A 72089-nucleotide genomic window follows, 5' to 3' on the forward strand; every position below is an offset into this window, starting at 1 on the left:
GTAAGTGCAAAATGAGAGGAAGAGGGGAAGGAAGCTTAAACTCTAAGGAAAGGGGGAATTGAGACCCCTAGGCAGATCTCATAGCACCCTGCCTCCCCTGCCATCCCTATATTGGTTCCACACATATCCTCGAGCAGGAACCTAAGCCCTTTATATCCCTAGAGCTAGCCCCTGAATATCGAAGGAAGGATGAGCACCGGTCAGTCCCCACTGTACACTAAAGAGAAGGGAGACCAACAAGGGGGAAACAACTTGGCTTGAGCAGACTCCAGAGAGATAACACCAAACATCCTCCAACAGCACCAGTGAGGAAGTAAGTCAACTGCTATAGCTCCAAGCCTTCACAAGGGAAAATGTGAATATCCCTGAAGCAGACAGTCTATAAATACCCAGATCCAAGTGTGTCAATTGGAGCTGGAGGGATGTTGCCACTGGGTCCAAAAGGATTAAGAAGGCATCTGCAATGCCAAATGCAGAGACCTTGTGCAGCCAGATGCAGAGTGACTGTCTGTAGCATTTGATACGCCCTTGACAGCTACCTAATAAACTCCATGCTGCCTAAGGATAGGCTGCAGGACACAGCAGGGTTAAATTCCTGCAGTATCTGACTGCACCTCCCCATAGCCCAGTGGTGGTTTTTATGAGCAGTGCTGAAAGTGAGCACAAGTGAGTTCAGGGAGATGGTCTGATACTGGGGAAGCAGAGTGTTGAACGCAGTGAGTAGGGCGGCGCTGAAGGTGTGCCTGACACCATTGTGACAGTACCACCCTGTTATACTGCCCTATTTTATGTCAGGCTTCCAAGAAAACCTCCCAGGAATCGTAGGGGTGCAGACATTTTTGGCAGGCTTATTCCTGGAGGACTTATTACTAGCGCACTGTGGACAGGCGGTTACAAAATCCTGATCATCCTTGGCCAGCTTGGATTCATGTATCAAGGACAGAATTCTCCTCCGCCTAGTTGGAGCAAAGGTGTTATCCAATGGGACCTATTTTGAAAGAACAGGAGCCGCTTCAACAATCTTAGCCTGGTTAAAGATGTGCTGTGATTCCTCCACAGAATCGGACCCATCAGGATAGACAAGACACGTCTGAGGCAGGGAAGGAAGGTCCAAAGGCATGGAGGGTGGTGACTTGGGCAAGACCTTGGTAAGGCAGTTGGTAGAACCCAATGATCCTCATTGCAGCATATAACCTGTGGATAAGGTAACAACCAGTGCACATGGACTAAACCATGGAAGGCGCAGAAAAACAGAGGTTACAGTGCTATATAGCACTTAAAGAGATTATTTCAGAGTGCTGGGTTTCAATGTGCAGGGTGCCTAGCAATGAGACATGACGAATAGGCTCTGCCAGTGGTTGTCTGTCAATGAAGGAAACAACCAGTGGATGAACTAGCTGTTGAGTAGGAAGCTAAAGCTGACAAACTAGGTCCTTGTGGTTGAGGTTGGCAATAGATCTGGAGTCTAAATGGGCTGCAGTGGAGAGAGACCTGTCTCGCCCAACCAAGGTGATTTGGGTCAAAAGTTTTGGAGTTAACTGTCCCATACAGGGTCATCTCGCTGACTTCCCAAGGTGCTGGAGGCCTCTTGGCTTCACTGGGCACTGACGAACATATTCTCCCTCGCTTCCACAGTACATGCACATGTTTCTCTCTGAAGCTATGCTCTCGCTCTTGTACAGAAAGTTTGGCCCTCTCCACTTGCAAGCCACATTTCCTGCTATTGAGCCAATGCAACAGTAAGTGGTACTGGAATGTAGGAGCAAACCTGGGTGTCCCATTGACACAAGAAGATTTTTGAGTTTGTTCCAGAGCTTGCTCTTTGAAACAAAGATCAATCTAGTAGCCGGGTGTATAAGGGCATCCAGAATGGAAGTCAAATCTCTGCCTGTCAAATCATCAATAATATGACCAGACAGACCGTGTCAAAACGAAGGTAAAAACCAGGTCTTCTTCCTTCCAGACTAGCTCTGCTTCCATGGTTCAAAAGCTGTAAGCATACTAAGCCATCGTATCAGTGTGCTATCTTAGAGTCAGAGGGACAAGGCAGCAGACGAGGTGCAGCTAAGAGCCTCAAATATTGCTCCTAACAACTCCAGGAACTTCCCTATGTTGCGGGACTCGGGTCCACCATGCTCCCAAATAGGGTTTGCCTAAACCAGGACTTTTATATTCAGCAAAGAGACCATTAAAGCTATCTTTGTTTAGTCTAATGAAAAGAGATGGGAGCGGAGAAAGAAGTGGATTTGGCACTGGTTAATAAAGCCACGGCTCTCCTTGAGATCTCCATTAAAGAGGGATGGAAGTGGCAGCTGTAGCTTTGCTGCTCACCAGAAACTATAACCATAAGTGGATCCTCAGGGGTTGACAGTCTTGAGGGAGGATGACATATCACATTTGAGACTCAGGTCAAGGTGGAGACCAATGAGGAGATATCCTGCAGCTCCAGCCATCACACTAATTGCTCGCATCACCTGGTCTTGAGGCTCCCGGTGAGAATGGACCTCCTTGTACAAAACTTGTACTAAAGACTTGGGGCAAGTGGGTCTCGATTTTGTTAGCGGGATCCATGGCCTGATTGTACTGTAATGTTGGTGGATGAACTGTAGCGCTGGTGGATGCGGACCCATTGTGCCACGGGTACCCTGGAGGGGCGTCACTAAATGACTACCTTGTATTCACTAGAGCCTCTGATGGTGAGGATAGGCTAGGCTGCAGGTAGTCACCAGATACCACTCGAGGGCAGTCCCTGGGTCTATAGCAGCTTACAAGAGGGTTAAAGACATGAGGTACAGAATAACGAATGCAAAGACATGCTCAGACAAGATCCGACATGGTCACAGAGACATGGTCACAAAGGATCAGAGCATAAAGCTGAGGTCAGGAGCGGAGAAGTCAGACAGGACAAGTATACTATCTGGGTTGATAACAGGAGGCAGAGCAAACATGCACCTACTGAAACCAGAGACAAGCAACAGGGAACCAAGGAGTGGTGGGATGAGCTGCCTAATAAATCCCCTACTGCCTAGAGATAGGGTGGTAAAGGCAAACCCTGCAGGATACAACAGAGTTACATTTGTGCAGGATCTGGATGAGTCTCCCTATAGGCAAGTGAAATATCTCTAGCACCAGAGCTGGCAGTGAGCACATAGAAGCTCAGGGAGATGGTCTGATACTAGGGAAGCAGAGTGGTGAACACAGTGAGTAGAGCTGTGCCTAGAAGGTGTGTGAGACGCCAGCATGACAGTTTTCAAGAGCCATATGCTGAAAAACAGCTCTACGCCATGTTGTGATCCCTAACCTTCACTGTTGGTATGGTGTTTTTTAGGTGACGTGAAGTGTCTTTTGGCCTCCAAACATGGTGTGTATGATGGCGTCCAAAGAGTTCAATTTTGGTCTTATCTGACTCGACGATTTTCTCCCAGTATTTTGCAGACTTTTCTAAGTGTTGTTGAGCAAACTTTAAACGTCCCCCCCACCTACTGTCTCCTTCCACATGATCCTGTAGAATGTAAGCCTGCAAAGGGCAGGGTTCTTTTCCCTTTGTGCCAGTCTATCACTGCTTGGTCACTGTCAATTATATCTGTATTTTCTATATAACCCCTTTTCATGTACAGCATCATGGAACTAATGGTGCTATGTAAATAAATACATAATAATAAACTTGCTTGAAAAAGCTTTTTGATCAGCAATGGAGTTTTAGGTGGCGAGCATATATACAGGTCATTGAGGTTGAGTGCATTAGTTATTGTTTTCATTAATTCAATTGTCCCTGCTAATTCCAGGTCTATTTGCAGCTCTCCACAGGTGGTCCTTGGCTCTTGGACAATTCTTCTGATAATTATTTTCACTCCTCTGTCTGAACTCTTGTGGAGAGCATCTGGTCGTGGCTGGTTTATAGTGAAATGTTTTTTGCACATCCAGATTATGGCTCCAACAGTGCTCAAAGGAACCTTCAATAATTTAGAAATCCTTCTGTAATCAATGCCATCAGTATATTTTGCAACAATAAAGCTGTGAAAGTCTTGAGACAGCTCACTGGTTTTACCTATCATGAGATGTTTCTTCTGTGGTACCTTGGTTATGAGACACCCCTTTATTGGCCATCAGTTAAACTTGCTGATATTATTTGCCACTCAGTGGAAGAATTGCTTTTTAATTACTGATAGATCTCAGCTGGTGTCATGACTTTCCATGGCATTTTGCACTTCTCTTTCTTCAAGTGTTCAATGCTTCTCCCTGTCATTTCTCATTATTACACATAACTTACATTATGGACATGTATGGTTGGATTCCTTTGCTTGTGTTGATTGGATGGGTTGTTCTCGACATCTGTTGAAAATTTCATGTCAAAAGCACCTTTAGAAATATATTTACGGTACTTAGAAAACTGTTGAAGGTTTCAATACTTATTTCAACCACTGTGCCTCATACCGACATGTCATCATTTGACATAAATATTAACTTTTTCTTGACTATTGTCAAAACTTTAAAAGAAAGTTGAGAATCCATGGTCCACCATGACTATTTTAGACAAACTGACTTGATAATGTTCATGAGTTTAGCTGGGATACTGTGGACAAGAATCCTTGATTTATACAAAGGTAGGGGGTGTCTCAATGTTACTGATGTTTGGAATGAAGAGTCTCATATCCCTTTGAGCCAAGAAAATAGATTACTCGCATAGATCAGATTGTCAATGCTCAGAAGACCTATTATTTCAGTGGATTCATGAATGGGTACAGTCCTCGCACAATTGAAATCACCATGATAATACGTCCCTAAAGAAGACATTGCGTTTGGGTGAAAACGTATTGTGATATAAATGGGCTGCCAAATTATTAAGAATTAGTTGGCCCAAGTCTTATTTTATTTAGTTGCCCTTTGCTCTAGTGACCCTTATGTTCATCGCTTTACATGTGTCCGTGATGGAAAACCCTCTTTTCTGGGTTTTTTTCTGAAAAGCGTCTAGATGTCGTGTTAAGTTATACTAAAAAAGACCGTGATGGAAAGTTTCAAAGAACCTACACATAGCAGTATGAACTGGTCTTTTCAGAAATTTAGTTTACTTTGCGATCTGCAGAATTCCCTCAGTTTTGTAACAAAAGTCAACTCCCACAGCAAAGAAACAAAAACTACTACAAAAGTCAAGTCCCACAGCTAAGAAACAGAAAATAAGCTACATTATGTATTTGTTGCAGCCCATCTGTATATTATTTATCAGTTATTACTTTGTTGTATATATATATATATATATTCTATACATGAAAATTATATTTTATCAAGTATTAATAAATTGCAAGCATAATATATTCATCAAATTTGTCTATTAACTAATTTCGTCTAAGTACAGAGATGCTTGGCAGTTTGTGAACCCTTCAGAATTTTGCTTCTTAATGCATAAATTTCACCTAAAATGGTCATGCTCCTGGGTTTGAACCTTTGAGCCTGGGCTTTGCTGTCAGCTTCTCTAGCTGTTGAGCCACAGTAGTCACACCCTTTCACTGGGTGTTTATTGTCTGTTATTCTGGCTTTAGTGCTTTTTAGATGAACATGTTTTCATTTACTCATTTGTCTGCCCAATCACCTTTCGGTGCGCCTTAATATACTTTCCCCTTGCTGGTATTTCCTGCTGGTGATATTATCATTTGGATGTCCAGCAATACTGCCGTTGCTAATGCCCCTCAATGAAAGACCAGCTAGGGTTTATCTCTCTGCTGATTATGCTTTTCACCCTGCATTATATTCTATTTCTGGTTTAGGAAGTAGGCCGCATATACTCTGAGTAAGTACCTTATCTTTCCATTTTGTATTTGGTGGTTTGTTTTAACTCACTCTAGGATATCTTTCTATCTCAGCACTTCTTTCTTTCTGTAGGTAAACTGCACTCTGCTTTGCCCTCTGGTTCCTTAGGAGGAACGTGAAATGCTCAACGGCATTTTTCAGGTGGCAAAGGCCCGAGCTGCCAATGTTTAGTCTGTTATGGCTATTCCAGCACGCGTAGATTCCACTAGGGCCTGCAGGGTCAGAATCTCTAGTTTGTACAGTAACCGGCTGGGTCAAATGCCGTTTTTTAGTGTTTTACCTGTTTTCACTTGTGAGTTGTTACACAATCATACCAAAACTACATCAAATTTTCACTAAAGTCCTAGAAGTAGATAAAGAGAAACATATATAACAAACAAGTCAAAAATATTAGAGAAAAATGATCCAATGTCACATGTCTGTGAGTGGGAAAAGTATGTAAAGTTTTAGTAGTAGCAGATCAGTCGAAGGTGAAATTAAGGGTCAGTCAATGGGATGACAATCACGTGTGAATGAGCGACCTGTTTTATTTAAAGAAAAGAAATCTATTGAAGTCTGATCCTCAAAACATACATTGTGGAAGTCTACCTTGGCCCAAGTAAAGGAGATTTCTGAGGATGAGCTGTTGATGCTCATCTGGCTGGAAAGGTTTACAAAAACCCATCTCTAAAAAGTTTGGACTCCACCAATCCACAGTCAAAGTGTTTACAAACGGAGGAAATTTAAGATCATTATTGTTCTCCCCATAGGTGGTCGACTAACAAAGATCCCTCCAAGAGAATAATAGTCCATGAGGACACCAAGTAAACAATGAATCTCGTTGGTGTCGCCACTTTCTGAGATATGTAACTTTTTACCTTTTCCATCGATGCTTCTGCATGAGGTTTTTTTTTTTGTTTCCTTTTTTGTGTGGCAAGCTGATGTTTTTACTCTTTTGGGGTACATGTGATGTTTTGACCAATTCTCTTTTTTTGAGGCTTTGTGGCAATTCTAGCATTTTGATTTTCTTTCCTTCTTTACGATTTTTACCGTACGTCTTACATCATTTTATATTTTCATGGCTCAGACTTCCAGAGTTACCAGATATCCTTATTTTACGTTAGAGGGTTGGGAAAGTGTGTGTGGGGGGGTAAAGCCGAATTTCGAATTTAAGAAGATTTGCAATTCTGGGTTAAAAACTAAAGAAACGTCTCTATAGAAAAGTGCAATATCTAAAGATGAGTTAAATTCATCAATCTACAATACTTTAGATAAAATAGGCGCACATTTCGGCAACGCAAAACTGACTTTAAAAATTATCGACATTTATAAATTGTCATCTTTATCTTTATTTTTCCAAGACCTTTTTTACTTTAATTTGTATTTGTTTTTTAACTTGTAGTACTCAAACATGGAGGAAGACAAACACTCCTAGACTGACTGTGAAAAAGTTTTGGTTGGTAAAAAAAAAAAAGAAAAACCTACTTGCTGCAGAATGAACCGGTCTCCTCTCATTTTGCCCCAGGTAATTTATCAGTCTTAGGTTAATCTCACCTTTGGGCCATTTGAAAAGATTGTAAAACACATGTAAAGTTTCCGGCATTTAAAAATCTCTATCTACCCGACATCCCCTTTCTAAAAAGACAAGATGCTCTAGTTGGTTCAGTCCATGGACATTTACATACCGTAGAGATATGATCACACATGGAGGGGGCAATTACTAATTTTATATATTTTTAATTTTTTTTTATTGTATCTGTTAATAATCAATTAGCATTAGTTATTTTCCTAAACATTAAGCTTTACCTGTTTGTGCACAAAAATAAGAAGTGAAAAAAGGAGTTTTAAAATCTAAGAATATTATTTGTCAACGGACCATATAGAACACATCTAAAGGTAAGTGCCATTTTTTTCAATTTTGACTTTTTTTTTAAATATGTATAGATAGAATATATATAGATATATATATACATACACACACATTCTAATTTTTTTTTTACATACCGTATATTTTTTTAATCTTATGAACTGAAATTGCAAAACTTACATTATGCTTTAATTAAAAATAATTTCTTTGTATTTTATTTTATTTTTTTTTTTAAATCAAGGATTTATTGCACATTTTGACCTACGTAATTTTAACTTTTTAGGAACCATTTTAAAAATTAAAATCCTTTTTTTTTCCTCACTATTTTTTTTTTTTTCAATAAACCTCCCTTTCCCCCCCATAGTGTTCAACGAGTCTAGTGATACAGTGAAATATTTAGGGTAAGTTCACACTCTGTGTTTTTTCTGCATTTTTTTGGATCTGCAGCTGGAAAGGAGCTTTTTGCATTTTATGTTGCGGTTTTGGCATGCTAGATTTGACTCTTTTGCATGCTGATAAAGTTTAGTGTTGAAACAATCAAAAGTCCTATTCTATAGAATTAGATTTTGGCACAAAAAATGCAGCAAAACCTGATGCCTGTGTCTTTGGTGCTTTTTTTTCTATGTTTTTTCACCTCCCATTCATTTCAATGAGTGAAAAACGGTGAAAGTGACGTGCTCCATTGTGCAAAAAAGAACATGCAAAGCACAAAATCCCGATGACAAAAAAAACAACAACCTGTGTGCATGAGATTTCTGAAATCTCATAGGCTTTGCTGGCACTGTAAAACGCAGCTGAAAATTTGTATTAAAAAACGCATTAAAAAAATGCCAAGTGTAAACTTAGTCTTATAATAGAGCGTTGCCAAAAATTTTGACAAAATGCAAAAATGCCGTAATTTTTTTTTGGGTCTGTCGAAAAATGTTAAAAACTCCATGAAATATAACAATCTTTCTCCAATGATTTTGGTTGCGGTTTTGACTGTTATCGATTATATGCACTTTGTACCCAAAATAGGCCATAAAAACTTCACAAATAGGGTATGCTATAACTTTCAAAAATGGCTGCATGACATGTAAAAATGTGCTTTTTGGGGCATTAGAGGATGCCTGTTAAATAGTTCGTACAGTGGAATAAAGGCACGTGTCAATCAGCTTCCACCGAAGGATGGAGAAGGATATAGGGAATGGGGACATGCGGACACACCGGATGCGACGTGGCAGCGCTACTTATGGACAACAACATAAATTGCTTGGTTTTGCAGAATTCTTGGCAAAATGGCTATAAAAAAAAAAGAAAAGGCACAAAAGTAATGAAATGCTGACTTGGAATTCACATTTTCAACCCTAGTTTCTAGAGATGTCGAATTTTAGAACAAAGTTTTACAATTTTACTAGCTATTGGGCAACTAGATCCTCACCTCACAGGTGACGGAAAATGATCTGCTCATTCCATAGCACAACTTTTTTTGGGGGGACTGTTTTCAGAACGTTAAGGCTATGTTCACATGAACTCAGATTTATCATTAAGGGTAACCTTTTATTAAATATACGGTACTTAACCCATTAATTGCCATCGACCTGACTTAATTTTTCATTTCCGTCATGTCACTTTGCATTAATTCCTGAAAATCACCTAAGGGGTTACTAAAGCAGGTTTGGATATGTTGAGGGGGTGCTGTTTTTATATTGGTATCACTTTTGGGGATTTCAAATATTAGTTCCTCCAAAGTCACTTCAAAACTCAATAGTTCCCTACAAAAATTAAATTTGTAGATTTTCTTGCAAACATTTTTTTTTAAAAGCTTCCAACATCCTTAGAAAATAAAAATAACATTTTACAGACAATGCTGATGTAAAGCAGACAGGGGTGGGGGGAGGGAGAGGGGGGGTTATTTATTAATTATTTTGTGTGATATGACTATCTGGTTTAAAGAGATAAAACATTCAAAGTTGCTCATTTTAGAAATTTTCGACAAATTTTTGATACTTTTATCTGTAGACGCAAAACCTATCGACCTGAATTTACAATTGTCATAAAGTATAATGTCCCATGGAAAAAAAAAAAACTTAAAATGACTGGGATATGTTAAAACATTCTCGAATCGTTGCCAGATAATAAGACATTTCAGAATTGGAAAATTAGGACATTTTTAAAAAGAGATTGAGCCCCACAAAAATTACAAGCATAGATTTGTACGAAATAAAACCATAGAGTAGAAAGGCAAAAAGAGCAATTGTAAGTGCACAGTGCCATATAATATGATGACTGCAATGTATTAAGAGGATAAAAACGTTGATGAGAGGGCTGTTAGGTGTCGCGTCCCACCGCTGCACAGGGGGAATCTCGAACCATCTCCGCTGCCGTCTTCCATGCTTCTCCAGCCGCAGTGGAGCCTGCTCAGCAGAGACATCGGTCCCAGCATCTGGCTCAGGCAGATACTGTGTGCATGGTTACTGCTGCCCTTCCAGGCTCAGCCATTGTAACCAGCACTGTACAGCAGCGAGCAGACGCTCCTGGGACTAAGTCCTGCTTTTCCTCTAGTGAGAATGCCCAAGGGATGACCTCTCATTGGAGGTCAAGGGTCACATGCTCAGGTCCTGTAGCAGCACCTATTGGACCACTAGGAAGGTTCCAGAGAGCTTCCTCTATAAAAGGTTTGCATGGGTGCACAGCCATGCGCTAGTATAAATTTGATGACGTGTGTATGTAGACGAATGACTGTCGATGGATGAAAGCTCCTTAAAGGGAACCTGTCACCCCCAAAATCGATGGTGAGGTAAGCTCACCGTCATCAGGGGCTTATCTACAGCATTCTGTAATGCTGTAGATAAGCCGCCAATGTTACCTGAAAGAGGAGAAAAAGACATTAGATTATACTCACCCAGGGGCGGTCCTGCTCCGATGGGTGTCTCAGGTCTGCTCCGGCGCCTCCCATCTTCATTCCATGACGTCCTCTTCTGGTCTTCACGCCGCGGCTCTGGCGCAGGCGTGCTTTGTCTGCCCTGTTGAGGGCAGAGGAAAGTACTGCTGTACGCAGGCGCCGGGCCTCTCTGACCTTACAGTGCTTGTGCACTGCAGTACTTTCCTCTACCCTCAACAGGGCAGACAAAGTACGCCTGCGCCGGAGCCGCGGCATGAAAACCAAAAGAGGATGTCATGGAATGAAGATGGGAGGCGCCGAAGCAGACTTGAGACACCCATTTGACCAGACCGCAGCAGGACCGCCCCTGGGTGAGTATAATCTAACGATTTTTTCTCCTATTTCAGGTAACATTGGCGGCTTATCTACAGCATTACAGATACAGCTTACCTCACCATCAATTTTGGGGGTGACAGGTTCCCTTTAATCATTCCCATTCCTTGTGGTGTTGACTGCTCACGAATGGTGGAAGCTATCTAATGCTCAACAATGCTATGTGCACACATAGCACACGTTACAGTGCCTTTTACAGCGCCAGTCTTTACGGCACTGTGCGCAATCGGTGCGCTTTCCTGACAGCCTGTCAGTGTAGGGTGGGAATTCCCGCTTGGACTCTGCATCTGACTTGGGGCGTCCTCAAGCGCAAGCTCAAAAGCCACCGAGGGTCAGAGCGAGTCCAATCACCAGTTTAGTGGGGGTGATTCATAGGAATCTCACTAGTGTCTTGCAGCTGCACCCTGTGTCTAACAGGGTGCAGCGTATTTTGGTGACTCTATGAAGCAACAGAGTTCGCTTCCATACATACTGGGTGAAGTCTAACCCACGTGTGAGCAAGGGTCCATCTGCCATTACTCAGCAGCAGGTACCATCTCTGCACGGTGGACCCTGCTCTGCAAACGCACCTCATATCTACCTCTTTATTATTTGGTGCGTTCCGCTAGCCCTAACAAGGGCTTCGTTAACCCCTTAATGACCAGAGGAATTTTTGTTCTTGCGTTTTCATTTTTTGCTCCCCTTCTTCCCAGACCCATAACTTTTTTTTTTCAGTGAAAATGGCCATGTGAGGGCTTGTTTTTTTTGTTTTTTTTTAAGGATATTTCATAAAGGTTACATTTTAGCAGACCCTTATAAATAAATTGGTGAATTATTTTGAGGAGTTGGCAGGAAAGAAGCGGTCTGTCCAACGGCCATGGAATACTGATGTAGTAACTGTATTTATTCGTTCATCGCTTTCAAATTCCTTTGGAGGTTCTCCAGTAGAACCTTAGTCCCATCTGCCCATAGTTCCCCCCACCCTATCCTTCCCAAATTTCTTCAAGAGCCACTCAACTCTTCATGATTTCCCCAAGAGGATATTTCTTTTCACGCAAGGTTTTCTATTCATAGATATGTAGGCTAATCTTTGACAGGTACAGGTATGTCCCCTGAACACCACACCTAGAAGTTGTTCCAGGTGTTGTCTTAACTGCTTGGAAATATTGCGTGAAGCAGAAACCTACTTGTAGCAGAATAAACCAGTCCAGTTGAGATACGACATTTAGAATTAAAACTGAGCCTCGAGGAACCAAGTGCATAGAGAGCATCTTGCAACATGATTTAAAAAAAACCTACGGTAATTAATGGCTTCTCATGTTTATCACGCCCAATAATAAGGTGGCATACTGGTTTTGTAATGGCTTTTCCATAACATTCCTCCATAAATGGGTACATCTGTACATATTCATTTGGTTGTCACACTAGTTACAAAGTAAAGAACACACAACCCATGAAGGCAACTTGATCAGTTTTGTTAAGAAATAATATGTTGTAAATTACTCCTTAGAAAAAGAATACATAAATCGGAGCATTACTTAAACCCCCTTATATGCCGCGCTCAGTAAAGGCTGTGGCACCTAAGTGGTTAGACAGAGGGACAGTGCCATACATAGAATTTTATTTATATAGCACTAACATATTCCGCAGACTTTACGATTGAGCAGATCCACATATGTTTCCAGTTGGCACTCGAGATGAGTGAAGTACTGGTGTCTAGGGGTGGCATCCCACTTGTCAAGAAAATCAGAAGGCTGCCGCTCACGCAAGTTTCAATTAATCCTTGACTTTATTCCATGAATAGCTCAGTGTATATATACATATATATATATATATATATATATATATATATATATGTACTGAACTTTTCATGGAATAAAGTCAAGGATTAATTGAAACTTGCGTGAGCGGCGGTCTTCAGATATGCTTAAGGGTGCCTTCACATTGCACATTGCCCAGCCACGTAGTATATTGCCCAGCGATGTAGTATATTGCCCAGTCACATAGTATATTGCCCACAAACAAAAGGATGAATGACCTCGGGGAGATCAAAACATCCAACACCGTGGAGAAACCATCACGTGTTTCTCAACGCAGTGATCCAGAACACTGCCCCCATCCCTTATGGGAAATATGCAAATGCATGTATAAAAGCCGCGGAGACACCATCACGTGTTTCTCAACGCAAGCAATAAATAGCCAGGCCTTTCATCGGGAAGGAACATCCACAGGAAGGGCAGCATCCAAAAAGGAAAACCACCTATGCCAAAACATGGTATCCATCCACAGACAGCTGTTTCGGGGTTTTTGCCCCTCATCAGTGTGGAGTAGGAAACTGGCTATTAGGAGCAGTGACTAGTAAAAGGGCTATAAACATAAGGATGAATGACCTCGGGGAGACAGTAACATAGTAACATAGTTAGTAAGGCCGAAAAAAGACATTTGTCCATCCAGTTCAGCCTATATTCCATCATAATAAATCCCCAGATCTACGTCCTTCTACAGAACCTAATAATTGTATGATACAATATTGTTCTGCTCCAGGAAGACATCCAGGCCTCTCTTGAACCCCTCGACTGAGTTCGCCATCACCACCTCCTCAGGCAAGCAATTCCAGATTCTCACTGCCCTAACAGTAAAGAATCCTCTTCTATGTTGGTGGAAAAACCTTCTCTCCTCCAGACGCAAAGAATGCCCCCTTGTGCCTGTCACCTTCCTTGGTATAAACAGATCCTCAGCGAGATATTTGTATTGTCCCCTTGTATACTTATACATGGTTATTAGATCGCCCCTCAGTCGTCTTTTTTCTAGACTAAATAATCCTAATTTCGCTAATCTATCTGGGTATTGTAGTTCTCCCATCCCCTTTATTAATTTTGTTGCCCTCCTTTGTACTCTCTCTAGTTCCATTATATCCTTCCTGAGCACCGGTGCCCAAAACTGGACACAGTACTCCATGTGCGGTCTAACTAGGGATTTGTACAGAGGCAGTATAATGCTCTCATCATGTGTATCCAGACCTCTTTTAATGTACCCCATGATCCTGTTTGCCTTGGCAGCTGCTGCCTGGCACTGGCTGCTCCAGGTAAGTTTATCATTAACTAGGATCCCCAAGTCCTTCTCCCTGTCAGATTTACCCAGTGGTTTCCCATTCAGTGTGTAATGGTGATATTGATTCCTTCTTCCCATGTGTATAACCTTACATTTATCATTGTTAAACCTCATCTGCCACCTTTCAGCCCAAGTTTCCAACTTATCCAGATCCATCTGTAGCAGAATACTATCTTCTCTTGTATTAACTGCTTTACATAGTTTTGTATCAAAACATCCAACACCGCGGAGACACCATCACGTGTTTCTCAATGCAGTCTCCGCGGTGTTTGATGTTTTGATCTCCCCTAAACATATATGTGTGTGTGTGCATATATATATATATATTAAAATATATTATTAAAATATGCATGCATACATACATACATACATACAGGTCATAGGAAGCTGAATGAAATGACACCTTGATATGTGATCTGACGTCTTATTCCAGGGAAATCCATATTTTTCATAATATGTAAATGAGCTGTTAAGATCTATGGGCCGGACATAGATCCCCCGCCCCCCCCCCCCCCCTCCGAGAATTTGCCTTTTACGAGGTTGATCTTTCGGAAAGATTTACTTTAATTGTATTGACCCATAGAACACAGTTAACACGTAACTCATACTGTCTGATGGTCATGACTAGTGTTGAGCGATACCGTCCGATACTTGAAAGTATCGGTATCGGATAGTATCGGCCGATACCCGAAAAATATCGGATATCGCCGATACCGATATCCGATACCAATACAAGTCAATGGGACATCAAGTATCGGAAGGTATTCTCATGGTTCCCAGGGTCTGAAGGAGAGGAAACTCTCCTTCAGGCCCTGGGATCCATAGGGATGTGTAAAATAAAGAATTAAAATAAAAAATATTGATATATTTACCTCTCCGGCGGCCCCTGAACTCAGCGCGGGTAACCGGCAGGCTTCTTTGTTCAAAATCAGCGCTTTTAGGACCTGAGAATCACGTCCCGGCTTCTGATTGGTTGCGGGCCGCCCATGTGACCGCCACGCGACCAATCACAAGCCGCGACGTCACCGCAAGCTATTAACGCGCTCATTTTTAAAAATGAGCGCGTTAATGACTTTCAAAGACGTAGCGGCTTGTGATTGGTCGCGTGGCCACGACCAATCACAAGCCGCTACGTCTTTGAAAGTCATTAACGCGCTCATTTTTAAAAATGAGCGCGTTAATAGCTTGCGGTGACGTCGCGGCTTGTGATTGGTCGCGGCCACGCGACCAATCACAAGCCGCGACGTCTTTGAAAGCCATTAACGCGCTCATTTTTAAAAATGAGCGCGTTAATAGCTTGCGGTGACGTCGCGGCTTGTGATTGGTTGCGGCCACGCGACCAATCACAAGCCGCTACGTCTTTGAAAGCCATTAACACGCTCATTTTTAAAAATGAACGCGCTAATAGCTTGCGGTGACGTCGCGGCTTGTGATTGGTCGCGGCCACGCTACCAATCACAAGCCGCTACATCTTTGAAAGCCATTAACGCGCTCATTTTTAAAAATGAGCGCGTTAATAGCTTGCGGTGACGTCGCGGCTTGTGATTGGTCGCGTGGCGGTCACATGGGCGGCCCGCGACCAATCAGAAGCCGGGACGTGATTCTCAGGTCCTAAAAGCGCTGATTTTGAACAACGAAGCCTGCCGGTTACCCGCGCTGAGTCCAGGGGCCGCCGGAGAGGTAAATATATCAATATTTTTTATTTTAATTCTTTATTTTACACATCTCTATGTATCCGATACCGATACCCGATACCACAAAAGTATCGGATCTCGGTATCGGAATTCCGATACCGCAAGTATCGGCCGATACCCGATACTTGCGGTATCGGAATGCTCAACACTAGTCATGACAAGCTTGTGCTGGGTATGGCCTTTTTTCTGCAGTTTGTGGGGTTTTTTTTCCCCTCTGAACCATTATTGTATTTTCTCCCTTAAAATTAAAGCATGTGTGAATGTAACTTGCATTTTCTGGTGATGGTGATTTTTTTGGGTGGCTTTTGTAACATTACAAGGGATTATGCAAAACAATATTAGAATGCCATGATCTATGACTCTCATAATTATAATGTTAAAATAACAACTAAAATTAACACAACCTAAAAAAGCAAGAACTAAATTACATTAATTAAAAAACATAATTTATCATTCATTTTTTAAGTGTAGAATATAAAAAGTAAGCTGCATTGGGATTTATGAGCAACAAAGACGTTTTTCCTACTTTTTTGGGAGAATCCTCTAATTGAGCCTATTGCAGTTTTCTTCAGTGGGGTTAAGCTAAGCTATATTTTTGTTGTATACAGGAAGAAAACTATTTTTCCACCACCAGGAGCAAAACAGTAACAATGCAGTGACATGACAAGAATCTGCATAACTAATCATATGCTAAATAGCTGCAAGTCAGATTTATGTATGAGATAATCAATCAAGAAGATTGTGTATAAAATGATGGTGATCTCACATTTGAAACCGTAGTAGATGATGAGGTATGGAGCCTGAAAGTCAAAAGTTCAAAACATTGTTTCCCTTTTGCTCGTCAGCGTAATTTCTGGAGTGGGACCAGGATGGGGAGCATTATACCAGTAAGGGGCACAGGATGGAGGACATTATTTCTGAAAAGGGCCTATGATGGAGAACATTATTACTGGAAGGAGCCCAGGATAGAGGACATGATTACTCAAAGGAGCCCAGGATTGGTGGCATTGTTATAGAAGTAGGCCCATGATGGGGGACATAATGCCAGGAAGGGGCCTAGGTTGGGCATAATTATACCAGAGGCCCAGAATAGGGACATTATTACATTGAAGGTGCCCAGGAAGGAGGAAGGAGGACATTGTTACTCAAAGGGGTCCAGGATTGAGGCCATTATTACAGGAAATGGCCCAGGATGGGGTACAATATTACAGGAAGGGGACAATGATGGGGAATATTATTTCAGGATAGAGGACATTATTACATGGGGGGGGGGCAACACGTATGTCTTTATAGAATCTGGAATCTAAGAGGTAAGTCTTCTCACCCTGACATGCCAGGCCTGGCTTGTCACTCTACACAATAAGAAACCATACCCCTTAGATCTCGGCCTAAAGCTTCTCACACAGCCAAATCAGATCTCGTACTTTAAATTGATGATAGGCAACACCCCAAAACAGTGTCTGAAAATTGAGGTTCTGATTAGGCTTTAATCAAGTCATATGGCTAGGCACATTAAAGGGTTGACATTGACTTTTAAGGTAGCTACTTCCAATAGGTGGCACTACAGTTCATGTCCTCTTCCTCTCTCTTTAAAGAGGCAATTTGTATATTGACAGGATCTAGAATGCTACAAGGACCCATATATCTGTCCAACACGCAGGTTGGGACCCAGGTCTAAATTTTGCACTAGGGTCCATCGGACTCTAGTTACGCCACAGAACTCACATGTTCATAGAGTGCATGATAGGGATAATAATTCAGGGACCAACAAACCTTGCAGCGGCACAGACCTCCTGAGAAGCCCCAGAGAGATGTTATACAAGAGGCTGATGCAATCCCATGAACAGCATGTAGGGAATGTATGCAGTGGTAAGGAGAGCTATAGCAGTGCGATCAACCATCTTGGACATGACCTGACCCCTGGAGGACTTGTGGTGGATTGCATGGCCTTCCAGAGCTCAATAACAGACTGTAAATTTCTGCAACTGTTCTGTTCCTCTCTTAATTCAATTCCTCATGGTGCCCTTCTATTTCTAAAACTTTTCTCTGATGATCAGTGTTGCACTTTTCTGTTCATTGCCTACATTTTACAAGGCTGGGGCTATATGGCAACTTTGGCCAAGATTCCTGTCGCACGACCAAAGTTCTCAAAAGTTTGAGATTCACATGGAAGAAGGGGCGATAGGAATCTTTCTCCCCCCACAAAGTGGAGCTTGAATCCTTCAACTCCCCATCTCCCCGTGTGGACTAACTATGCTCTTCGGCTGGCGCTCCTTTTTTGGTTTGTGTTTTTTTTTTTTAAGTTCGCTAACTGTCAGTGCTACATTACATTTAAAAAGTGAATAGGGTCGCATTTGAACCCCTTGGGTACTGCGACCATGGCAAGCAAATCACGTGAAGTCTAACTCCATGAGATTTTTTGGGACTTGTTTGTCGCAGTTCCAATAACCTTGGAGGTTGCAATGTGATCCCACTTACTTGTATTGCTTTCCAATGCAGCAGCGACGCATATCGAATTTAAGTCCTTGAACAGGTGACACGGACAATGTCGCCATGTAGTTCCAGCTTTGTCTATTTTATTTAACATGTGTACATAGACTTTTTTTTATATCTAATAGACTATTTTATGAGGGCTTGATGTTGGGATTGATAGGGTTTATATCCAAAATTTTCGAGTCAGAGGCTGTTCATTTCTGGGAGTGTTAGCATAGACTGCATCGCACAGAATTTTTTGGGGGGTATTTCTATTCCCTGAACCTTTTTTCTTTTAAATGACAGCTTCCTTGAAAGACTCCCCATCGAATCTGCAATTCTTTCTAATCAGCCCGCAAGGGATGTTTTTAATCCATATCGGGTAGTGACCATTCCAGGTAATTATTCACATCAACATTTTTTTAAAACTTCGATGTGTGAATAGCACCCTGATCTCCTTTGTATATGACTAAATCCAGAAATTCTATCCTCATTGAGAAGAAAGAAAATTAAAATTGTAACCCTCAAGAATTATTATTAAGTTGATGTACAAAAGATGTTGCCTCTTCAGGTGTCCCTGTCCCTCGTCTAAAAATCTTTTGTAAAACAGGATGTTACCCACCAGAATTCTCAAAATACCTGGAATACCCGTCTGTATACCAGCCGTACCTGCCTGCACCTACCATGCCAGTCTGTATACCAAGCTTGCCTGTCTACACATGCCTTGTCTTCCCATATTTCTGCCATGCCTGCCTACACTTGTCAAAGTCCATCCATTCCTGGCCATTCCAAATACCTGCCTATTTGGGGGTCATCGACCGTGTGTCTAAGGTCTGTCCTGGAGTAGGACATGGCATCCATCCGGCACCCAGTCAAACCCCACCATCTGGGGCTCTAGGGAAGATTCAGATATTGATCTAATTACACCCCTACAGGCTCTGCTCGGTCCACATCACAGTGGTTCCCCTCCTTCCCCATTCCTGTTAGGTTGCTCAGGCCATGGAATTCGCTGACTCTCATTCTTCCTCTATCTCCAACCTGTACCAGGAGGCCTCCCGGCAGAAAGACCAGCAGGACAAAATCTTCCATCTGCTGATAGTGATCATCTGCTTGGACACACTGACACCTGTAAACGCATCTGGTCCCGTCCAAGCTACTGCAACTTCAGCCGTGACTCACCAGCCTACCAACTATGTCCCTGGTTCTGGGCCTCATCTTTCGGATCCATGACATTATGACAGTGATCCTACTCTATGCCATGGATTCATTAATCAATGCACTCTGTACTGTGACTTTGTGACATCAGTTTGCTTCAGATTGGGCTAAAGTGGCATTCATCATGTCCAATCTTACTGGCGAAGCTCTGGCATGGCTCAATCTCCTACGGGAGAGATGGGATCCTCTTGTCTCCAGTTTCCAGATGTTTCTTGAGTAGAGAAAGGCGGACACCTGGATGTTCGGGTCTGGCGGGTTCAGCCGAACAGTTACAAAAAGTTTTGGTATCCGAACAGTACCTGAACCCAGATCCGATCCCCATTCCCGCAAATCGGGGGACTGAACATTGTTTTCCATATTGTCATGTGCATGGCCAACACTGCTTCTGATCGGTGGTGAAATCATCCCTGCCGGTAAGAGAAACGCAGTTCCCACACTGTCACAAGACAGTGGGAGTGCCCAGCTGTGATTAGAGGCATAAAACTCACCTCCACTAGTGTCAGCTGATGGGACTACTGCTCCCATCATCCGATGCCTGCTGCCGCTAATAACAGTAAATAAATTTTAAAAAGACATTAATTCTCCCCTATTTTTGATAACCAGCCAGGTAAAAACCCTCAGCTGTCAGCTTCAGCAAGGCTGGTTATCAAGAATAGAGGGGTCTCCACACTGTATTTTTTAATTATTTAAATAATTTTAAAAAATGGTGCCCCCCCCCCTCATTTTTGACAGCCAGCCTTGCTAAAGAGAGCTGTGGGCTGGTGTTCTCAGGCTGGTAAGGGACTGATATAATGCCGCGGTCTATAATACTGATATAATACCGCGGTCTATAATACTGATATAATACCGCGGTGTATAATACTGATATAATACTGCGGTCTATAATACTGATATAATACCGTGGTCTATAATACTGATATAATACCATGGCTGGCCAGAAAAGGTGCATCTATTAGATGAGACAATTTTGGGGCTGTGCCTGGCACTAACTACTTGCCCTGTAGCGGTGGCAAGTGGGGTTCATATTGTTGGGTTGATGTCACCTTTGTATTGTCCGGTGACATCAAGCCCACGGCTTGGTAATGGAGAGGCTTCTATAAGACTCTTATCCATTACTAATCCTATAGCTACATTGTAATTAAGGACACAGCCAGAATATGGCATTGCAGCCTACAATCCAAGGTGTAGGTGTGTCGGAGAGGCCCAGATGTCCTTTTGCAAGCAGGATATCCTTTACACCGTTCAGTGAATTTTGCCAACAGTGACTATAAGACCCTATGAGGGTCGAAACGTTAATGTTCTTGTTGCCTCACCATTTTCTCAATCCCTGCACCAATTCCTTATTCATGAATTGTAGTATTGCTGCATCTACATCTGTATAATAAAAGTCTTCACAAGAATCTATAAAGAGTGTGCGGTGAGTGAACATTACTTTATTACGGGCATTGCCATCCCACTTCACCAGCACCTCAGATCTCAGCAAGAGTCTACACTACACTACCTGTCTGTACTTGTCAAAGTACATCCATTCCTGGCTGTTCCAACTCTCTGCCCGTTTGTTGGTCACCTGCCTTGTGTCCAATGTCTGTCATGGAGTAGCACCTGGCATCCATCCGGAGCCAAGTCTCCCCCCACCATCTGGGGCTCTATTAAAGAGTCACGTGTTCACCTTCTCACGCCCCTGCAGGCTCCCCTCTGTTCACATCACAGTGGTTCCACCACTAGTCCCATTACAGAATGTATAGAATGACAGGTGTTTGATTAAGGATTCCCTTTGGGGGGATCTTTTTTAATTATTGTAATTTTTATTTTTATCACTATGTTGTCCTCCCTGGTCGTTATTTAAATTATATATATATATATATATATATATATATATATATATAAAGTCTTGATATGATTGGGGTAGACTAAGCATGTGTCACACACTGGTATTGTTAATCCTTTTTAGCTTTCTGTTAAGATTGGGGGTATGTGCACACGATGCGGATTTTGCTGCGGATCCGCAGCAGTTTCCCATGCGTTTACAGTTCAATGTAAACCTATGGGAAACAAAAAACGCTGTGCACATGCTGCGGAAAAAAACGCGCGGAAACGCAGCGGTTTACATTCCGCAGCATGTCACTTCTTTCTGCGGATTCCGCAGCGGTTTTACAACTGCTCCAATAGAAAGCCGCAGTTGTAAAACCGCAGTGAAAACCACAGAAAAACCGCTGTAAATCCGCAGCTGTTTTCCACTGCGGATTTATCAAATCTGCTGAAATCTGCTGCGGAAAAATCCGCAGTAGACCAGAATACATGTGCACATAGCCTGATAGTACATGTTTTGTATACTAATTAATTAAACCTGATTTCTGACGTCTTTGGGGATGGTATATCAGCTAGCCTCCACTTTCTGTTTTGTATGATTCTGAGGATTGAGCTGGCTCGAATAAAAAGTTTTTTATAACTTTATTTTTCTCCGTTTTTGGCAGCACTATTAATCCAAATAAAAACTCCTTTTTATTTTTATTTTCCATTTATTTGTCCGGATCCTCTTTCTCGGAGATCCAGAGGGGGTAGCTGCAGCCATCTGAGAGCTTTTCCCTGCAATCATCAGTGTTGTGGATGACGCTGCACAAGTTCAGGTGAGTGAGTAAACTTACCTCTGTAATATTGTTTTACCTCATTGATCCTCACAAGGAACGCTTTCTTTTCATTTCCATCACACATTCTTTATTACTTTTGTTGTTCCAGACAGCTGTGTTACCTTAGTGTGAAGTATTAGTTTTGACTGCAAAAAAATTGGCGGTGACCCTAAGCTGCTTGTAAGCAGAATGAACCGGTCCTGAGAAAAGCTTACTATGGGTGGAATGTAAATCCTTATGGTCACATACTCAATGGTAATATCTATTTACATAGAGTACCTATACAATATTGTGTAAGGAGCCAAAATCAATAAAAATATATTTTTTATTGGATAACATAATTCCATATATACTCGTGTATAATCTGACCCTGGCATAAGCCGAGCCTGGTATAAGCCGAGCCACCTAATTTTGCACGAAAAACTGGGAAAACGTATTGATTCGAGTATAAGCCGAGTATGCATGGCTCCTCATCCCTATCCTTGTATGCATGGCCCCTCATCCCTATCCTTGTATGCATGGCTCCTCATCCCTATCCTTGTATGGTAATGGTCCTCCATTTTAATGACCAGCAAAGACCTAGTAGACAGCTGTGATCTGATATACATGGAGCTTCCCAGACTATTAATATTACCCCCTTCCTTGGCTATAATTATCTGCCCCTATCCTTGTATGCATGGTTCCTCATCCCTATCCTTGTATGGTAATGGTCCTCCATTTTAATAACCAGCAAAGACCTAGTAGACAGCTGTGATCTGATATTAATAGTCTTGGAAGCTCCATGTATATTACCCCCTTCCTTGGCTATAATTATCTGCCCCTATCCTTGTATGCATGGTTCCTCATCCCTATCCTTGTATGGTAATGGTCCCCCATTTTAATAACCAGCAAAGACCTAGTAGACAGCTGTGATCTGATATTAATAGTCTGGGAAGCTCCATGCACATTACCCCCTTCCTTGGCTATAATTATCCGCCCACAGCTGTCTGCTTTTCCTCTACTGGTTAGTAAAATTTTGAGGGATCCCATGCCATTTTTTTTCTGAAAATAATTTATTTAACCATAAAATACATTTATTGTAAGTTACACTCGTAAAGCGTTGATTATATATCTCACTCACATATTTATATCTTTGTAATATATATTTTACATAGAGTATTATTCTGTGTAAAAGCTCACGTGACAATCGCAGTGCATACGGATTGCAATCGCATGTCATTCTATGCAAATCTGATGCAAGGTAATAGAACTTGGATTGTACTCACATTAAAATCGCATGACACTCATCTGACTTTTCAGGTACAATGTCAGACTGTTTTGGGGTTTTTTTTGTACGGTGATGGGTATGAGGCCAAAAGCTCAGTCTGGAGCCAAATTTCAGTTTGTACTGTAAATATTTGAGTTTGTAGACGTAGACACTGCTATTTTTTTTAGCCTATTGTTCCTTTTCTTCATTTTCAGTAAAAAACATTATGTTCATGTTTTCATTGACTATTATGCTACTGAGTTATTCTCGGTATTTTTAATCACGCTGCTATTATTTTGCACGTAACTGTATAATGCCCAGGCATTATCACTAAACAAAAATTAGCAATTTTTTTTTTGCTCTTGTTTATAAGTTTTACCTGTTATTTGGTTTGATTTTTTTTTTTTGGTTTCCCACTTTGTGTATTTTTCTTTCACTCTTTTTATTGCCTTTTTGGATTCTGTCTGTAACTGAGCTCACCCTTGTTTTATTACTTGTCTCTTGGAGGAAAATATTATACTGCGAGAGTTGCTGAACTTGAAATTTTGGGTGGTTGTGAAACTTACCTGCTGCAGAATGAACTGGTCTGTATCACAAAAGGTTTAAGTATGCCTCAAAGGATTTATCAGAATTGCAGGTAATTTTACCTTAGGTCATTTAAACTGATCAAACTTTTTTTTTTTTTTGTAGATTTTCTTGTTTGTTTTTTTTTCTCCTGTGTTCTCGGTGTGTGTGTGTGTTTTTTTTTTTTTAAATCAACAAATACAACAATTTACCTATTATATTCTTTTATTCTTTTGGATTGTTAAATGCAAATTGGGGTAGAGTATATGATTTCAAATTGATATGTGCTACAACAAAAACAAATAGATTTGTGTTTAATTACTGTTACAGAACCCCCCAGCACCAAGAATGTTATGCAGTATATGTATGTATAATAGTTTCCATGTGAAATGCATCAGTCCACAGGCTGCACCCCTGGACAAGATATTCTCTTTCTGACCTCCCCCCACCTTTGTAATTCCCACAGTAAATAGCAGCAGGCTCCGGCCCCCTGCGGCTATTGTAATGTATGTCTGGCCAGCTGTTTTCCTATTGGCCTGCCCTGTGTATCTGTATTTTATATTCTGTGTGCTGGAAATACCTGGAGAAGCAGTCAGCTTTTATATGCTCTCATGTAATCAAGAAATTCCTGCCAGCGTCCTTCATTCAGAATCTAGCAAAAGCAGATTGGACCTCCTGAAACACGGGGTGGTACTGAAAGAGGTACCCCAGCTTGGTAGACTCCGTTACAATTACTGAAATTGGAAAATAGTCAATTTGCTTTTTTGGGGGTTTTTTACATAGTTTTTCCAGATTACAAGTATGAGGAGATAGGGAGAGTTGTAATTTTACAAGGACTCTGCTAAATGCATCATTATTTCTACTGTACATGACATTCTATGCAATAATATACTCACATTCAGAACTCCTTAAAGTGGCCTTACCGACAGCATACGATGGAGTGATGGGTATGTGATAGTCCAATTATATGATCCAAATGTATTGATGAAGTTATAAAAAAAAAAAACTGATCTACAGAAGGGGCCAGGTATATGGTATAGATAATGTCCCATTATTACCCGAAAACCAGAGATGGAACTGTATGCAAATATTAGAAGAAACTTATAAAAACACAACACTAACAGTACGGTTGCTGCCTGTTTAGACTGCTTCGTACTGGAATGCATACACGTCGTATGTGATGGCATGGCACGTTTTCATAGAGAGCAAATTCTTTGGGGCATCCTGTACAGGTACATTTCTGAAAAACAGTGTCCAGCACAAGTTGTTCGGCACGGAAGAATTTGTGTTTTTGGATATATTTAGTATTGAATGCAAGAAAATTACTTGTAGCAGGAAAAAACAGGTCTTCTACAGCCTTGTGAAAAATTAACTGCAGCCTTACGACCACATAATCACCGGTCTTCATATCTACGAGACTCTTGTCACAATGGGTTTCTAATTTGCCAAAAAAAAGTTGATCAGTAAAGAATCTTTTTAGATTACACTGTGGTTAGATATTATCCTCTATATATAACTTTCCCCATCCTATGACTAAAGGGGCCTATCGAGCCAGAAACGCATAGGTTGTTTCGGTTTCTTTTGCTTTAATCATGGACTAAATAAACTGATTTTACCTGGATGGAATACTGAAACCAAATCCTTTCCTGCCTGTTACCCAGTGCTGTTTTCACCGGTAGGATCGCCACCCTCCAGCATCATTCTCAATCCACCACCTTTCTCAATTTGGTGTGCCTGCATTGAGACTTCCTACCATCCTCTCCATTCCTAGGGGCACCCTAGTCTATCCCTGTCCCCAGAGTTACTCCTGAAGGTGGAGAAGCCGGGTTCACGTGCCTTGCTATATTTCTATATTAAGCCTTATCTGTCCCCCCTCCAGTCAGGTAGGCATGATACCAAAGTGTGTAGGATAACACTAACCAGACAAACAAGGGAAGATGGACAGGGATAAATGAAAATTGCAATCATACAAAATAAACTCACCAAACAGAGTGGAACACAGAGGAGGTATAGGAAGGAGTAACCAAATATAAGAGGACAAGGATGTACACTCAAAAACTCAAAGCAACTATCTCCTGCACAACTCTCCAAACATCTACTCCAAGCATGAACTTTGCCTTCAACTCCTAACCAGGCAGTAAGAACTATCACTGGCAATTCTCAAGTGCCAGTGATGAGCAGATATACCAGGGGAGAGTGGCCAACACTGAACAGCTGAAACAATCCAGGTTGGAGAGCTTTTTGTTCAGCAATGGAGTCTTGCATGGTGAGTGTGTATGCAGGCCATGTAGGTTAAGTGCATTTCTTATAGTTTTCTTAGAAACAATTGTGCCTGCTGATTGCCGGTCTTTCTGTAGCTCTCCACAGGTGGTTCTTGGCTCCTGGAAAACTCTTCTGATAATTCTTTTTACCCCTCAGTCTGAAATCTCGTGAGGAGCACCTGGTTATGGCAGGTTTATAGTGAAACAATATTCTTCCACTTCCGGATTGTGGCCTCCACAGTGTTCACTGGAACCTTCAGTGGTTCAGAAATTCTTTTGTAACCAATGCCATCAGTATGTTTTGTAATAGTAAGGTTGAAAAGGTCTTGAGACAGCTCACCTGTTTTACCCACCATGAGATGTTTATGTGGCACCTAAATGGCAGGATTGCTTTCTAGTTACTGGTAGATTTCAGCTTGTTTTATGACTTCCCATGGCTTTTTGCACCTCTTGCTTCAAATGTGCAATACTTTTTTCCCTGTGTCATTTCTCTTTATTTCACATAACTTCATATACGGAAATCTGTGGTTTGATTTCTGTGCATGTGTGGATTGGATGGGTTGTTACTGACATCAGGTGATAATTTCAAGGCCATAGAACTTACATACACAGAAGGTGCTGAAAACCATGCATATCCTTGTCGCCTGCTCGCGCTGAGCTCAGGGAGACAGGCGATAATGATGAGAGCTGCCTTCAGCACAAAGCACCTGGGAACAGCTGTATGGCTTTTTCCCAGGCGCCAATACGTGTCGCACGGATGACATCCTTGTGCACATGTAAGGCACTTATTTTGTCCGTTCTGTGCAAAAAAAGGATATGCCTGTGTTTTTTTTCACACGCGCACATGGTCCATGTGAAAAACCTGACGTGTGCACACCACCATTGAATACAGTGTGTGTATGTCCCCATTTGTGGTCTTTATAGAAGAGATCGCATAAAGAAATGACGTATGAATGGGGCCTAAATGGGATTCCATGAAGGATATTCTCTCTATGACATTATTATGCCCCAAGTAGATTTACTAACAGAAGTTCATGGCGTAAAATAATCATTTAAGAGATCCACCTTAAAAATAATATTTTTAATTCTTTGCATTCCTTCCAGTCCCTAGAACCTGGTTTCATTGTCTTCATCTGCAAACCTGAAAATTGAAAAACTTCTGAGAAAAGTCCTAGCGAACAAGGCGTGGTGATGCATGATGATGCAACTCACAATGATTCCTACGAGGAGAGTTCATTTTTCTTCCTACTGAACATTTATACTCTGAGCAAGACAATGTACAGAATGAATTCAAGGCATTAACAACATACGGTAAGTGCTTGCGCTTCCTGCAATTACATAGGACTGACCAAAAGTGCAAGCGCAGATGTTCTAATAATATCAATCACACTCATCAGAGATTGTGATCTGATTTACTTAGAGGCAGAGAGAAAAAAAAAAATTTCTCCGAACCGCCGTAAAGAGAAAAAAACATCAGAATTGCATTTTTTTATTTAACCTGTCACCACCCTAAAAAGTGTAATAAGCAATCAAACCCTCATATAGACAAAATTGGTATCAATAAAAACGTCGGCTCACCACGCAAAAATCAAGTCCTCACTCAGCCCCATCAGCAGAAAGATAAAAATGTTATGCCGTAAAAACAAAAATCCTCCAAACAATGGCGAAATTCCATTTTTTTCACCATCACGCTTTGAGTTTTTTTGCCATTTTTCAGTACATTGTATGGTAAAAAAAAAAATGGTGCGTTCAAAACTACAACTCTTGTCGCAAAAATAAAACAAGCAGTCATACGGCTATGTAAAATGGGAAAAGAAAGCTGTGGTCCTTGAAAGAAGGCAATTGAAAAACGAAAGCGCAAAAATGAAAAATTTGGTGAAAAGAAAGTTGTAAAAGAAAAAAAAAAAGGTAACCATTAGTCGCCCCGCGTTCATGTCACTAGTGCGTGGAATGACACAACAGATTGACAGCGGCATGTAGCAAGTCAACAGCCGTGGGAGGTTAGAGGCAGATGATGGCTGAACAATTCAGCCATCATCTGCCAGGAAAGATACGGGCTCGGCGTGGGAGCCCGTATCCATGTCGGGGACAAGAAATATGATGTAAAGGGGTTAATCAACCACCACAATTCTTACTCCAGCCAGGTAAGGTATGACACAACTAATCATGAATTAGAAAAGCGGGTGTTTCCACGCCCTGTCCTAACCTTGTCTTGCCCCAGCTCTGCCTATGAGTTTGTTGAAGCTTACGGGAAACAGCGAACAGTGGCAAAATGGTTGCGCAACCTTGAATTCCGCAAACACTTTGAGACTTTCCAAAGTGTTTTTTGCCGTATTTCTGGTGTAAACATTTTGATGAACCGTGACCATTGTTTTCATGCAATAGAGAAAAGTAATATGGTAAAATCTTTTCAAGGAATTAGGATAATGTTCAGTTGAATACCTAGAAATTGTGCATCTGTAAAACCTACTACTGCCAGAAAGAACTGGTCCATAGCTGAACAGTTGTTACGTCTTCGAGAATTTGACTGCCTCAGGGCCGACTCTTCTGTTATTATTACTGAGTGGTTCAAGTTACACCTGAAGTGACCAAGATCTCATATGCAGAAATCCTCCAGTCATTTCATGTATTTGTATCGGTGTCCACAGATATAGCAAACCTATGAGAAAAAAAAAACATTGTCAAAAAGACACATCGGACCCTCAATCAATAGGTGAAGACTGGGAAATGATGCAATAGACACAAGGAAATGATCTTCTCTAAGGCTACTTTCACACTAGCGTCGGAATCTCCCCGTCGCAATGCGTCGGGCAGAGATTCCGACGCTAGTGTTTAACGCCCTGCACAACGGAGGCAGCGGATGCATTTCTCCGGCGCATCCGCTGCCCCATTGTGAGGTGCGGGGAGGTGGGGGCGGAGTTCCGGCCGCGCATGCGCGGTCGGAAAAAGCGGTCCGTCAGGAGCAAAAAACGTTACATGTAGCGGTTTTTGCTCCAGACGGTCCGCCAAAGCACGACGCATCCGTCGCACGACGGATGCGACGTGTGGCAATCCGTCGCAATGCGTCGTCAATACAAGTCTATGGGGAAAAAACGCATCCTGCAAGCACTTTTGCAGGAATGCGTTTTTTCTGCAAAATGACGCATTGTGACGGATTGCAGTTAACGCTAGTGTGAAAGTAGCCTAACCGGTCAGTATCTGAGCCAAGGTTTTAATTGGGCATTTTCATCCAATGTCTCGTATATGTCATTACTTGGGTTCCTTACAATATTACCAGGCAAGAAAAGAAGTCTAATCTGAGTCAAAGTAGTACAGTGTTATGGACTGACCAGAGGTGGAGTAGTGGTATTGAAACCACGGGGGGCAGCACCGGCATGTAGCATAATCAGGAATAGCCAAGGGGTCGCTACACAGGAGCAGCAATGTAGTTTAAAGGATCGGCAGGTAGCGTAAGTAGGTATAGCCGAGGAGTCGGGACACAGAGCAGCAGTATAATCTTGGAGTGAGGGAGCAGGTGAAAGAAATCTTGACTAAAGGCTGGGAGCTCAATAATCTCACAAGGAAGGAATTTCTATGTCCGGGTTGAGTAAGTTGTTCAATCAGGGTGTAGCCAATCAGGAACTTAGGGTGAAGACAATGAGGAACCACACGAGTATTTGCATCTGGGTTTGCAATGAACTGTCCAGTGAGCTCAATAGCACAAAAGAAAGAGCTGCTGCCTGGTGCACAGGAGCTGCTGGGTTCCAATCCCAACACCCAGAATACCAGATCAGGGATTATCACGACACGTGGGCTGAGCTTGGAAAAATATGAAATCTTCGCAATAATCAAGCGCTATGAATATCCAGGATCGCAGTGCTAGCCAGTAGATAGAAAAATATTAAAATTTGAGAGTCCTCAGTGGTTGATACCATCATTTCAGTTAGCCATTCAAAGAGTAACGAATTGCAAGTCACATGACTTATCTATTGCATTATTCCTGTGTCCTCTTGTGCATAAATGTGACTCTTCAGATTTTGTTATTCTTTGCCCGATGAAGAGACCTGTGTAGTCTCGAAAGCTTGCAATTTGTTACTAGCTTTTCAGTTAGCCATTAAAAAGGTATCAACCACTGAGGACTCTCAAATTTAAAGAGAAGCTTTAAGAATTTGTGGTTGGAATGTGGGGTGAAGGTAACAGCATATATTATGCTCTTGCGTCTTACACCTCTTTGGTCATGAGGATTTGTTGCTTTAAGACAATGATATGTCTGTCCAAATTTCTGAATGTTATGCTGATCCACCAAGCTATTGGTATTAATAAATTGGCCACTAACCTTTGCACAGGCCATTTTTTACCATCACACTTTGGTATGTGTGCTTCTGTCTCCAGCCATTTTGTACCCTCACACTTTTGTATGTGTGCTTCTAAGTCTCCAGCCATTTTGTACCCTCACACTTTTGTATGTGTGCTTCTAAGTCTCCAGCCATTTTGTACCCTGACACTTGCGTTTGTGTGCTTCTTGTCTCATCAGCTGAAGTTTGTCCACCCAGAAACAGCTTTAGTGAACCCTGTGAACATTTGCTTAACAATGTAAAACCCACTACTCTGACCAGTTTTGAAAAAAAGAAGGCAGAATTAGCAGGAAGAAATTGTTGAGGGTTTCCTGTAGTTGAAAAACAGGTTGGTCAACTGGTTGTAGAATATACAGTAACTGAGTTATTTTAATAAATAGTCAAAAAGGACTGCTGGGATAATTTAGTAATTCAAATCTGTTAATTCTTTCACTCTGGTCCCCAAAATGCATTTTTCAAAGCTTTTTATGTATGTGTAGGTGCTTAACACTACAGCTTTTCTTGCTTCATGTGGTGGCAATCGGGGTAACAGTTTTTGGGGTTGATGTCAGCTGTGTAATGTCAGCTGGCATCAAACCCGTGGGGATAGCGATGGAGAGGCATCTATCAGACACCTCTATTAGTAACCCCATATTTAAAAATAAAAATACACCCACGCGCAAAAAAAAAAAACCACACACAGCACCAAGACAATTGGGAACAGCCGAAGCTAAGCACCAGAATTGGTGCATCTAAAGGATGCACCATTCCTGGGGTAGCTGAGGGCCTTTCCTATTAGGCTGGAAAAGGGGCCAATATCCATGTACTTTCCCAGCCTATTAATATCAATCACCAACTGTCTGCTTTGCCTTAGCTGGCGATTAAAAATAAAGTGTACCCCATGTCATTTTTTTAGGGTCCCCCCCCCCCCCATTTTTAATAACTAGCAAAGGCAAAGCAGACTGATATTAACGGGCTGGGAAGGTCCATGGATATTGGCCCTTTCCCAGCATAATAAAACCAGCTCACAGCTGTCTTCTTTCCCTTGGATGGTTATTAAAAATAGGGAACACCCCATGTCATTTTTTTCATTTATTTATTTACTAACAAGTACAGTAAAGTACACACGTAAGTCATTGCTCCACTCTCCACTAGGACCTCTGCCTCCTGGTTCAAGATTATTCTTTTTTATATTTTTTATTCTGTTATTTTAAGTAATTTTTCTATTCACGTTTGTTTGCAGGGCAATTGTCCTGCTCATATGCCCATTGTGGTTCCTTCTGCAGCCCCCTAGCCCTTACTATGACCATTTTACTGTATGTAACCCCTTTCTCATGTACTGCACCATGGAATTAATGGTGCTATATAAATAAATAATAATAATAATAATTTTACAGCACCAAAGTTCGGTGAATTAATGCAATATCTTTCAACCCAAATTGTCAGTGTCCAAATTAAATTCCATCTATTAAGCTGACTGTACCTTAGAGAGTTCATTTGTATGAAAGAATCCATTGCGGCAATTTGTTCATGTGTTGACACCTTTTCATGTCAGTGAAGGGTGTCATTTTGTGACCTCCATAAAAATAACTTGCATTTTGGAAAAACCCCAAGGGACGTGTTAATAGAGAAGCCAATATCTGGTGGGGGGGGGTCATACAGGTTTTTCTCCTTAAAGAATGACTGTCACAGTTCAGATAATGACTAAAAGAATTACAGTATACCAATTCAACTGCAAATAAGGTCTAACAGAAGCTTAGTGGTTATAGATTCACATAAGGTGGCACTTTAATTTAAGAGGTTCGATAAAAAAATTTGCCCAAAAAACTAAATGGATAGATAAAGTAATACCTGGCTCACTGATGTTCTGACACTCTCAATCTGTTGCAGTCAATTCCCCACCAGATTCTACTTAATACTGCAGCAATGACGTCCTGACTCGGGGCACGTCACCGCTACAAACAGTTATTGACTGCGGCAGTGACCTGCTGCAACCAATTGCTGGTTGAGACTTCGATGCTGCGATGAAGCATTGTCCTGCAGAAAAATCACGGCTTTCTTGAAACTTTTTTTCCTGTACCACTGCTCGAAGAAAGTGTCTTCTAAACTCTGGCGGCAGGTTTGGGAGTTGATTTTATGTCCATCTTGAACCCAAAAATACCAGCCCACGAGTGTGAACCTCCACCGTTCCGGTGTCTGAGTAGAAGTGGAGGTTTTTGCCTGTGCTATAGAAGGGTTAATAGTTTGCCTTTACTTGCCTTTTGCCTTTAATTGCTAGAATTACTAGAATCTGTTGATGCAGTAGTCTGATGGTCTCCGCTTCAAGGAGACTACACTTCTTATCATGTATGTTCTCAATAGTCAGCCACAACGTTCTTGATACGTGGTGAGGAATAAAGGTCAGTGTGACCCTGGGTGATGGTGGGACTACATGAATTACATTGAGAATTACATTTGTTGTAAATGGTATAAAATATTGCCTCTTGCTGCATTACATCAGATAAAAGTGACTTGCTCCCAGAATATGTGTGAGGTGTCTTTTTGTCTCTAAGCGAGGTTGTAAAATGGTGGGCGTAACCTCCTGATTTGGCCTCACTAGTGATCTGTCAAGTCTTACATTGGGTCAGAACGAAAACAGCTACGACACCTGTTACTTATCCAGCCATGGGCCCATCCATCTAGTCTATCTAGAATCACTCTCATCTCATTAGTTTATAAAACCTTTGAACAATCAGTCTCCAGATATTTGTAAAGACGATACCCATGGTAGAGCGCAGCATGAGAAGCACTAGGTGGTTTAATTGGGAAGTTTCAATGAAAGGTGGGGGGATTAGCCTCTCACCTGGAAGGGTTGTGCACCCCTGCACAATTCCGGTAGCAGCACTCCTGCTCTGTTGCTCCAGGACCGCTCCTGTGCTGTGCTTCCTGATCTGGTCACCTGGGCCCATAGTAAGATGATGCCTCTACACAGGATGTGACATCACTTCAGGTCCTGTTTTCTGGAGATGAACTCTATGGCCCCAAGCTGCTCCAGCCACAATATCAACGTTTTTTGGAAAAAATCTGTATGTGGTCAATCTAAGGAGCACTATGGCTATAGAGCACACTGCAATAGAAAGTTGGTAAACAAACCTTTTATTAAATGACTACGCATTTCGGCAGCGGGCTGCTACCTTCCTCAGGTAATTCCACCTGAGGAAGGTAGCAGCCCGCTGCCGAAATGTTTGTTTACCACCTTTCTATTGCAGTGTGCTCTATAGCCATAGTGCTCCTTAAATTGACCACATACATATTTTTTCCCAAAAAAATCCAGATTTTTCTTTGGCCTAGTCTTGATGTTTCCACTTCTGTGTCTTGTACTTCAGGCCACCAGGGAGGTGGTACCTTTATGCATTGTTTGAGAGATTGTCAAGGAATTTAAGCAATTTGCTTGCCCAACATCATTGCCAGCGATTGGAGCAGAGGAGAGCATATGTGGCCACATCTCCATTCCCACCAGGGCATTTCACAGCCACGTTCTTGCTCCTGATGGAGATCCTAGAGGTCGGAACCTCACTGATGAGCAAGGTATTCCCTATCTTGTGTGATTAATAATTTCCAATGTAGGGGATAACTATTTAAAATGCATATATGGCTACTCTACCTAAGGTTCACATAAAAATGTAAGACCTCCTGACTCAACGAAAAGTTGTCAAATCTCTTAAGAGTCGTAGAAGCCTCAAGGGACCTCCCAGTAAGCAACGCTCCTTTAATATTTTCTGTGCGCGGTGCTTCATCTGATTGAGTCCTGTTGACCAGATGGGCAAACGGGGTGTGGAACAGGGGCACGGTTATGCAACAAAGATTTTGGAGTCTCCCACATGACCAATTGAAAAGTTAACAAGTATGACATCCAAATTCTGATGTCTTATTTGCTCTTGATATCTGCCGATAGTTTTGCAATCGAGCTGTAATTGCTTTTTCCACAATCTCTGTAGCTAAATCCCTATGTACAATGTGGTACAGAAGAGGGTTCCTTGCGCTGTCATTATAAATTCTGGATTTTTCTGGTTCCACTTATGCAAAAAGCAAATGGTGATAATTGTCTATCCAGATTGTTGAAACATCCTATCTGTGCCGAGAAAGCAGAAGAACCCGTTTGGGAGGCGCTCGGGATCTTGACTAGAGTCAACCGGTTCCTACATCCCTGGACCAATTTGAAAAATGACAGATCTTGACAACCTGAATAGTTCACAGTAGAGGTCCTGCACTTTTTTTTTTTTTTTACAGTAGATAAACGCTGGCTGAACACGTGATAAAATAGAATCAATTTACAGATTTTTACTACATTTCAATGAATTTAGCATTTAACAAAAACAAAAATAAGATGCAAAACGTGACTCGAATGATTTGTGACATTGGGAGCCCAGCACTAAGCAGAGCAAAGCATATATGGTTTGTATAGAGTTCCTCCGTAAGTCAATTGTTTTTAACGATGAGCTCTTTAAAGCCTTAAATGGTTATTCCTGGGATTAGAAGTTAAAGGGCTTGTCTGTGCATAACTTATAGATCGTCGATCCATCAATATCATCAGCGAGGGTCTGACACTCAGCACCCTATCCAACAGCTGTTATTTGCTCCGCTGGACATCAGATGGAAACACTTTGAATATAGCTGCAAAGCTATCTCCTCCACCCTTATTCGTTCCTCACACAACCGCCTCCAAGATTTCTCCCGAATATCCCCCATCCTCTGGAATTCCACGCCTCAACAGGTCCGACTATGAACCACCCTTGGACCCTTCAGATGGAACCTGAAAACCCATCTCTTCAGGAAAGCCTACAGCCTGCAATAACCATTCTGCCGCCTCACCAACCACCCGAGCCGCTGCCGCATCACCAACCACCCGAGCTGCCGCTTCGCCACCGCTTCGCAACCGCCAGAGCTGCCACCTCACCAACCACCCAAGCCGCTGCCACGTCATCAACCACTCGAGCTGCCGCCTCACCACCACCAGAGCTGCCGCCTCACCAACCACCCGTGTCCAGAGAAAAATGACGTGCACACTGCAAGATTCAAGAAAATAGGTGCAGGCTGGACATCCAAAGTCAAATGTAAAAGAGAAAACAGCCGCACTCAGATATTTGCTTTATATGCTGAAAGATTTGTTGCTTTATTCACGTGTACTAACATCATCAAGTAATTTAAAGAAATAGTAGCTGCGGACAACAAGGTTAACGTTTCGACCAGGTATGGTCTTAGTCAAAACCTCACTTAAGTAAGGAAAATGGAAAAAAGGTTTTACAGGAAGAGAGTCCCAGTGGGGCGGTTCCGGTCAAGATTTAGGAACAGAGTGTCCGTCTAATTGGTGATGCAATCACCAACCACCCGAGCTGCCGCCTCACCAACCACTCGAGCTACCGCCTCATCACCACCCGAGTTGCTGCTTCACCACCACCAGAGCTGCCACACCTTCGACCTCCTGTCTCTTCCCCATTATTCCGTAGAATGTAAGTCCGCAACGACAGGGTCCTTTCCCCTCTGTACCAGTCTGTCACTGTAAATTTGTTTCCTGTAAACGATATCTATAACCCTGTATGTAACCCCTTTCTCATGTACAGCACCATGGAATTAATGGTGCTATATAAATAAAAATAATAATAATAATAATAATAATACAAAGCATGGCTTCATTTAACGTGTAGCTGCTGCTGCCACGTGCTGCAGAACAGCTCCTTTTACAAGTATAGAAGCTGTTGTGCAGGGTATCAGCCCCTGAGCAGGTGCCGGGTGTTGACCTCCCAACAATCTAATATTAATGACCTATCCTATCAGACGATAAGGTGATAACTTGCGGTTCTAAAGCTCCAAGATTCTGTCTCGGAATAAAGTCATGGGAAAGTATACTTGACTATAAAAGATAATGAAAGAAGCAGTGGCATGGATGCCTGGCCAACGCTTCATTCAGAAGAGTGAATTCAAAGTTCTGGATTGATGGGTTTGCAGTGGCCGGACCGCCACCAAATTTTCTACTTTTACTATTGTGAATAATGCTTTACGGATGCAGCAAATTTTATTCTTCTTCACATTCCAAAAACAGTAATGCATTACATGTTTTAAAGGCAGAGGCGTAGAAAGGGTTTCAGCTCAGAGGGATAGAAACAACCGAGTAGGCCTCTAACCGGTAACCCTGATTACAACTATGGTGGCACACCGGAATAGTGGGTGTAGTGTAGGGGAACCTCAGCAGACGACCCTTCTCTTACTGAAAATCTCCATACAAAGATTAACACTGATATTACCTGATTATGGTGACCATGTAGTGGGAGATACCAGTCCTGCAGAACATATAGGAGATTACAGCACAGTTATTGATGGTGATTCTTTCTGTTGTAGTATTTCACTTTTCCCTTCTTTTCCAGACCACCATGACTTCTTCCAGCCACGACTCGCATGCAGAGAGCACAACGAAGACGCATTTGATTTCTCACATTTCTTGCACCGTCCCCATCTGTTCCCAACCTGGACTTTTGAGATTTGGAGGAAAGTTTCCACTCATTGTCTGCTCCAAAAACTCCTTTAAAAAAACTGTGTGCACATTGCGGCTCACACAAAAAAATGTTTTTACCATGGATCCACTTTAAAATACTACTTAAAGACTGACTCAAAAATCAATTGAAAACTCTTTCTACTGAATTCTATGGAAAAATCGATTTTGCTGGTTATAGGAGTTTTGGGGGCACTTTTTTTTTTTATACATGTGAAGAGGTTTTGAAAAAGACCCAATGGGATTAAAAAGGTGTATGTCACCTCTGTTAGGTGTCGAGTTCCCGCCTCTGCACAGGGGGAAACTCGAACCATCTCCGCTGCGGTCTCCCATTCTTCTCCAGCCGCAGTGGAGTCTGCTCAGCGGAGACGTCGGTCCCAGCGTATCGCTCAGGCCGGTTACACACGTCAGTGGCTCCGGTACGTGAGGTGACAGTTTCCTCACGTACCGGAGACACTGACTCACGTAGACACATTGAAATCAATGTGTCTCTGCACATGTCAGCGTGTTTTCACGGACCGTGTGTCCGTGTGCAAAACACGGAGACATGTCAGGGTTCGTGGGAGCGCACAAATTACACGGACCCATTAAAGTCAATGGGTCCGTGTAAAACACGTACCGCACACGGACGCTGTCCATGTGCAGTCCGTGTGCCGTGCAGGAGACAGCGCTACAGTAAGCGCTGTCCCCCCAGCGTGGTGCTGAAGCCGCCATTCATATCTTCTCTCCAGCAGCGTTCGCTGGAAAGAAGATATGAAAAATCCTTTTTTTTTTTTATTCATGTTTTAAATAAAGATCCCTGTCCCCTCCCCCCTCCCACCCCCTGTGCGCCCGCCCGCTGTTAATAAAATACTCACCCGGCTCCCTCGCAGCGTCCTGTCCTCGCGGCAGCTTCTCCTGTATGAGCGGTCACGTGGTGCCGCCCATTACAGTCATGAATATGCGGCTCCACCTCCCATAGGGGTGGAGCCGCATATTCATGACTCTAACAACCTCTTTCAAACAGATTCTAAAGGAAACTTCTTCAAACTTTGTCCTGGCCAATCCTTCAGAGAAAAAAATCCCAAAGTTTTCACAGCAGCTTCAAGAAATGGAAAAACTTTCAACTCCACCCCACGCAAAAAAAAAGCTGAATTTTGAAGTTTACACTTAAAAGAAATTATAGTTTTGGAATTCCTCAGAAAAAAATAGTGTGAACATAGCTTTAGGTTATGTAAACAGGGAGTTTTTTTTTGGAGTTTTTGGAACAGAATCTACAAGTTATTGATTTTTTATTTTTTTTTTTGCTCAGTTTTGGCTTAAAAAACTCAGCCTATTAGGCCATTCTTGTATGTCCATTTCACCCTATAGAAATAATGCTATATAATTTATAAACAGAGGATGACGTGGTGAATTACGATACTGGGGAGTAAAAGGGAGCTTTAAAAAAAAAAAAAAAGTTTAGAAAAATAAAAATCTAAAGCTAAAAAAAACGATTAAAGTAATTTTTGAGATAAAAAAAAAAAGAAACAAGAAAAAAAGAACTGCATGTAATTAAATAAGGACCTATACAGTCATTTGTAAATATTTCCCATGGATATCCAATTAACAGCTGATTGCAGCGCCATCTCCTGGCAAATTTAATTAAGACAGCTCTCGCTATATTAAAAAATGAAACTGCATATACATCAAAATATATATTTTTGTCGCTATTTTCTAGACCGCTAATATTTTCATTTTTATAGCACTAGAGCTGGGTCTACGCTTATTTTTACTTTTTTATATACCGTTTTGGGGGAGGTACAACATTGTGAACACTTTTTTATTTTATTTTTTTAGCAGTGTTCTGAAGACTGGGGGAAAAAAATGCAATTCTTAATTTCTAGTGAGTTTTATTGCTTTTATTTTTAGACTATAATTCATCAACCTATGGATGTGGCAAAATGATCTTTTGTGCCCTGAAGTCCACTTGGCCGGGTTGTGGCTCCTTTAAAAAAAAAAAAAAAATTCTACAAAAGAAAAAAGGATAAATAAGACTACCGTACCACCTAGTGGCAGTACATTGTGCTCCACCCAATTTTTTACTTTTATTTCTCAAAACATGCACTATTAAAAAAAATAAACATGTAAATGAATTGTTACTTCAAATTATAACTTTGGCCCTGAAAAAGACAGTCTTTCAAAGAAATCAAGGATTAAAGGAATTGTCTACATACTTATTTTTTATGTATGTATTTGGGACCAGAAAACAATTTTGCAATTGGCTTTCATTTAGAATTTTGGACCATTTGGTTTTTTTTAGGCTTTTTGTTTTACTGCACACTCAGGATAGAATAAATTACATACAGTATATACAGTGGGGCAAAAAAGTATTTAGTCAGTCAGCAATAGTGCAAGTTCCACCACTTAAAAAGATGAGAGGCGTCTGTAATTTACATCATAGGTAGACCTCAACTATGGGAGACAAACGGAGAAAAAAAAATCCAGAAAATCACATTGTCTGTTTTTTTAACATTTTATTTGCATATTATGGTGGAAAATAAGTATTTGGTCAGAAACAAAATGTCATCTCAATACTTTGTAATATATTCTTTGTTGGCAATGACAGAGGTCAAATGTTTTCTGTAAGTCTTCACAAGGTTGCCACACACTGTTGTTGGTATTGTGGCCCATTCCTCCATGCAGATCTCCTCTAGAGCAGTGATGTTTTTGGCTTTTCGCTTGGCAACACGGACTTTCAACTCCCTCCAAAAGTTTTCTATAGGGTTGAGATCTGGAGACTGGCTAGGCCACTCCAGGACCTTGAAATGCTTCTTACGAAGCCACTCCTTCGTTGCCCTGGCGGTGTGCTTTGGATCATTGTCATGTTGAAAGACCCAGCCACGTTTCATCTTCAATGCCCTTGCTGATGGAAGGAGGTTTGCACTCAAAATCTCACGATACATGGCCCCATTCATTCTTTCATGTACCCGGATCAGTCGTCCTGGCCCCTTTGCAGAGAAACAGCCCCAAAGCATGATGTTTCCACCACCATGCTTTACAGTAGGTATGGTGTTTGATGGATGCAACTCAGTATTCTTTTTCCTCCAAACATGACAAGTTGTGTTTCTACCAAACAGTTCCAGTTTGGTTTCATCAGACCATAGGACATTCTCCCAAAACTCCTCTGGATCATCCAAATGCTCTCTAGTAAACTTCAGACGGGCCCGGACATGTACTGGCTTAAGCAGTGGGACACGTCTGGCACTGCAGGATCTGAGTCCATGGTGGCGTAGTGTGTTACTTATGGTAGGCCTTGTTACATTGGTCCCAGCTCTCTGCAGTTCATTCACTAGGTCCCCCCGCGTGGTTCTGGGATTTTTGCTCACCGTTCTTGTGATCATTCTGACCCCACGGGGTGGGATTTTGTGTGGAGCCCCAGATCGAGGGAGATTATCAGTGGTCTTGTATGTCTTCCATTTTCTAATTATTGCTCCCACTGTTGATTTCTTCACTCCAAGCTGGTTGGCTATTGCAGATTCAGTCTTCCCAGCCTGGTGCAGGGCTACAATTTTGTTTCTGGTGTCCTTTGACAGCTCTTTGGTCTTCACCATAGTGGAGTTTGGAGTCAGACTGTTTGAGGGTGTGCACAGGTGTCTTTTTATACTGATAACAAGTTTAAACAGGTGCCATTACTACAGGTAATGAGTGGAGGAAAGAGGAGACTCTTAAAGAAGAAGTTACAGGTCTGTGAGAGCCAGAAATGTTGATTGTTTGTTTCTGACCAAATACTTATTTTCCACCATAATATGCAAATAAATTGTTAAAAAAACAGACAATGTGATTTTCTGGATTTTTTTTTCTCAGTTTGTCTCCCATAGTTGAGGTCTACCTATGATGTAAATTACAGACGCCTCTCATCTTTTTAAGTGGTGGAACTTGCACTATTGCTGACTGACTAAATACTTTTTTGCCCCACTGTATGTGGCAGCCCAGGAGTTCGGGTACCACAATAGTGCTGCCTTCCTCTCGGGGAGGGCAGTGCTATGCCTGGAGACAAGTGAGATTCCCTTTAGCAGGTTGTCACACACACAACACCTTCCAAATCCAGGCCAGGAGGGGGAGCTCAAAACCCTGTTTTAGGGGAACTTCCCTGGATAAAGATCCTGGTTTGGAGGAGGAGTCAGATTAGTTGGTACAGAGAGTCTTTGAGCGAGGACAGACAGGAAGGGAGCAGAGAGTAGATACAGAACTCAAGGAGGCTACGAGTAGGCCTCCAGGGAGTCAGTGCGCAGAATCCGGGTACCGAAAGCCCGAGGCTTTTGTGGATTACAAGACACAGAGCAGAATCGGAGGGCATAGGATTACATGGACATTGCCCATTTACACCTGTGGTACAGCAGGAGCCTGGAGTCACCATGCGGAGACCCCCCAGTAGGTATGGCTCAAGCTGCCTACCATACTGGAACCTGTCCCAGGACAGAGGAAGCAACTAGGTCCTTGTTTGGAGCACTTAGTGGCAGCAGGGACCTCAGACACAGTAAGAGCAGAGTGGAAGGCCCCCAACCTGACTTGCCAAGGGGATTCCACTTGTCTCTGGACTGCCTGGACTTCTAATGTACCTGTTGCCGATGCCCTGGACTGTGGCCTACCATCTGCAGTAAACCAGGTAAAGACTTACAACTTGTCTCCTCCATTTATTCATCGGCACATACCATCATCTTGACCACACACCATAGGACCCCGGAGACCCCGCTTCACCTGTGGGAAGTGCAACACCCGTGCTGCCACAACATCCCCCAAGGGACCCCTCCAATGCAACGTCAGTCCCACTACTGGCCGAACACCACAGGTGGCATCACGACAGACTCATAAACATTTTCCCCTTTAAAGACCGTTCCCCTTTAACGTTGAGCCCCAGGGCCACGGACCGGGTTGCAGCCACCGTGACATCCCCTGCAGACCGGACCCGGTACCGAGTATCCCACTGCCCTGGCTGGCGGGCTCGACATATACACATAGAATAGATAGATATAAAGATGTCAGTCATGTGAATAATTAGTACAGTGAGCTGCACACACACACTGTACTATGTATTTAATAATAATAATAATAATTTTTATTTATTTAGCACAAACATATTCCGCAGCACTTTACAATTAAGCGGGGACATGTACAGACAATAAATTCAGTACAAGTTAAGACAAGTTAAACAGTGACATTAGGGGTGAGGTCCCTGCTCGCAAGCTTACAATCTACAAGGAAATGGGGGGACACAATAGGTGAAAAGTGCTTGTTATTTCAGGTCCGGCAATTATAATAAATAGGGATTTTCATATAAAGCTGCATGATCCGGTCATCAACCCGTGTGTTTAAGTGCAATAGTCAAGTATCAAGTGCAGTTATCGTGTGCATGGAGGGTGTGGAGACAGATGAATAGTAGGGTGCAGAGTCAGAATAATATTTGGAAGGAGGGAACAGGACAAAGTTAGTTTACCGAGTAGTTGATGTGGTAGGCTTGCTGAAGAGATGGGTTTCCAGAGCGCGTTTGAATAGGTCGGGGCTATCAGTCTGATCGTCTGGGGAAGTGCATTCCAGAGAGCTGGCGCAGCAGGAGAGAAGTCTTGGAGACGGAGGAGCGAGGTTCGGATTATGGGAGATGTTAGTCTTAGGTCATTTGTAGAACGGAGGGCACGTGTAGGGCGATAGACGGAGATGAGAGAGGAGATATAAGGCGGTGCAGAACTGTGGAGAGCTTTGTGGGTGAGAGAGATGAGTTTATAGTGGACCCTGTAGAGAATGGGTAGCCAGTGTAATGACTGGCACAAGATGGAGACATCGGTGAAGCGGCTGGACAGAAATATGACCCTGGCTGCCGCATTCAAGATGGATTGGAGAGGAGAAAGTTTGGTAAGAGGGAGACCGATCAGAAGAGAGTTGCAGTAGTCCAGACAGGAATGAATAAGAGCGACAGTAAGAGTCTTAGCAGTTTCAAAGGGGAGAAAAGGTCGGATTCTGGAGATGTTTTTAAGATGCAGGTGATAAGAGCGAGTGAGTGATCGGATATAGGGAGTAAAGGAAAGTTTGTGTCGAATATGACCCCAAGACAGCGGGCATGCTGCTGGGGAGTTATGGTTGAACCCTCCAGGGTAATTTTGATGTTGGGTAGAGTGAGGTTAGTAGAAGGGAGAAACACAAGTAGTTCCGTTTTGGAGAGATTAAGTTTCAGGTAGAGGGAGGACATGATGTTAGAGACAGCAGACAGACAATCCTTGGTATTATGAATTAGGGTAGGGGTGATGTCAGGGGAAGAAGTGTATAATTGGGTGTCATCAGCATAGAGATGGTACTGGAACCCAAATCTGCTGATTGTTTGTCCAATAGGGGAAGTGTATAGAGAGAAGAGGAGAGGGCCCAGGACTGAGCCCTGCGGAACCCCGATAGTAAGGGGACGAGGAGAGGAAGAGGAGCCGGCAAAAGATACAGTGAAGGAGCGGTCAGAGAGGTAGGAGGAGAACCAGGAGAGGGCTGTGTCCTTGAGGCCTATGGAGCGGAGCATGGTGAGAAGGAGCTGGTGATCCACAGTGTCAAATCCGGCAGAGAGATCCAGGAGAATCAGCAGAGAACAATGACCTTTGGATTTAGCTGTTATTAGATCATTAGAGACTTTAGTGAGGGCAGTTTTAGTGGAGTGTAAAGAGCGGAAACCAGATTGTAAGGGGTCGAGAAGAGAGTTATCTGAGAGATAGCGGATTAGACGGGAGTGGACCAAGCGTTCCAGGAGTTTAGAGATGAAGGAAAGGTTAGAGACAGGTCTGTAGTTAGCAGTGAAGTTCTGGTCCAGGGATGGCTTTTTAAGTAAAGGGGTAATGATGGCATGTTTAAATGAGGAGGAAAAGATGCCTGAGGAGAGAGAGAGGTTAAATATTTTAGTCAGGTGAGTGGTGACCACTGGTGAGAGAGACTGCAGGAGAGGTGAAGGAATGGGGTCACTATTGCAGGTTGTAGGCCGAGCAGAAGTGATTAAACGATGATTTTTCTGAAAAAATGGTGTGGGCTGCCATGTAATTCTCTTAACCAGCAGAGGGAAAGCTATTGGCTGGGTGCCGATAGTTATAGCCTTGGAAGAGGCTAATACCCATGGAGCTTCCCAGGCTATTAATATCAGCTCGCAACTGTATACTTAACCTTTGCTGGTTATTAAAATGGAAGAACCCCCCCCCCCCCCCCGACATGCCCTGATGTGGTGGATAGTGGGGTGATAATTGGGTGGTTAATGTATTCTTAGGTGACATCAAGCCCAGAGGTTACTAATAGAGAGGCGTCAATAAGACACCACCATTACTAACCCCATAGTCATATTGTATAAAAGCGCACACCCAGAATAAAGTTCTTTAATTGAAATAATGACACAGACTCTGAAATCAGTGTTCATTAAACCATACTTACTGTATGTCATCGCCTATTCCAGTGAAGCCATTGTCCCCTGTAAGAGAATTCAAATATTAAACAGCCATATTCTTCACATGTCAGCTGCTGAGAAGACGATAATCCATTTGTTCCACAAAGGGTCTAGCTCTGCTACATCTAGATAGAAGGCTGCATTGTTGCATGATACGACTTTACAGTATCACAACTCTATTGCCAGGGACCAGGGGCTCCTTACCAATCTCTAACGCTAAGGGCACCCTAGCTCCCCCTGCTCCTCGGATAACTTCTGATGTCGGGACCCCGTACCTTGTCCTAGATCCTGTATCTGCCCTCAGTCTGCACCCTTCCCCCACCCAGGGAAGAGGGGAGTAATAGTGTACCATAATACACCAACCAGACTAAAAAGGTAATATGAACAAGGGTAATGAAAAATACCAAAACATACAAATATACTCACATATGTAACAGAGGAATGCACCGGGGTGAGGAGGATGGGGTTAAAAAAAAAGTAGGAGAAGAAAGAGAATAATCAGACACTCAAAACCTAGCAACAGTCTCAGATAAACTCACCAAATGCCATCTACAATAACCAATAGCAACCACCAGCCGTACAGCATAAGCTAGCACTGACAATGAGTGCTAGCCAGGGCCCAATTTATATAGGAGATGGAAGTGGCTAACAGTGCACAGCTGGGAGCCCAAACGATCCAGGAGCTCTCAACAGAGCAGATTAACCCCTGTACTGCCAAAACAAATTTACACCATTTAATAAGAAGTGCTTCTATTCAGTGCAGGAGTAGAAGAAATCAAACACTGCAGAGTTTTTTGACTCCTCTCGGTCATGGTTAAACCAGTGACAATACAGCCTGCCATCCAGCAGAGACATTGAGCAGCGTCTGCTGCTGCTACTCAGTGTCTTGCGGTGAACTCCTATGACCTGACTGATGTCACCGCGAGCGTGAAAAAGTTCACGCTTGCGATGTCATCAGAAAGGTCCTGAGAGTTCACAGCCAATTAACTCACTTCACTTAACTGACGTGAGCGCGAGCGCTGTGGGAAAATTTCTAACAGTGCGCTGACGTGAGTTTGGTGAAGTGAGTTCATTGGTTGTGGACTCCCAGGACCTTTCTGATGGCACCACGAGCGTGAAAACGTTCTCATGCTCGCAATGACATCAGTCAGGTCATAGGAGTTCACCGTGAGACACTGAGCAGTGGAAGCAGATGCTAGCAGCAGGAGTGAACACATGCTGTACAATCAGAGCATGATACCTCCGCTGCACTTGGGTAATAGCCTGCTTTTAATTATACTAGAATCTGCCTGACAACTCTGCTTTCACACTGCACTGTGCTCAATATCCCTGTGTCAATCTGTTCTGACTTTCCCACATATTATAATTAATACCAGGACAACTGTCCCGACGCACGATTCGCCGGTATAGCGGATTTATCTATGACCCTTAGAAAAAGCCATTATACCTGTGAAACGCGCGTCGGGTCAAGAGTGGTGTCCAAAAAAACAGCATTTCTAGCATTTTTTCTACTTATAGTCTTTACTGTATAGGCTAATTAATTTAGTTTTATCGCACTTTTATGGTCAACACAATACAGTATATGTTTTTATGTTTTGGTTAAAAATTGGATAAAAGGTGTGATTTAAACTTTTATTTTTGTTTTCTTTTATATATTTTTTTAACATTATTTTATTAATATTTTACTTTTTATTCCCCTTAGGGAAGCTGAATATTTGGTCACTTCCACTGTATACGGTAAAATTATTGATCGCCAAGATGGTGGCGACTGGGATCCTTTCGCTCCATAAAATTGCATCATGGCGGGGGTGACGGGTACCAGAACAATCGCACTACAAAATTGTTTTATAAAAAAAAAAATTAAAAAAAGCTGCTATTGGAGATTGACTGAGACATTTAAGGGGTTAAACAGCAGTAATCGGAGCCATCTCTGATTGCTGCTGTTAGAGGAGGATGACATCTGTATAACACAGCTGACAACTGTCCTTTTTTGAGGAGAGTCAGTGTTAGGACTGGCGGAACGCACCAAGTTTAAGATGGAATAGTATCAAGTGCATTCGCAGCCCAGGGTGCACCGTGCAGGTGAAAGCCTGCTGCTAGTGATGACGGACAATATGGCGGTACAATGTGAATACACACACGGGTTTACTTCACTCTGTGTGAAGGAAGCGAACCCTGTTGCGTCACAGGGCCGCGGTACCGCACCAAGAGCGCAAGCAAGGAGTCTCAGAACTTAATCCCAAGACACAGGAATAGAGTTCATAAAAACCTCATGCGCTCGACACCGCAACTGGGGTGTCAGAGGGACAGAAATAAATGTATTAAAGATGCACGTGAGTGCGTGCGGTGCCGCACTGGCGGACGCCACTAACCACCCAGGCTTGGGTCAGGAAAGCGCTGAGAAAGCGCACGACGCCGCACTGGCGTTCACAGCAACTAGACGCTGTAATGTGTGTTTCGTGCTGATGGCTAAGTCGGGCGCTAGATAGCTTCCATCATTCACGAACAGTCAACAACACTAGGAATGGGAATGATTTAGGAGCTTTCATCCATCGACATACATCCATCTACACACACACACATTATATCAAGTCTATACTAGCGCATGGCCGTGCGGTCATGCGCAGCTTATATACCGTGTTTCCCTGAAAGTAGGACCCCCCCGAAAGTAAGACAGGGTGGGGGTTTCGGGGGGGTCCTCCAATGTAAGGCCTCCCCCGAATGTAAGGCAGGGTTGGGGGGGCCGCTGTGAAATGTAAGGCCCTTACCTTTGGGCCGCCGCTGTCCCCCATTGGGTCCCCAGGCTCCAGAGGTGTCCTCAGGTGCAGCTGGGCGGGTCCAGCGCTCATGGGGTTAACTCGCCGTGTTAACCCCGCAATCCGCCCAGCTCAACAGCTCATTGGCCGCCCCTGCTCCCCACGTCACCGCCGGCCCCCGGCTCGAGCGCTGATTGGCCAATCAGCTCGAGTGCTGATTGGCCCAGCAGCTCGGGCTGTAATTGGCCGCCCCAGCCCCACGTCACCGCTGTTTCCCTGCTGATTGGCACAGCATTCCCTGCAGCACAGGCCTTCCGCACCCACAGCCGCACCGCAGAGGAAAACGTCCAGCATTTAAAAACCAAGTAGGGAAACATGTACTGTATAGGGTATGGGGCTGTGTGCAGTGGGATACGGCACTGTTATGGTATGCAGGCAGAGGGTATACGGCAATTACCGTACAGTACCGTACCGTAGTGTGTTACTGTTACCGTACTTTGATTTGTTGTCTGCTTTCCAGTTGAACGGTGTAACGTTAAGTACTGTACTGTAAAAGAGATACTGAATGATAAACAATGCTGATACGGTACCGTATATTTTTACCCCTAGACATGAGCGCTTCCGGGAGCGGTAAAAGAAAGAGCATGTTAATAAATGTTAATTTATTGGTTACAAAGAAATTGTCTTTTTTTTTTTCGGCTAATGTAAGACCTCCCCCGAAAGTAAGACAGGGTGGGACTTTTTGGGGTAAAATTAATGTAAGACAGGGTCTTACTTTCGGGGAAACACGGTAGTTGCAGCACATTCAGGACCTTCCAATAAAGGACCAATGGAAAGCTGCTACCGAAGTTTTGCCCTTTCAGGACCTTCCTGGAGGACCAATGGGATCTGCTGCAGTACCTGAGCATGTGACCCTCGATCTCCAACGGGAGATCTTGCCCTGGGCATGCTCAGAAAGAGAAAAGCAGGACTTAGTCCCAAAAGCATCTGCTCGCCGCTGCCCAGTACTGGCTTCAATGGCAGAAGCAGGAAAAGCAGCAGTAACCCTATGCATAGAGTTACACTGAGCAAGACGCTGGGACCGACGTCTCCGCTGAGCAGACTCCACTGTGGCAGGAGAAGAATGGGAGACCGCAGCGGGGATGGCCCGAGATTCCCCCTGTGCAGTGGTGGGAACTCGACCCCTAACAGCTAATAATAGCAATATAATGTAAAAATAATAGTAATACTAAAACCATAATGATAAAAAAGCAATAAAAAATAAAATACTGATACAGTAATAATATAATTTTAAAAAGTTACATAATGAGGACACAAACCAATTTTTTACATTTTTTTACAATAGCTGAATTTTATTTTCTTTGGTTTTTATGATTTCCCTTCTTGAAAAGTCCATGTGGGATTTACCACATGTGTGTGATCATAGGACAAAATGATCTGATCTGCTGACGTCTTTCGTCGTTATCTTGTGATACATTCTCCTGTGCTGTGGAATATGTCAGCAGGAGTGTGATAAAATGTTTCCCATCCTCTGTGCATCGCTCTGAATTTCCTGAGAAATGTTTATTACATATAGAAAATTATAAATCACTTTTCATCACCCCCCCCCAAAAAAAAAATTGCACAAAATTCCTGGGAAAATGCTCCATCCATTAAGTCAAAACATACGATCATTTTACCTAGGAGGGGAAATTCCGGTCAGGACCTCAGGGATGGATACTTTACAGTATAGGAAAGAACGTCTACATGTGACCACATGGGGGCGCTGATAATATATATTCCAGATTGGGCAACGTTTAATATATTTCACGTCACATAAGAAAAGTTTGTACAACTTTTTCATCAAATTTGGGGAAGATTTAAATTTGGGTTTTGGACATTAAAAAAGTGCAAATTTTGGACTAAAATGTGCAACTTTTTTTTAACTTTGACACTTTTCAAAAGTTTTCACAAGAGGAGTCAGGGATTTATTAAAACTGGTGTAAATTGGATGTCAAATTAACGTCTGCTCATAGGTGAGAGTATATATATATATATATATATATATATTACTCCAGTGTATGGACCGGGTCGGCATTAGGGGCAGGCAGAGGAAGCAGCTGACCAGGACCCCAGCTCCTCCTGGAACCCCCAGCCAGCGGCCGCTATGGGGCCATGAGTAAGAGGGGCCCGGCGCTGCCCTCTCCCCGCATCGCACATTCAACTTATCAGCATCATAGATGCCTATAAAGTTGAAAGCAGTGATGGAGGAGAGAGCGCCATGCCTGTGACTCAGCGTGTTTCAGCAGTGGAGCTGGTGAGATGCTCCGCATAAGTCAGAGCAGCAGGGGAATTAGGGGGAGAGGTAAGTATTGTGTGTGCGTCTGCATTACAGTGCGTGTGTATGTGATTGCATTATAGTGCATGTGTGTGTCTGCTGCACGATAGTGTGTGTGTGTGGGGATGCATTGTACTGTGTGTGTGGGGCTGCATGATACTGTGGGGGGCTACATTATACTGTGTGTGGGGGCTGCACTATACTGTGTGTTTTTGGGGGGGCTACATTATACAGTGTGTATGGCTGTATTATACTCTGGGGGGCTGCATTATACTGTGTGGGTCTGCATTATACTGTGTGTTTTATGGGGGGCTGAATTACACTGTGTGTGTGGGGCCTGCATTATACTGTGTGTGGGGCTGCATTATACTCTGGGGGGCTGCATTACATTGTGTGTGAAGGGGCTGCACTATACTGTGTGTTTGTGGGAGTAGGGCCTGCATTATTCTGTGTGTGTGGGGCTGCATTATACTCTGGGGGGCTGCATTACAGTGTGTGTGAAGGGGGCTGCACTATACTGTTTGTGGGAGTGGGGCCTGCATTATACTGTGTGGCTGCATTATACTGTGTGTTTTTGGGGGGGCTACATTATACAGTGTGTATGGCTGTATTATACTCTGGGGGGCTGCATTATACTGTGTGGGTCTGCATTATACTGTGTGTTTTATGGGGGGCTGAATTACACTGTGTGTGTGGGGCCTGCATTATACTGTGTGTGGGGCTGCATTATACTCTGGGGGGCTGCATTACATTGTGTGTGAAGGGGCTGCACTATACTGTGTGTTTGTGGGAGTAGGGCCTGCATTATACTGTGTGTGTGGGGCTGCATTATACTCTGGGGGGCTGCATTACAGTGTGTGTCAAGGGGGCTGCACTATACTGTTTGTGGGAGTGGGGCCTGCATTATACTGTGTGGCTGCATTATACTGTGTGTGGGGGTTGCATTATACTGTGGGGGGGCTGCATCACACTCTGACGAGGCTGCATATACTCCGAGGGGGCTGCATTATACTCTTTTATGAAGGACCATGGGGAGTGCATTCTATTATATGTACTATATGGGATCTGCATTATACTGTATCGAGGACTATCTGTACCAGTCATTCTTCCTCAGCCGGAGTAAGGGTAGGTGCAGAGAGTCAGTAACGATGCAGGTTGGATGTTGCGTACTTGTGAAGCGGTCAGATGTTACAGCATAGTGGGAATGGAGTTTCTTGAAATACCATCCACTATGTGTGCACAGACGCCCGCAGCTCACCCGCAGAGACAGACATGCGGTGCATCTTTCCAGACCGCAGCATGTCAACTTATCTTTATTTGTCTCAGCAAGATAAATTTCACCCGGACAATGTATCGAACGCAGTGAATCCGCACAATTCAATGAGCACATGCGGATTCACCTGCTTTCAATTGCCGGCAGTGGACATGTGCTTCATCCAAAGCGCTGCCGATTCCTGATCGTGTGCACCTACCCTAAAGAGGATGCGAAACAAGCGTCAATATTGTCGATCGCGCACATTTAACGGCCTGAACTTAGCGCTTGTGAATACAGCAGAAATGTTTGTGTGATGTGCAATATGTGAGCATTTAGAGCCCCACTTTAAACTTCTGCCCAATACTGTTCAATACTGTGTTCTACTTTCCTACATGACGTATCAGGGTGGGTCTTCTGTCTTGTCACTAAATCATTTATTCTGCTTCACTTTTCTGCGGGAGAAGAGAAAGTGTCAATTCCTCTTTGTTGCCACAAGATGGCATCCTTGAGCAGTTTTATAGTTGTAAAATTTATAGAATGAAACAGGAGGCCCAGGATGAACAATTCATGAAAAACACCACAACAAAGTTATATATCCCTATATAAGAGGACAATTAACATTAGTAATTAATATTGAATCTAAGACATTTGTATAGAAGATGAAAGATGTTTGATGCATCAAGCTGAAAAGAAAGTTTCTTGCTAAATAAAAGGGTTAACAAAAATACAGGGATTTTGGGATTTCTCATACAGATGATGCGCCAGATTACCAGATTTTGGGGATTATTGGACATTAGAGGGGCTTTTTACAAATACAGATAAAATAGATGCAGATTTTACACTTTCTCAATCATACCGTAAATGGGAAGATATTTTTATTCAATTAAAATGGTTATTCCTAAAAAAAAAAAAAAAAAAAAAAAAGTTTGTCCATTACCATAGGCTGGGAAACCCGGCGATGGACTGTGGACCCCATTTTTAAATGCAGGGAAGTTGCCAAAAATAGGCAAGTACTGCTTTCAGATTTCTGCAGCGGTTCCGTAAACAATGGAACATAAAATAGTTCAGAGCTTGGGACCCCACTTTTTATTTTGCTCAGGGCCACCACTTTGTCTAAGACCGGCCCTGCTTAGCACTGAGTGAATATATAGAGCCAAGAGGCAGCAGTAAAGGCAGCATTTAAATGTCGTTGTTTCCTAATTGTAACAGTTTAGGGATATGACAACAACTTTTCATTTGTAATTTATGTTTTAAGTTCCCCAGGTTGTGGGTTATGTACTTACAGTAATGTGGAGGATTTAGATAAAAAAAATTATATATATAGTTTCGTTTGAAGATTCCCCCTTTAAATGACAACATTTCAACACACAGCAACACATGTATAGGTATTACCATTGCACAGTAGTTATTATTCACAATAGGGACTCCGCCCGCTGAATTTGGCAGAAGTTCTTCAAAAGTTCAAAAACAGAAGCGCAATGCAACACCCTAGGGCTGATCACAGGCTCATCACTGACTGCTGCAACCCAGTACAAGTAACAACCTATTTTCCATGTGTGAGTGATAATAGAGGTCATAAGATCATTCTAGAATGTTTATAACTATATACATACAGATGTAAGGCACCCTGGGTGATCATCCAAGCCCAGGACCCAGATGGGCACACGGGCATCAGTGCATAAGACAGGTGAGGTTTGCAAGAAAAAGGTAGCTGAGGTCCTGGAGACCGCAAACAGGTAGCTGAAGTCCTGGAGACCGCAAACAGGTAGCTGAAGTCCTGGAGACCGCAAACAGGTAGCTGAAGTCCTGGAGACCGCAAACAGGTAGCTGAAGTCCTGGAGACCGCAAACAGGTAGCCGAAGTCCTGGAGACCACAAACAGGTAGCAAAGGTCCTGGAGACCACAAACAGGTAGCTGAAGTCCTGGAGACTGTAAACAGGTAGCTGAGGTCCTGGAGACCACAAACAGGTAACTGAAGTCCTGGAGACTGCAAACAGGTAGCTGAGGTCCTGGAGACCGCAAACAGGTAGCTGAGGTGCTGGAGACCGCAAACAGGTAGCTGAAGTCCTGGAGACCGCAAACAGGTAGCTGAGGTCCTGGAGACCGCAAACATGTAGCTGAGGTCCTGGAGACCACAAACAGGTAGCTGGGGTGCTGGAGACCGCAAACAGGTAGCTGAGGTCCTGGAGACCGCAAACAGGTAGCTGAAGTCCTGGAGACTACAAACAGGTAGCTGAGGTGCTGGAGACCGCAAACAGGTAGCTGAAGTCTTGGAGACCGCAAACAGGTAGCTGAAGTCCTGGAGACCGCAAACAGGTAGCTGAGGTGATGGAGACCGCAAACAGGTAGCTGAAGTCCTGGAGACCACAAACAGGTAGCTGGAGACCGCAAACAGGCAGCTGAAGTCCTGGAGACCACAAACAGGTAGCTGAATTCCTGGAGACCGCAAACAGGTAGCTGAAGTCCTGGAGACCGCAAACAGATAGCTGAAGTCCTGGAGACCGCCAACAGATAGCTGAAGTCCTGGAGACCGCAAACAGGTAGCTGAAGTCCTGGAGACCGCCAACAGGTAGCTGAAGTCCTGGAGACCGCCAACAGGTAGCTGAAGTCCTGGAGACCGCCAACAGGTAGCTGAAGTCCTGGAGACCGCCAACAGGTAGCTGAAGTCCTGGAGACCGCCAACAGGTAGCTGAAGTCCTGGAGACCGCCAACAGGTAGCTGACGTCCTGGAGACCGCAAACAGGTAGCTGACGTCCTGGAGACCGCAAACAGGTAGCTGAAGTCCTGGAGACCGCAAACAGGTAGCTGAAGTCCAGGAGACCGCAAACAGGTAGGTGAAGTCTTGGAGACAACAAACAGGTAGCCGAAGTCCTGGAGACCGCAAACAGGTAGCCGAAGTCCTGGAGACCGCAAACAGGTAGCCGAAGTCCTGGAGACCGCAAACAGGTAGGTGAAGTCCTGGAGAACGCAAACAGGTAGGTGAAGTCCTGGAGACCGCAAACAGGTAGCAGAGAACTTAAGTCTTAATACCAATTCACAGGTGTGCGTCTTGATGAGCTTTATATAGGACCAGGCAGGTGATCACATGGGAGCACGCCAGGCCATTTTCAAAGTCCAATGTGGAGCACAACAGAGTAGAGCAGATGGCGATGAGGGAGCAAAGCACGGATCCAGGACTGGCGTATAACACAAGAAAATGAAAAAAATATAATTTATTAGATTTTTTTTTAATTTTATTTTATAGAAATTTTGTGTTCGTAGGCGACATAGTGACCATACCACATGAATATGGTAAAGTTGGGCAGAAGTCAGGGCTCATTGTGCAGTGAGGATTATTGCCCACCTGAGCATTTTGTTGTCTATCTCTGTGATAGTGGAGTGGGCTCCCTTGCCAGTCTGACTTTGGATCTTTCTGTTGCACCAACTTCAGTGGATTCTGCATAACAACTGCTCATCCAGGCCATGGCTTCGAGGATCCATCTCACCAGGAGAAACGAAACACAGACATTAGATGGAACCAGCAGCTTAAATCTCTTCTGGAAAGTCAAGAGACCATCGAGACTGTCAATGTTCCATCTTCCCTCCACCCCATGAGGGGTCATATGGTCCTTTAAAAAATTTCTACCGTGGTCAACTTTTCAGGTCACATCAGTCTCTCCCAAATAATAGGTAGCTACTCTAAAGGTGGCCACAAACATTAGTTAGTGGTCGGCCGAATTCTCAAATTCTTTCTCATGACTTCCCCAAATCAATTCACCCTTAACTTGGTCAAGACTTTATGTCTATATTTTCGATGAGATGAGTTAAGTAAGGTGCTATCAAACACCACATAGAGAAAGATCAAGAGTAGTAATTTACCATGCCCACTTCTCATATCTAACATTATATTTCAAGGGAAAATCATGAGGCTTTGTTGGTTGCCTGATCCTGCCAACATTGGTGGTTTTGACAAACATTAATCTAAAAAGTATGGTGGCCTTAAAGGGGGCCTTTCACTGTTTTTTTTTTTTTCATTTAAACTGATTCTCTCCTCTGATTGGTGCCTCTCTGCTAATTATGGAACAGTTCTTCTTTTTCTCTTGCGCCCTTCCGTTCCAAAGTTATGCCCCTTGATAATTCTGGTGCAAATTTTCCATTCAAGCAAAAAGGCGTCTACCATATAACTTCTCTGTGGGCGTCTACTTTTTCTCCTCTTAACACTGACCAATCAAAACGAGGAGACTTTCTGTGATATTTGCCCAGTTGGCTGATGGGAAAATTTTTCTTTATTTTCGAGGGGGCATAGTTTTGGAACAGGGGGGCGTAGAAGAAAAAGGAAAACTGTTCCAGAATCAGTAAAAAGGCGACAATTAGAGGAGACATTCATTGAAATTTTTTTAAAAATTGACTCTTTAAGTTAGAGAGTAATCCCTTCTTTTTTTTTTTTTTTACAGCTTCAGATTGATTTTATTTTTCTTCACTAAGGTCTTTCTGCCCTGATGTGTTGTCCTCAAGGAATTTAAATTTTTCATTTTTTTTTTTAAGTATCTAAAACTAAAGCAACTTGTTAATTACTTTTCCTGCCCTACCCCCATTGTGTCAATGACACTTTACACAGTAGGACTCTCTTCACTCCATGATCTCAAGTGTCCACTTGTCATTTTTAACTCTTTTATATAGTTTGAGGTTGGGGGAATGTTATTCATCACTAAGGCAACAAGACCCATGTCTGCTCCTATAGCAACATAATGCTCGCGCGGATGAAGGACTCGTCTAGTACAAAGTCAGCGTCTAATTTCCTACTATCATCTTCTGAGCTTCGGGAAGATGATATTAAAAGGAATTACGGTAGTAATCTGAAATTAAAAGCAGGCAGATTATGGGAGTGCAGTTATTACCAGCGCTTTGATGATGATGATAATTTTTTTTACGAAATTTTGTCTGAAATTTCTCCCCGTGCTGCACTAGGTCCCTTTCTTGTTTTTTTTTTTTTATACATATAGTTGATATTTATTATGGGTAAAAGTAAAACTATACACACCGATGTTTGGGTGGAGTTTACAGAAATGGCACCCATTTTCAGACAGGGTTATTTGCAAATTTGCGAGAAATAGTCAGGACTGTTAAAAACTATTATTTGCCAGTTGCAGGGCGCAGTTCATCTGTCTGTATGTACTGGATAGATTAATTTCTAGGAAAAAGCCAAAATTGTTCCTCATCCCAAAAAAAGCACCCCAGGCAACTGTCTACTTTGCCAGCCCCTGCCTACTAATAGAACAGATGTCTCATACCTCTATGCTGATCACACACAGATCTACATCTCTGGACCAGATATCACCTCCCTACTAACCAGAATCCCTCAATGTCTGTCCACTATTTCATCCTTCTTCTCTGCTAGATTTCTGAAACTTAACATGGACAAAACAGAATTCATTGTCTTTCCCCAATCTCACGCGACCCCCCCAACGAACCTATCCATTACAGTAAACGGCTGCCTACTCTCCCCAGTCCCACAAGCTCGCTGTCTCAGGGTATTCCTTGACACTGATTTCTCCTTCAAACCACATATCCAAGCCCTTTCCACTTCCTGACGACTTCAGCTCAAAAATATTTCACGGATCCGTACACTCCTAAACCAAGAATCTGCAAAAACCCTAGTCCATGCCCTCATCATCTCTCGCCTTGACTACTGTAACCTTCTGCTCTGTGGCCTTCCCTCTAACACTCTCGCACCCCTCCAATCTATTCTAAACTCTGCTGCCCAACTAATCCACCTGTCCCCCCGCTATTCCCCAGCTTCTCCCCTCTGTCAATCCCTTCACTGGCTCCCCATCACCCGGAGACTCCACTACAAAGCCCTAACCATGAAGTACAAAGCCATCCACAACCTGTCTCCTCCATACATCTGTGACCTTGTCTCCCGGTACTTACCTACCCGCAACCTCCGATCCTCACAAGATCTCCTTCTCTACTCCCCTCTTATCTCCTCTTCCCACAATCGTATACAAGATTTCTCTCGTGCATCACCCATACTCTGGAACCCTCTACCCCAACACATCAGACTCTCGCCTACCATCGAAACCTTCAAAAAGAACCTGAAGACCCACCTCTTCCGACAAGCCTACAACCTGCAGTAACCACCGATCGACCAAACCGCTGCATGACCAGCTCTACCCTCACCTACTGTATCCTCACCCATCCCTTGTAGATTGTGAGCCTTCGCGGGCAGGGTCCTCTCTCCTCCTGTACCAGTTATGACTTGTATTGTTTAAGATTATTGTACTTGTTTTTATGTACACCCCTCATCACATGTAAAGTGCCATGGAATAAATGGCGCTATAACAATAAATAATAATACTTGCCAACTCCCCTGGACCACCCAGGAGGATCTCGGAAATTGGAGAAACCTCTCAGACACCCAGTTGAGTTGAAAAATTTTCCGGACAGGGAACACTTTCGACTGTATTTGTGTCCTAAAGAAGAAATGGGGGGAAAAAAAATTGCCTGATCGTGAAGGGGTTAAGAATGAAGAAATAAAGGGAAAGGGGCCTCTTGAGGGATTTTCTTCCATTTTTGTAGAAGAGGACGACTCATGGATTTATATTCACAAGGGATTATTTTCTGGATATGATCATCCGTCATTGATCCCATTATGGGGCCCCTTCCCCTCTTTACCAATAAACATTTCCCCGGGATATGACATTGCGCTGTGTTCTGTAAGTCTATATATTTGCATTCGTTTTCTAGGAGCCAGAAGCAACATAAAAGAAGACCTCAAAGGGCTGGAAAAAGGAAAAAAAAAAAAAACCCTGCTTGCATCCATTTTTAATCAGCGCGATCATTGGGGCATTGCATTGGCTCCGGCAGTAAGGAAAGCATAGGACTGTGACCCATTTTTCTGTCGTTCTCTAATTGTGAAGTTCAAAGGCAGCACAAAGACGTATTGTGGAAATGCTGCAGACGGGGGATGCTGCCGAGTGCTTGTGTTCTGTGTACGGACAGATGTCTCCTGTACACCGAGCGTCCTTCTGACTTTACAGTGAGGTACCAGCCCATTACTGAGCCGCCCCCCATAGACGACAGCCTCAGACGCAACAGTCATGGTCATGGATGATACAATTACGTATTCCGTGTGAAGTGTTGACCTACAAAAAAATTAGATTTGGGTCCCATATTATGAATATTATTGAGAGGTAATGGCGCCACCCTTATTTATTGGCTGCATCTGGTATTGCAGCTGTTAGGTAAATATTGGAATACCAGACACAACCCGTTAAGAAGGAATAACCACTAAAAGCAGACCCTTATCTCTAATCCAGGGCACAAAATAAACTGAATACTTTATTAAATACATCTCCAAGACCTGATGAGGCTGGTGTACTTGCTTTGAAAATTCATGTCAGAATGTGGATGCCTTAATCCTGATATTGAAATGAGTATTTCAAGGTGTCAAGAGCTTATGAGTCCAAATATGTTGTCTACACCCACCCAGTGAGACTGACAGCTGCAGCTTACACTGAGCATTGTGAGCGTTCAGCAGCAGCATGGAGGAGGGACATTGAGGAGATGTTAATCAGGCTAGGTGAGCAACGACTCAGCAATGAGTGGAACTATGAAAATTTGGGGTTCTGGTATCCGAACCCCAAACTTCGGGTTCACTGATCTTTACTCATCAGCAGAGGTTGAGGGGGCTACACTGAGGAGCTGTCAATCAGGCTAGGTGAGGAGACTGAACAGTGGAGGGAGAGGAGGAACACTGAGGAGCTATCAATCAGGCTAGGTGAGGAGCCAGAACAGTGGAGGGGTAGGAGGAACACTGAGGAGCTATCAATCAGGCTAGGTGAGGAGACTGAACAGTGGAGGGGTAGGAGGAACACTGAGGAGCTATCAATCAGGCTAGGTGAGGAGATAGAACAGTGGAGGGAGAGAAGGAACACTGAGGAGCTATCAATCGGGCTAGGTGAGGAGACTGAACAGTGGAGGGAGAGGAGGAACACTGAGGAGCTATCAATCAGGCTAGGTGAGGAGACTGAACAGTGGAGAGGGAGGAAGAACACTGAGGAGCTATCAATCAGGCTACGTGAGGAGACTGAACAGTGGAGGGGGAGGAGGAACACTGAAGAGCTATCAATCAGGTTAGGTGAGGAGACAGAACAGTGGAGGGAGAGGAGGAACACTGTGGAAAGAGGGACACTGAAGAGCTATAAATAAGGCTACGTGAGGAGACTGAACAGTGGAGGGGGAGGAGGAACACTGAAGAGCTATCAATCAGGTTAGGTGAGGAGACAGAACAGTGGAGAGAGAGGAGGAACACTGAGGAGCTATCAATCAGGCTACGTGAGGAGACTGAACAGTGGAGGGGGAGGAGGAACACTGAAGAGCTATCAATCAGGTTAGGTGAGGAGACAGAACAGTGGAGGGAGAGGAGGAACACTGTGGAAAGAGGGACACTGAAGAGCTATCAATCAGGCTACGTGAGGAGACTTAACAGTGGAGGGGGAGGAGGAACACTGAAGAGCTATCAATCAGGTTAGGTGAGGAGACTGAACAGTGGAGGGAGAGGAGGAACACTGAGGAGCTATCAATCAGGCTAGGTGAGGAGACTGAACAGTGGAGGGGGAAGAGGAACACTGGAGGATGAGGAACACTGAAGAGCTGTCAATCAGGCTAGGTGAGGAGACTGAACAGTGGAGGGGAGGAGGAACACTGAGGAGCTATCAATCAGGCTAGGTGAGGAGACTGAACAGTGGAGGGGGAAGAGGAACACTGGAGGATGAGGGACACTGAAGAGCTGTCAATCAGGCTAGGTGAGGAGACTGAACAGTGGAGGGGAGGAGGAACACTGAGGAGCTATCAATCAGGCTAGGTGAGGAGACTGAACAGTGGAGGGGGAGGAGGAACACTGGAGGATGAGGGACACTGAAGAGCTGTCAATCAGGCCAGATGAGCAGACTCAGCAGCAGAGGAGGTGAAGGAACACTGAGGAGTAGTAAATCAGGCTAAGTGGGTGGAGATTACTTTTAAACTTTCAAAAATAATTACACAGGCATTCTGTAATGTCTTTACAAAGTGCGTACTTCCAGCAGTCCCATAAAGCTCTCATTAATCCAACCTCTCGCGGATGGTGAGATAACTCTGGTCACTCTATTCCAATCTATACAGCAAAGTTGATAAATCAGCTGCGAAGAAAGCACCAGCTTCATTTGACTGCCCTAGTGGCCAGTGTGAAAACTGCAATTTTTCAAGATTTTGCAGGTCTATATTAACAGAAAAAATGTAAAGTGCTCCAAAAATTAAATAAATAATTCAATATTTGCTAAAAATAAGTTGGAAAACTATTGTCTCTTCGTACTTGCCTGTTCTCTGAGGATATGTGGACATCAAACATCCCATTTAAGAGACGTGCTGCTTATATATAGACTGGGACAGATTAATTCTGGATTGTGACTATGAATCCTTTTCTCATATTATGTAGCTGGAGGTGTATTGATTAATCAATATCTGACTCCAATATTTCCTCTATTGGTAGGGGCACATTTACAATAATTATTTTCCTGTCACATAAATTAGGCATAGTGGGAGATATTTTTTTTAAAAAGGAATACTTTTTTTGCCTTGCAAATATTTATAGAATTTTACATTTATTTTCCTTTTAATAAAAAGTAAAAATTTCCAGTTGATCGACTCACAAATTAAAAAAAATCCAAAAAACACTAATGATCATGATATAGAAAGAATACATTTCTCTGACAGCTAATTGCGATGATTCCGATGAACACTACCTATTCCTCTTAAATGCAATATTTCCAAATAATTTAATATCTAAATCCCAATTTTTTTTATTATAAACATGTTTAAACATTTTTATGCTTTTTTTTTTGCTTATTATTTTTAGCTGACATTCCATAGAAAATAGGCATAAAATGATCAAATTATCCACTGTAGAGCACACAATAGGCTGATGCTTAATATTTTCTACAGCTCATTTATCAACTTTGGTGTACAGATTGGGATACAATGAGCGGAGTCATCTCATCATTAGAGGGCTACAAATGTAATGAAAATACAGGACAGTTAGACAATTTATATACAAGAACCCTAAAATCTTTACACCAACCACTGTGGAACACTCAATAGCCTGACCCTTCCTGTTTTCTACGGCTAATTTATCAACTTTGGTGCGCAGATTGGGACATGATGAGAAGAGTCACCTCATTATCATTAGAGAGCTGCAAATGTAATGACAGCTCTACATAAAATGGTTTGACAATCGACATACAAGAACCCTAAAGTCTTCAAAACCGACCACTGTAGAACACTCAATAGACTGATGCTTCCTGTTTTCAGCAGCTCATTTATCAACTTTGGTGTGCAGATTGGGACGTGATGAGAGGAATCATCTCATTATCATTGGAGGGCTGCAAATGATGACTCTGTATAAAATGATTTGAAAATCCATATACAAGAGCCCTAAAATGTTTAAACCAAACACTATTGAACACTCAATAGGCTGACGCTTCCTGTTTTCAACAGCTCACTTAGGGTACGTTCACACTAGCGTTGCGCCGCCCTGCGTCGGCGACGCAACGCGCGACGCATCGAAAAACGCGCGCAAACGCGCGCAAAAACGCGCGCGTTTTGCGACGCGTGCGTCGTTTTTGACCAAAATCGGACGCACAGAAAATGCAACTTGTAGCGTTTTCGTGCGTCCGACGCCAGCGTCGGAAACGACGCACACGGCGAAAAACGCAAACAAAAAGACGCACGCGTCCCCTATGTTAAACATAGGGGCGCGTCGCCGCTGCGTCGCCGATGCAACAGCGGCGCAACGCTAATGTGAACTTAGCCTTATCAACTTTGGTGTGCAGATTGGGATATGATGAGAAGAGTCATCTCGTTGTCATTAGAGAGCTACAAATGCAATGACAGCTCTACATAAGACAGTCAGACAATTCATATACAAGAACCCTAAAATGTTTAAACTGACTACTGTAGAACGCACAATAAACTGATGCCTCCTGTTTCCTAGAGCTAATTTATCAACTTTGGTGTACAGATTGGGACATGATGAGAGGAGTAAACTCATTATTATTAGAGGGCTGCAAATGTAATGACAGCTCTGCATGAAATGGTTTGGCAATGCATATACAAGAACCCTAAAATGTTTAAATCGACCGCTGTAGAAAACGCAATAGGCTGACCTTTCCTGATTTCTACAGCTAATTTATCAACTTTGGTGTGCAGATTGGGACATAATGAGATGAGTAAACTTATTATTATTAGAGGGCTGCATTTTAATGACAGCTTTACATAAAATGGTTTGGCAATTCATATACAAGAACCCTAAAATGTTTAAACCGACCACTGAAGAAAACGCAATAGGCTGACCTTTAATGTTTTCTACATCTAATTTATCAACTTTGGTGTGCAGATTGGGACATAATGAGAAGAGTCATCTCATTATCATTATAGGGCTTCAAATGTAATGTCATCTCTACATAAAATGCTTTGACAATCCATATACAAGAACCCTAAAATATTTAAATCCCCCACTGTAGAACACTCATCAGACTGATGCCTCCTGTTTTCTACAGCTCATTTATCAACTTTGGTGTACAGATTGGGTCATGGTGAGAAGAGTCATCTCATTATCATTATAGGGCTAAAAGTGTAATGACAGATCTACATAAGACAGAAGAGTAAAACTATGTAGTGTAGACAGAGATAGGACTTTTTATACAGTTCCTGCAGTAGCAGAAGTATCACGTATTACTTTAGGTTCACAAAATGCATCGTTCTCCTCTTTTTTGACTCTTTTTTGTTTTTTTAGAAAATCCTGAAAAGTTGTGCCTGTGTAGGGACTTTCAGGGGAAAAAGGCAACTTCCACAAGGCCCCAGGAAATTGGGGCCTCCAGATTAGGTTAGTTTCTATAAAGGCAGAACGTCTTGCCGCAAAACATACGAAGCTAACAAAATCGACAAGCAAGTCTAGGATTGGTGGCCTCTGCCAAGGGATGGGGAAAATAAGTATTGTTAGTGGATGCCACAAAAAAAAACTACAGGCAAAATGTTCTCTTGTATAGGCGGCTTTATTCTTTATGAAATCTGAGACATTTTCTAAAATCTCATGTCTACAGTACTTATATATGACATCAGGGACTTTGCTGATACAATAAGCCTCCATCCAGCTGTGCACAATGGGAGGCATCCAGCCTGAGGCTGCAGGAACTCCCTAAAGGGAGTATGTCATCAGAAAATGACCTACTTTTTAAATCAGGTTTTTCATGGTAAATGTTTTTTGTTTCAAGTTTTGGAATGGTTTATTATTATTTTGATCCACCGTATATTAAAAAATTATAAATCTTGCAATTTTCACACTGGCCACTCGGCATATCCTAGACTCATACTTCTGTTCTTTCAGGAATGGTGGATCCTGTGTTATCTACTGTATATAGAGGTGTTATCGGTCCTTGTACAGGAGGAGGAGGTGAGCTGTGACATCACCTATTGAGAATGGTGGATCCTGTGTTATCTACTGTATATAGAGGTGTTATCAGTCATTGTACAGGAGGAGGAGGTGAGCTGTGACATATCCTATTGTGAATGGTGGATCCTGTATTATCTACTGTATATAGAGATGTTATCAGTCGTTGTACAGGAGGAAGTGAGCTGTGATATCACCTATTGTGAATGGTGGATCCTTTGTTATCTGCTGTATATAGAGGTGTTATCAGTCATTGTACAGGAGGAGAAGGTGAGCTGTGACATCACCTATTGTGAATGGTGGATCTTGTGTTATCTACTGTATATAGAGGTGTTATCAATCATTGTACAGGAGGAGAAGGTGAGCTGTGACATCACCTATTGTGAGTGGTGGATCCTGTGTTATCTGCTGTATATAGAGGTGTTATCAGTCATTGTACAGGAGGAGGTGAGCTGTGACATCACCTATTGTGGATGGTGGATCCTGTGTTATCTACTGTATATAGAGGTGTTATCAGTCATTGGACAGGAGGAGGAGATGAGCTGTGACATCACCTGTGGTCATGAGTGGTACTTCGGCTGGTTCTGTCCATGGGCTTCCTCTGGTGGATGTGAGTGGGGCTGCGGCTTCTGAGTTTCCTTCCTCAGGTGACGAGGTTAAGTCGTTAGGTGCTGCTCTATTTAACTCCACCTAGTTCTTTGCTCCTTGCCTCCAGTCAATGTTCCAGTATTGGTCTTGCTCTCTCCTGGATCGTTCTTGTGGCCTGTCTTCCCTGCATAAGCTAAGTTCTGCTTGTGTTTCTTTGTTTGCTATTTTTTGTCCAGCTTGCTACTTTTGATTTGTCTTGCTTGCTGGAAGCTCTGGGACGCAGAGGAAGCACCTCCGTACCGTTAGTCGGTGCGGAGGGTCTTTTTGCGCCCTCTGCGTGGTTGTTTGTAGGTTTTTGTGCTGACCGCAAAGCTATCTTTCCTATCCTCGGTCTATTCAGTAAGTCGGGCCTCACTTTGCTAAAATCTATTTCATCTCTGTGTTTGTATTTTCATCTTTACTCACAGTCATTATATGTGGGGGGCTGCCTTTTCCTTTGGGGAATTTCTCTGAGGCAAGGTAGGCTTATTTTTCTATCTTCAGGGTTGGCTAGTTTCTTAGGCTGTGCCGAGGCACCTAGGTCTGGTCAGGAGCGCTCCACGGCTACTTCTAGTGTGGTGTGATAGGATTAGGGATTGCGGTCAGCAGAGTTCCCACGTCTCAGAGCTCGTCCTATGTTATTAGTAACTATCAGGTCATTTTCTGTGCTCTTAACCACCAGGTCCATTGTGGTTCTAAATCACCAGTTCATAACAGTTATCTACTGTATATAGAGGTGTTATCAGTCATTGTACAGGAGGAGGAAGTGAGCTGTGACATCATCTATTGTGAATGGTGGATCCTGTGTTATCTACTTTATATAGAGGTGTTATCAGTCATTGTACAGGAGGAGGAGGTGAGCTGTGACATCACCTATTGTGAATGGTGGATCCTGTGTTATCTGCTGTATATAGACGTGATATCAGTCATTGTACAGGAGGAGGAGGTGAGCTGTGACATCACCTATTGTGAATGGTAGATCCTGTGTTATCTACTGAATATAGAGGTGATATCAGTCATTTTACATGAGGAGGAAGTGAGCTGTGACATCACCTATTGTGGATGGTGGATCCTGTGTTATCTACTGTATATAGAGGTGTTATCAGTCATTGTACAGGAGGAGGAGGTGAGCTGTGACATCACCTATTGTGAATGGTGGATCCTGTGTTATCTACTGAATATAGAGGTGTTATCAGTCATTGTACAGGAGGATGAGGAGGAGAGCTGTGATATCACGTATTGTGAATGGTGGATCCTGTGTTATCTACTGTATATAGAGGTGTTATCCGTCATTATACAGGAGGAGGAGGTGAGCTGTGACATCACCTATTGTGAATGGTGGATCCTGTGTTACCTACTGTATATAGATGTGCTATCAGTCATTGTACCTGTTTAAGCACACGTAAACAAATATAGCCTTCTCTGCCAAGTGAAAACAAACAGAAAATAAACAGTCCATATAGTACAGCGGGTCTACCCGCTCAGGTCAGTGTCTTTAGCAACACACACAGGAGGTCTCCACACCTCCAGCCACAGACACTGAATGAGAGACTCTGCCTCCATGTTATCTGCCAGACCACACCCCTGGGGTTGGGATATGTGAGGGGTCATTCCCACCCATCTCTTATGACTGCTCGTTAAACCCGGCCCTGGAATGGCCTGATAACTCTCTTAGCACTATATGTGTTGGAGCATGCTTCTGAGCACATATCACCACAGCTAATAGCCGCGATGACACATATCTCCCTTCCAAGACTCATCCAGTGGCCGCCTTACATACCCTCCCCCTCTGCCCAATGGCGGGGGCTTGGCACCTTCTGTCAACAAACAGTGGATCCTCCACAGAGCATCAGCATTGTCATGCAGTTTCCCTGGCCTATGCTCCACATGGAAGTTAAAATCCTGAAATGCTAGGAGCCACCTGGTCACTCGGGCATTGTTCCCTTTCTTCTCCCTCATCCACTTCAGTGGGCATGGTCTGACACTAGTCTGAACCTCCTGCCTAAGAGGTAGTCTTCACCAGCACATAGTGAAAATAAACAGTCTGTATAGCCCTGCGGATCCTCCTGTTCAGGTCAGGTCAGTGTCTTTAGCAACACACACTGGAGGTCTCCACGCCTCCAGCCACAGACACTGAATGAGACATTCAGCCTCCAATTTATCAGCCAAATCACGCCCCTGGAGGTTGGGATGTGTGAGGACTGATTCCCACCCATCTCTTATGACTGCTTGTAAAGCCCGACCCTGCAATGGAAGGATAACTCTCTCAGCACTATATGTGCTGGAACATACTTCCGAGCTCACATCACCACAGCTAATAGCCACAATGACACATATGTCCCCTCGTGGACTTGTCTGGCGGCCATCTTACGATAGATAATAGATTGATAGATGATAGAATATAGATTTTTCTGGAGTGTATGCCTATATACAGTATATATGTATTTTCTATGCTGCAGTTTGGTTTCTATGCGCCACACCGGCTCTATTTGTGTGATTGTAGTCTGATTTACTGTGAGATTGATTGCGCGGCTTCTCTTCTGCAGGTGAGCCATTTCTCACGGAATTCTTGGAATCTCAACTAATTATCTAGAGTGCAGCTGAACCTTTCCATATGTGAGAGCGAAGCAAATGATGCAAGAGCGCAGAGGGAAAGGAGGGAGAGAGTTACATATACCGTATGTGTCTGCACAGTGCGATGGCTGTATATGACTTTTTGTCCCTATCTTCCCATCATAGATATCGGTAGACTTGTTTGCGGTGCATGCACCACTGCTTGAGATCCAAGAGGATCGATTCCTAAAGCCTGTGATCAATTAAAAATAAAAACAACCTAAATAATCGGAGTATACTCAGCTATTACCTAACAATCCCTGGTGTACGGTAAGAAAACCTCCTCTGAATCCCCGTTCCTCCAGGATTGGTTAATCCAATGATAAGGCCGTAATAAGAGCAAACTCGGTGTCTCTTCTTCCTAACACTCAATGGTTTATGATATTACAGTTGTGTCCGTTGACCTCTGCCCTCTCGTGGTTTAAGGCGATGGGTAGACACAGTAGGCAGCTGCCTAAGGCATCACGGATTCATGAATCATATATTAGAATGTGCATTAAAAAACACCAAAACTGCTAAATAGGTTTAAAAAAAGCAAAAAAAAAGCACAAGCATCATAAAAAAAAAACTTGGCTAAAAAAGTGTGAGGGTAAGTAGCATGCACGGAAAATTGGAATAACTAATGATGACCAATAATTGATTGATCGACACTAACTGCTCATGAGGTTATCGCAGATTTACCCTCGGATAGTAGATCACCTTACTGACTGCTCATCAGAAGGATCTGATACTGGAACAAGAGACTTGAGGCGGCCACTTTGAGTCGATTCTATCATCTCTAGAATCTACTCTATAATTGTCTAAGGGTCACTTCCGTCTGTCCTTCTGTCTGTCGCGGATATTCATTGGTCGCAGCCTCTGTCTTTCATGGAAATCCAAGTCGCTGATTGGTCATGGCAAAACGCCCACGACCATTGCCACGACCAATCAGCGACGGCCATAGTCTGGCAGCAAAATGGCCTCTGCTTTACTGCCCTGCAGTCAGCGCTGAGCGCTCACACAGGGTTAATGCCCGCGGTCCGCTATTAACCCTGTGTGACCAACTTTTAACTATTGATGCTGCGTATGCAGCATCAATAGTAAAAAGATCTAATGTTACAAATAATAACAATAATAAAAAAAAACGTTTATTCTCACCTTTCGAGGTCACGCACTGTCCTCGGCAGTGCAAGCGGCAGGTTCCGGTGCCAAGGATGCTATACAAGAAGGACGTCCTTTGGTGCCATCAGACGTAACATCGATCCCCCTGGTGGAAGAACGACATTACTGCAACGACCAGGACTCTGGGGTGCTGCACATATAGTGCCCATGGATCGCCCCCAAGTAAGGGCAATGGGGTACCCGGTCCCGAGTCCTTCAGTTCCCTCAGCGAGGATGTCACGGTGGCCCGACCCAGACTGTAGCCCTATGAGGTGCGCCCAACTAAAAGGCAGAGTTCGTAGATAACGGTAGTGTTCGTGACGCCACCTGTGGTATTCGGTCAGAGTGACCGACGCTGCTCAGGGGTCCGCTGGGGTGATGTTATGGCAGCTAGATGGTGTACCTTCCCACAGGTGAAGTATTTCCCCAGGGCTTCCCAGAAGTGTAGATGGTGATGGTGGATGGTGCGAGGCGCGGTGAATAATGAGGACACAATGGGTGCAGTCTCTTTACCTTTACTGAAGGCTTCAGCATCCACAGTCCAGGGTGCCGGATGACGGGGTAGGCAGAGTCCGGCCGGTCTGATGGCAATTCCAGAGTCCCCTTATCCAGGTGGAATTCAGTAGCCTTCCCCTTGCGCACAGTAACTTAGTAGGTCCCGACTTGTATTAGCTCCCATAGGGTCCTCACTCTTGTTAGTTCTCTCTCAGTCCCCCAGATGGATAGGACCAACCCGTATGACGGTGATGGCTTGAGGCTATTTTATAGGGACCCTAGTTATGCCCTTCCTCCACAATTGCCACCGTGTCTGCTTAGGTGTTTAGGTCGGACAGCCAACTTGGAATTGACTGCCCTGCCGGTCTCTGAAGTAAAGCGTAAAGTCTATTACTCCCTCAGTGTTCCGGCCACCGGGTCTGCGCTTCAGAAGGAGGCAGCCTGTTTCTAGCTGGTCTCCCACCGATGTTTCACTCCTGTTGCTATGACTTCTTTGCTCACTCACTACAGCACATTTCCTTTCTTTTCCTTCCTTAGGATGCTGCTGCATGGGTTGCAGGCGCAGCTCCGTGTCCTTCTTTCCTTCCTCCTCAGACTTCAGTCTGGATCTGACCAGGGATCACCCCAGCCAGCTCGACCTGGAGACCTTTCCTCGTCGGTCCCCGGCCAGGAACTCTCCTCTCCTCCACTGAACTGACTCTGACTCACTTCCTAACCAACCCACTAGTTTTACCCTAAGGTGAGGAGTGGCCTAGTGGATAGAACCCTTAGCTCCCCCTGGTGGACTGGAGTGTGAAGTGTGTGTGTGACTGTGATACCTGGTAAGGTGAACTCCTTTGGTGCCATCAGACGTAACATCACTCCCCCTGGTGGAAGAGCGACATTACTGCAACAACCAGGACTCTGGGGCGCTGCACCCACATTGCTATATACTACGTGGGCTGTGTTACACACTGCGTGGGCTCTGTTATATACTACATGGCTGCTTTATACTATGTAGCTGGGCAATATACAATGTGACTGTCCAATATACTACCTGGCTGTGCAATATACTACGTGGCTCTGCTATATACTACGTGGCTGACCAATATACTACGTGGCTCTGCTATATACTACGTGGCTGACCAATATACTACATACCTGTGCGATACACTACGTAGCTCTGCTATATACTACGTAGCTATGTTATATACTACGTCGGTTGTGTTATATACTACGTCACTGTGCAATATAGTACGTAGCCTGTGCTATATACTACCTACATATTCTAGAATACCCGATACGCTAGAATCGGGCCACCATCTAGTCAGATTATAAGTGTCAAAATTAAGGAAGTTCTCTGAACCCAGCGGATTCCATCAAGTCGCGCTTCAATTCACGTGACTCACCGAACAAAAATGCCTCGATGTTTGCATCGGCCGCCAAAGGCTCCCATGAGCTCAGGTACGGCCATTCAGGCTTTCCCGTAATGCCTTCCAACTATTATATAATTTGGTACAACCAGTAAAGAGTGTCTGTTGCAGCCTGTATAAAAGCAGAGGTAGGGAATGCATCAGCCATTAAGGTGAATCTGGATAGTGAGAGGACATCACAGTCCGCTCACAGACTTTGTTTCCTTCTTCTGGGTCCACTGCCCTCTGTTGTGCTCAGCATCGGATTTTGGACCATGGTTGGCGCGAATCAATGACATCATCTCCCTAGACCCATTTAAGATCCATTGACACACACTTATGTCTTGGGACTGAGTTTTTAGACCTCCAGGTTTGGTGTTCTCCACCTTCCATGCTTTACTTGCTTCCATCCCTACTGGGTTCCACTTCACCCATCCTGCTGCTCCTCACATTCTTGAGTGTGCCTACTCCTTGCTGTCCACCTGCCTTCCATCTTACTGCATCAATGCCTCGGTGAACCTTGACAAAGAGAAAGCCATAAAACACTAACTAAACATTACAGATAGTTGTTTTTCAGAGGTGATGTCACACACTACCATCTGTTTACCAAAGCCATACATGTTGATGTCTCTTTGACATTTCTAAGACTATTTTTGCATTAGAGAGCTTGAATGGGGATAGATACAGTTCTAGGGACCTCAGAGTGTTGCACACATCTTTTTTGGGCCATTTTTTTTTACGAAGCTGGTGAATTCGAATTTCACAAGATTTGCTAATCTCTATCTGAATCTTAGCATCTGGTCATTTATGAATTCCTCCATATGTTGAATTTAGGATATCTGTTAGGGTTCTGGTAATCTATACTAATACCAGATGGAATATTTAAGTAATAAATAGGCCACACACAATTCTTTTCTTAGAGTAGATTAGTCAATTGCCCCTAATTGCTGCGCATGCACCGAAAGTGAATGGATTTTATGGATTTTAGCAGGTTGGACAATTAGTTGATGACTTCATCACTCCATGTGTTTTAGATCCATAATTCTCAATTCTCTGGAGTTTTCTGCGGACTATAATAAATGGTGGGTGAGGGTGGCAAAATTACAGAGGGTATGGGGCTTGAGGACTTAAAGAGGCACTATTCCCAACAAAATTTGTATCCTCTTAAAATATTGAAATCAACATATTATATAGCACTGTGAACTTACAATTGCTCATTTTGTCTTTCTACTCGGCTAATTCTTCTCTCTCTCATCAGGTCTATGTCATCACATGATTACAAACTGACTAGCTGAATTCTTCTAAGCTCTATGTAGAAGCAGGAGGTCAATTTTCCCTGTATGAGTCATAAGTCACTGCATAAGTCCCCGTCAGGGGGAAGAAGGGAACAACTAGGTCAGGAGGTGAAGATGGGGATGATAAATGGAGGGACAAGAGACTTCCTGTCTCTACATAGAGCAGAGAAAAGAGAAGAATGAGGTGGGTAGAAAGGCAAAATGAGCAATTGTACGTTCACGGTGCTATATAATATGATTGCGATATATTAAAAGGATAAAAACTTTGATGGGAGGAGTGCTTCTTTAAGCACTGAAATTTTTTAGCATTAACCTTTTTTTCTTTAGATTTTCACTTACACTAATTAGTGCGTTTCACAGTGTCTTACAATTTCCATTTTATTCAATAACGTTCAGTAATTTTCAAAGTTCTTTGCAACTCAATTTAGGATGTGTAATTATTCAAATGGAAGGAAAAAAACAAAAAAAAAAACAAAGGGTTGGGAGAGAGTAAAGTTGCAACAAAGCAACTTGTGTCTTTCCATATTTCTCTGGGGAAAGTCACAATTTCACATCTCTCTCATACTATTCTACTTCTTATTTCTCACCTTTATGCATTTTTTTTTTTGCTTTTTTTAGCAGTATAGTTTGATGCACCAGGCAATCCCACACTTTTTATTTTTCATTCTTGCTGAGTATTGCCTACAACTGCTGCTGTTCCTCTGATTCTGGAACAGTTTTTCTTTTTCTTCAGACCCCTTCCGTTCCAAAGTTATACCCCCAGGAAATAAAGTTGCAAATTTTCCCTTCCACCAACTGGGCGTGTACCAAAAAAACTTTTCTGTGGGCATGGCTGCGTTTTGATTGGTCAGCACCAAAAGAGGAAAAGGAAACGCCCCCAAGGAAGTTCTGCTGTACACACCCAGTTGGATGAAGGGTAAATTTGCACTTTTATTTCCAAGGGGAATAACTTTGGAACAGAAGGACACAGAAGAAAAAGAAAAACTGTCCCAGAATCAGTGAAACAATGGCAATTAGAGGAGGTACTTAGTTTAAGAAAAACAAAATGCAATAAAAGTTCTTCTTTAATGGTTATGTCTCCCCTTAGACGAGCACTCCGTTCTCCTGTTTTCTAGCTCTCTGAGGAGCGGTGACAGTTGGGGCTGTATGCATGGTTTCGCCGCTGATCCAAACTGTACACTCTCTCCGAAGCTTTGCAGGGGGAATGAAGCTGGCCAGATCCAGCTATCCAGTAAGCTTCAAAGCAGCGCTTGCAAGCACTATAGCAGAGAGCTTGAAAGAGCTTCCCTCCTTAGCACACGCAGGGCACGCGGCAGGAACAAGGACTGCGGCTGTGCTCATTGTTGCTCCTGCAACCTGCACTGCCGCCGGCCGCCGTGGCCCTTGTCAGTGCGGGCAACTG

At 43.2% G+C, this 72089-nt stretch overlaps 1 long non-coding RNA gene across 1 annotated transcript; it reads left to right on the forward strand.

Annotated features, from left to right (window-relative positions):
• Positions 1-7185: 7185 nt before the first annotated feature.
• LOC138651122 (uncharacterized) lies at positions 7186-37783 on the forward strand. Its single transcript, XR_011315437.1, has 7 exons — positions 7186-7309; positions 18470-18561; positions 21932-22005; positions 22115-22260; positions 23759-23888; positions 27181-27387; positions 36791-37783. It is a non-coding gene; the product is annotated as an uncharacterized lncRNA (long non-coding RNA).
• Positions 37784-72089: the final 34306 nt, after the last annotated feature.

The sequence above is a fragment of the Ranitomeya imitator genome, chromosome 10 (genome assembly GCF_032444005.1).
Source record: "Ranitomeya imitator isolate aRanImi1 chromosome 10, aRanImi1.pri, whole genome shotgun sequence".
Lineage (NCBI taxonomy): Eukaryota > Metazoa > Chordata > Amphibia > Anura > Dendrobatidae > Ranitomeya > Ranitomeya imitator.